Here is a 63,664-nt window from a genome sequence, read left to right as displayed (position 1 = left end):
TTTAACCTTTTCTGTTTTACAGTCATTTTCAGATATTATTATGTTGCTCGAGTAAGTTCACGCGCGTTAGTGATATCGGGTCCGGTCTGAGCGTTTCTTAGCCGACACAACCAGCATTGCATTGGTGAACCACTTTCAATTTGCCATTCGGTTTTAGTCTGAAATATATTCATTAAAAGGTTAAACGTTATCACACTGTAATAAGATGGAAAAGGGGCTTCTCAAAGGTATGTTTCATAGAGGAACATGTTCGTCAAAAGACGCGAGGCTTACTATGATTATGTGATTGCCCCGTCAGGGGCGCAATTTTTTCATGTTTGACAATGGAAATGACAATTTTTCGGCAGAAAAGTGCCTTCATCGTTTACCTTTGTCCTTGAATAATTTATCATTTTTTCTTTAGGGGGGCACATGGGGATAAGGGCAAAATCTCGTTTTGCCCCCCAAAATTTTATTTGGGGGGACAAGTGCCCCCCTGCCCCCCCCCCGCTTCCCGGCGCCCTTGAACCACCTATACGCAGCTGGTACAAAAAAAGGTTAAAACGGCTGTTTTGGACTCGCCGTACGGCCGCCGTAGAACAAATGTGACCAAGGTACACTAGCGTACCTGACAAGTCACAACTCATTCAAGGGACGTATCCCTGCCACCCCCCCCCCCTGACGAGTCACAACTGATCCCTGACGAGCCACAAGTGGTCCCTCCTTTGAACTTGAATACTTTCAGTGTTTTTCTGGTGCGATTTGTCCTTTACTTGCGGTTGAAGACCTTTTTTTTGCTTGTCAATTTTTTGGCGGACGAATTTGCCCCCCCCCCCTTGGAAAATCCTAGGTACGCCATTGCCAAGGTATCAGAAGCCGGAAATATAAAAGGGAACCTAAACCAGTATGACAAAGATGTATGGGCACATGCACAAGTATAATAGAGTCACTATTGTCCCTAGACAATTGGGCCCCTGAAATGCTTTGTAGGATCTGATGCTGGATAAGCACCTGCATTCCCACTACAACCATGACAACTACATGAATACTGAAATCCATAAAGGTCGAATCACTGTTCAAGAATGATAACTGTTCTACAGAAAGTATGCAACTTATCATGCTGAAGTCTCAATCCCTACAGGGGCGGATCCAGCTCCCGCCAGAGCAGAGCAATAATATAGGCGCTGCTTTTCCGACGGCGGCGTCGTCAACATTGAAATCTTAACCAAGGTTAAGTTTTTGAAATGTCATCATAACTTAGAAACTATATGAACCTAGTTCATGAAACTAAGGAATAAGGATGATCAAGTATTACACTGCCTGAGTTTCAAGTCACGTGACTATGGTTAAAGGTCATTTAGGGTCAATGAACTAGACCATGTTGGGGGATCAATATCGAAATCTTAACCAAGAATACGGTTTTGAAATGCCTTCATAACTTGAAAAGTATATGGACCTAGTTCATGAAACTCGGGAAATAGTAACAGTGTATCACTTAAGATCCTGCCCGAGTTTCAGGTCACATGATCAAGGTTAAAGGTCAATTAGGGTCAATAAACTTTGACCATTTGGGGGTATTTCTGGAATTGTCATCATAACTTTGAAATTTTATGAATCTATAATTCATGAAACTAAGACATAAAAGTAACCATGTATCCCTGAATATATGTGCGTTTTTAGGTCACATTGACCAAGATAAAAGGTCAGTTAAGGTCAATGAACTTTGGCCATTTTGGAGGTATTTGTTGAATTGGCATCATAAATTTGAAAGTTTGTTGTACACATTTAGCTCATGAACATATAGACATAAGGGTTATCAAGTATGTTTTACACACGTCTAATGTCACACGATATGGTCAAAGGTCATGTTGGGTCAATGGACATAGTGTTTTATTAACATTATGAGTGTTAGCTTTTTTCAAAGTCAGCACTTGCTATATTGAATCCCGTAATGCAGGCGAGACAGCCAGAGGCGGTCCACTTGTTATTACCAAACCCCAATTTTGTGATAGATTTTGACACAGTATTTAAAAAAAATATTGTCATATTTTACCCTTCTCTATTTTCTGTTCTTTCCTTTTTCTTTTTGTGTCCGAGCTTTATAGCCCAGCATACGGGAAAGGCATAAAATTTGTATAAATCCAAGATGGCTGCCAAAATTCATTTTTTTTGTGTGTGTGTGTTAGCCTTATCCGAGATCTTAGATGAATTTTGTTTTGATGATATCAAGTTCTGAAGTTCAATGCTCTATTTGGAATAATTTTATCAATGATGTCATAAAAATAATTATGAAGATTATATTTAACAAATAACTTTCAAATTTTGTTTTTTATCTGACTTATGCACAGGAAAGGCTACATTATGTGGATTACACGTCTTTACCTATCCAGGTGACCAGACGTCCCGTATTTCCCGGGATCGTCCCGTATTTGCTCCTTTGTCCCGGCGTCCCGAAAAACCCTTCCCGGGACGCCTATTTGTCCCGTATTTCAGAAAATTGACCAAAATGTAGTTAATACCTTTAAAAGTGACGAATTTTCTTTAAATAACCAACAGACGACGAAGCAGAGACAACAATAAAATCGATAACTAAACCTTTGCAAGTTCTTCGGTGATTTAATATATTGCTAAATTGTACCCAATACATTGCAAACTGGCCTCCTGCCTCTGGCAGGTACTGGCAAGGCAATTAGGATCGGAGCAGATTCTCAATGATGCAAACATTGATATGATAAACAGTTTTTCCACCAAAATAATCACAAAATCGGCGGGAAATTTGTATAATTATATTATGGATTCTCAGGTTACTGATTGGAGATGTAATCGGAGAAACAAGTTGAGTTTTCATAACTAGATCTAGTTGTTTCAGCTTTCGTTGTGTATCATGCCGCGATGTCATCAAATGGTTAAGTTGACAATGCCTCACTTCGAAATTTTATTCCTTTCTGAAACATTTATTTTTTTTTAATATACTAAAAAACAGCAAATATCATGATTTTTTATTAGATGATTGGATTGTTTTTTGTTCGATCTTTTCTTTCTTTGCTATCCTTCTATCTTCATTCTTCTATCCTTCCTGCTTGCCCTTTTTGTTCCATCTATCTTTATTTCCTGATCCTTTTTTCTCTCTCTCTGTTCATTTTTCTTTCTATCCTTTTTTTTTACCTGCCTTCTTTATTAAATTTCATTTTTTAAAATTTCCTTGATTTTTTTCCTTAATTTTTTTCTTTCCTTCCTTCTCCCTCTCTCTCTCCTTTTCTTTTCATTCTTTCTCTCCTTCCATTATTTTTTCTTTTTTTTCATTCTCTCCTCCCTCTCTTTCCTCCCATTCTTTATTTTATTTTTCGCTTATTCTTTTCCCTTATTTTTCTTATTCTTTCTTTCCCTTTCTTCCTGTTTTACTTCTTTCTTTGTTTTTCGTACCAAAGAATGAAAAAAACATGACTTTCCTTTATTTTTCTTCCTCCCTTTTTCTTATACTGTTTTTCTCTCCTTCATTTTGTCTTTGAATTTACACATTTATTTAACTTCTCTTCCTTTCTTTCTATATTCAACTCAAAGAATGATGAAAACCTTTTTTCTCTTTTATCCTTTCTTTCATCCTTCTTTCATTCTAACTTTCTTTTCTTTTTTCCCTTCATTTCCCCTTCATTTTTTTCTTTCTTCTCAATTCATCTCTTTTTTCCTCTCCTTCTGTTGTTCACCCTCCCTTCCAATTCTTTATATTTTTTTCACAAGTCTAACACTGTAGCCTTCTTTGTTGATCTTATTTTGTCGATTGTCCCGTATTTCATTTTGTGAAATCTGGTCATCCTGTACCTATCTGTTGTGGAACTAGTAAATATTTAGCCATAAGGTATATTGTATATTCGCTATCAACGAGAGGTCGTTATAAAAGGCTTGTACTAATCAATCGGGACGCGTGCGCGTACGAAATCACTCGGGTTTTTGGATTTTTTTGGACTTCAATGCTTCTTCTTCTTCGATTTTTTTTCTAACGCTGTCTTCAACGGGACAAACATGAAATTCAAATTCGAGTTTCGTTTAAAGTCGGCATGGGCCTTAAATAAAATGTACTGGACTACGTATTTTTTAACATAACAAACAAGCAAATCAGCAATGTGGCTCAACTAACTTGAATAGATTCGGAGTTCTACTGTGTATTATACGAGGACTCTGAGTCAGAACTTGCATATCTGCCACATCGATATTACATCGTATCATTCCCATATGCGGACATGCCTCTATGCCTGGCCCCACATGGCGGGACCCGGCCGCTGTCGGACACGACTTGCATTGGTAGCATGGAGCAAGCTAATGTTAGTCGAGCCGAGGTAGATCCCGGAGGGGGGGGGGGCACTCGACCCCAAAAGTGGTACATATCAATTTGTTGTGTACAAAAACAGCTCCTTTTATAAGGCATAGAAATGGGACGTTTAACGCACAGTCACTAATACGCGCCGCTGTCTTCGCATCGTGCAGGCAGTCTACGTGTATAGTGGCGGGCTGCTACATTGCGGTGCAGGGGTGTTCAACTTACATATCGTGAGCGCACTCAGCTGCGTGTTTTCACTTCTTCTCCTTTCTCTCCTTTTCTTGTCATTTTTCCTCGCATTACTTGTTTTCATAAATTTCCCTCTCACTTTCCTTGTTTTCTCACTCCCTTCAGTTTTGTAACTCTTCTTGATCACTTGCATTCATTGGCACACCCCCGGTCAAAAATGGTACGGTTCTATCCAACATACACTCAAGTCGTCGCTGTACGAATAGTGAAATTCTTCACGCGCTGCGTTGCCTAGCTATGCGTGTGTACTGTGTACTATACTGTGTACACACAATGCCATCGGCTGAACCCGCCAAACTATAGTGACCAAAATTGCAAAAGCTTTTGCAAATGTGAAAAGTGACAGAGGTTTTTTTATCCAATCAAAATCATTCTTAGGTATTCGCAATCTACAGCATTTTCTGCAAAATGTCTTTTTTTGATAGGGTCTATTGTGACGTATATATTTTTTTACAACAATGTGAAGTCGCACCAAACGTTTCGTTTCCCGCACTTGCCCATTGGCTCATGTACAAATGGATTTCCAAAATCATCAAGAAAGGTTCCAAAAACCTCAAAAGTGACAGAACTTAATTTGACTAAAATTGAATGAAAATCATATCATGTTCAAGGTGAGAATCTGCTCTATTCTATTCTGTTTTGATAGATCACCTTGTTGACGCGTTTGGGAGATATCTTAGCAAATCCCTCAAAAAACTGCGTATTTTCTATTATTCTCCATAGGGAAATAATTTAACACGCTACGCACTGCAAAAAAGGAGCGCAAACAAATTGATATGGGGTGTGCCGCGGGCGAGACAGAAAATGGTGGCCTTAATTGGAGCGGGCTTATTGTAAAAAGGAGGGTCTTCGGAACGGGCTTCGGGACTACAAATCTTTGTGAAAACGGGGGTCCTTGGAACGGATCGCCGAGTGAGTATGCATCCCCATGGAACGGGCATGCGTGCATGATGCAGCTAGCGCGGCCTCCGCCGGGTGCGCTCGCGCAGAGGTGATGGTCGGATAGCGCTCTGCGGCCGCTTTTTACCAAAAATGCAGCTCATTGCAGAAGATCAATGCGACCGGAACGGCCTAACGAAAAATATGCAAAGCTTTGGAGCAGATTTCTTTCTTCTTTTTTTCTCGATAAGAAGAAAATGCTATGCCTTGGAGCGGCTTTCTTTTGTTTTGTTCTTTTTCTCAATAAGACAAAAATGCTTTGCCTTGGAACGGAAATTTGAGTGTAAAAATGGGGGTCCCCTCCGCGGCACATACCCACTATGCATTATATACTGACAGCCCCCCCCCCCCGCGGGTAGATCCAATTTTACAGTGCCAGTCAGTCCGCAGCCCGTCCGAAAGTGCTCTTTTTTATTCAGCAGTATGCATAGCCATCCGCGCCGAGCTGTGAAGACGATCTTTCCGATCGACGTTTTATAATTTTGTCAATGTCTCATAAATTTGGTCTTATTTTATAAATGAAAGTTTGAAATTTCAGTCAGGGAAAAATCAGGTTTTTACCTCAAATCCGGGGAAATACCACAAATGAGGGCAAAATCAGGGAATTTTGATCGGCCCAAAAGTCGAAAGCACGGCAGTCAGATTTTGTTTTATTTTGGTGTATATTACTAGTAAAACAACATTCATTGCATGTTATGGTGTTTTTTTTTAGTGTAGCCCCTTTTACTTCAGTACAAGTATAGGCCTACTGGTACATAATTATAATTGAAAATAATAAATATGCCTATATTATACATGTACAAAAAAAACTAATAATACAGCAATATTGACTGGCCTCGGGGCGATACGACATATATCGCCCAAACTAGATTTTATCGCCCGAGTCGTAGACGAGGGTGATATCAATTTAGTGAGGGCGATATATGTCCTTTCGCCCCCAGGCCAGTCAATATTGCTATTATTAACCAAATCAGACATCTAGAGCCAAATCGTTAAAATTTAGATATTTTAAATGTTTAGAATGAGAATCTAGTTTCTCATGTAGAGCAGACTGGGCTTCTGAACTTTACCATTGTGACGTAATTGAAATGACGCGTCCCTGGCCTAGGGACGCAGTATGCAGCGTTGTCTCAACTTCGTTACCATTATGACATATAGCACTGCGCGGTTCGTGTTTTTTTTTTTTACACCACTGCTCCGCCAAAATCCCCAGAAATACGAAAGAAACGACTCGCGGGCAAGTCTAATGTGTGCGCTCTATGAAAGCAAAGCTCTCGGAATTCCCGCGTGAGATGCCGGGGTGAGATGTGTATAAATTATCCAAAACCACCTGAAATCATCCCGTTACCACATTAAGGTTATGTTGATATTACGGAAAAAAGGTTCTAAAAACCATTTTAGTTTGTAACTGAACGATTTTGTATTGAAAATGAAGATGATGAAAAAGATATTGTCTATTTAAAGTTGTGGCGAATTGAATTTGCTGAAAGAAAGTGTGAGGGCACTTTATAGTATTTTTCCTACTAGTATATAGGCCTCACTAGCGTCCCTACGGGGGGGGGGGGGTCAGGGGCAGTCTGCCCCCCCCCCTGACGCCGCCCATGCAAGGGACGTATCCCTGCCACCCCCCTCCCCTGACGAGCTCAGTGAAGCCCAGTTTTTTTGCTTGTCAATTTTTTTCTGGTGATACGAGATCCTATATTTGTGGTTGAAGACCTTTTTATTTTTTTTTATTTATGCTTGTCAAATTTTGTGGCGGACGAATTTGCACCCGGCCCCCAACCCCCAACCTTAAATACTATTCAGAATCACGTACAGAGTATACATTTGCAGCAATTTGTACGTAGTGCAGCTGTTGGACAAAGTTCAATCATGGAGCTAACTCTATGGTTCAATAGTAGCTGTGATCTGAGAAAGATGAAAAGAGCCCGAAAAGAGAGAATAGGGGTGGGGAGTGCGAAGGAATAGAAATAAAGGGTGAGAGCTAAGAGATACAAGGAGATTGATTTGGAAAAAAAAATGATATTGTCAAAAAAAAATGGGCCTTAAGCAAGAGGGGTGGGGGAAAAAAAGAAGTCTACCCAAGCAGACTCATATCAGATGAACAAAACTAAAACGTTCATTGGACAACTAAATAATTTATGAAATTTTAATCACATGAAAATATGGGGAAATCACATGACAAATTGCCGATTTCATGAAGTAATGGATTCACCACGTTTTGTTTACAAATGTATTTATACTGCAAAAAATCATTATTTCACCAATCGCATTATTTTTTCAGAACTCGAATCATGTCTTACATAAATTGTTATGCAGGCCTTCTTAAAATATAATGAACTCAAAATATATTTTTATACCTTTAATCACTCAATTATTATAAATATTGAATCATAAATTCATATACAAGGTTGTTAAATAGAACTATAAAGTCTGTAATAATGGAAACATGAAAAGCATATCTATCATATAGATATCCTGGAAAAAGTTTTGAGGAAATCAAAATTTCGGATTGTAGTAATGATTAATGAACTATGGTTAGTCGTGCACCTATGATGTCAGCAAGTTGGTAATCGCCTAGTGATATTCATTTCATTAAAATTCATAACATTCTTATTAGTTGTCAGATTCCAAACTTTTTGTCTTTTCTGTCAACCTGATTTTGCTTGTCACCGTTGAAAAAAAAAATTATTTTGGCGTAGACTTTCCTTTAAAAAAATTGAGAAAGAAAGAATTAACAGAGAGGTAGAGAGAAGATCTTATCTGCCAAATAAAAATAATAATGATAATGATTATAATAAGTAATGATCAAAATATGACTAATAGAGCGCATATCACTGCAGAAGCAGTCCCTATGTGCTTTGTAATTAACTAGAGAAAAGTATCAAGGTGTACTTATCAATAAATGCAGACCAAATTCATCGACAAAGTGATTGTGCCTAATTTAATGACAACAAAATAAAATGGGCAAAAAGCAAGAGGGCAATGCAGAGACCACTGTCGTCCAAATACAGAACGGAGAATGCTGGAGAGAGAGAGGTTGAGTGCTGAAGATCAGAGAGGTGAAAATTTTAGTCGACGAAGAAAAGAAATCTAGTCTATCTGCAGCTAAGAACCCTAGTTCTTTGTTTCATGCATCTGAATGTCTGGAGGTGCCATAACTGCGATAAGGTCCCTAAAAACTAAACGCTTTTAAAAAGCTTGAAATCATAAGGTTTGTTTTGTATGACTATTGAACGAAATCAAGGTGTGCACGACGAAACGTGTGTGGTCAACGTGTTAGACTCTCGCGCGAGCCGTTTCTGTGGGGTTTTTCAATATTTTGGCGGAGCAGTGGTGTAAAAAAAAAATACGCGCGCGGTTCAAGGACGCGTACACAACGCGTAGAATACCCGATGTTAGAGCTGCCTTTTATTGCCCGCCACATTTCCACGCATTTTCTCATTGACTTTCTTGAGCGGGCAATAAATTGGGCCCGTGGATAAACAATTGGAATTTTATTGACCGCCATTCGATCCCAGTGTTAAGCAGGCAACAATGTTTCAAAGTTGCCCTGCTCAGATGTCTGATACGGTTAATAATACATGTTATTCACTGCAAGAGCCTAGAAAACTTGAGAAACTGGGAATGTGTTTTAATGATTCTCAGTGAATTTTTAAACTTCATTAGAGAAAAATCAGATATTTTTCCTTTCTTGAAAAGCTGGAAACACTGATTGGGTTAAGCCAGCCGTTAACTATCAACAGTAGATCGTATACATAGACTGAGGTGGATAAATAAAAAATAATATTTTTACTAGCGTTATTTTACAGAAAAATAGCAATTTTGATTGTTTTTCACCAAAACCTTCAAAAATCCACTGAAACAGACACAAAATCCCCAAAGTTTGTTTAATCCGCAAATATTTTTTTTTATCCCCTAAGGGTTTTGAACTCCCCTTACTTTCAAAATTTCGGGGTGGAAATATACGTCACTCTAACTGTACTCCAATAAGCCGAAATGGAAATTAGACCAAATGCACAGTAGACCAATTGCACATTAGACCAACTGAATGATTGACCAAGTGAGGATTAGATCAACTCTAATGTTGACCAAATGAATAATGGGACAAGTGAGGACTAGACCAACTAGTATTAGACCAACCGACTATTAGACGAACTGGTATTAGACCAGATGCTATCAAACCAAGTGACAATAAAATACATTAGACGAAATGGCAATTGGACTAAATGAAAATTAGACCAAGTGATGATTAACCCAACTAGACATTCGACCAAGTGGCTATCAGACCAAGTGGTCATTAGACTAATCGGTTATTAGACCAAGTGGTCATTAGACCAATTGGCCATTAGACCAAGTGGATCATTAGACTAATTGGCTATTAGACCATGTGGTCATTAGATCAAAAGAGATTTGGACTAAGTGGGTTTAGCTCGAATGTTGTTGGCTCATCTGATGATTAGACCTAGTGCTGTTAGTCCAGCCGTCACTAAACCGCCTGGACTCGAGCGATATCACGTCTTGTAGAGCCAATCTCAGCGTGGCCAGTGAAAAAATCCAATTATACCAGAGGAGCGGAATTATGAATCGCGAAAAATTATGCCAAACCGTTTTTTACCCTAGGATTTTCCACAGGAGGGGGAGCAACAAAACCGTCCGCCAAAAAAATTAGACAAGCCAAAAAAAAAAAGGTCTTCAATCTTCAAATACATCAAAATTATGGTCAATATGCTATTATTATGCAAGATTCTTTGCTTAAAAAGGTCTCATTATGCCCCAAACTATGCTGAAAGGGTCGAAATTATGCCAGAAAACAAATTCTAATTATGCCAGAATTATGCCGGCATAATGAATTATGCTGAAAGGCTCAAAATTATGCCAGAAAGCATAATTATGCCAGTTCTGGCAACGTTGGCCAATCTGCTCTTGCATGCTTTGATTGCATTACATACTTCTTCATTCCCTTTTCTGCATGATTTGCTTTTGATCTGAATTAGGATATTATGTGGGGGTAGGGTGCTCGTGTGTGTGTGTGTGTGTGTGTAGATGGAATGATGGCCAGCTTAGTTTACTTTTCACCATGCATTTGGTATTTACCTTGTAATGTAAATTACTTTTTATTTGTACAAATTATGCTGGACCCCAAATCACAATCGGAGCTTCTCACGGGTTCAAACGTTTCATTTATTTCTCTTGCACAAGTATAAACAATTTGCTTGTATTTGGCTGATGTTTATCATTGGTTGAATAAACTTAATTTTGCGGCTGGGCTTTTCAAGGGTTCTTGTACATTCCAGACCAATCCCGGAAGCGATTTTTTCCCCCGTCAGTACTTATGGCCCAACACGAGAGGGTTTTTTTAAGGCTTTGAAGCAGACTTCAAATCTTGGACTTGTATTTTCTTTAGAGTCTTTATTGTATCAATGTTTAATTTCATAAAATTGTTTGAATAATCGTTCTGGGCGAGATTCGAACCTGCGTCAGTGAACCTGACCGCAAGATAGGCTTACTGAATACTAATCGAGTTGATCATTATCGTTTCGATTACTCACTAGGCGTTGTCTAACTAAGTAAACCTTGATGTGGAAGAGGTTCGTCGTGGTGAAGGATTGAGTAGAAGAAATAACCAGTTGTCTCACGATGTAGCAAACGTAGTACGTTTGCTACATCGTGAGACAACTGGTTATTTCTATCTAAGTAAACCTTATTCGCGTAGACTTTTTCATGAAAATTTACAGCTAGTGTCGGGTTCACAAGTACTGGCGGAGAAAATCGTAACACGGAACAAGGCTTAATGTATTCACTTTCTTAGGCCACTCTCAGCCCCCCTCCTCATCTCAGTTAGGCCTCCATGGAAGATATAAAATGTAATTACAATGGATGGTTAGATTTTTTCAGTTAAAACGAGGACAAACGACCCGAAGACCGACATATTATATCGTAAAAACATTTCATAAATAAAAACTAATTTACTTTTTGTAGTATTTATGTTTTTCATATACTGAAGTTTTATATCTTAACGCCGAACCTTCACGTCGACGAGTGAATTTGTCACTTGATATCCTCATATCCGGGCTCGCTAATGTCGACCGAAGCTAAAAAATATAATATTGAGCTTTTATATAGCGCTTAATACAGGGCAGTTTCGCTTTACAACTTAAATTGAAGGTAAACAAGTAAAACATAGCAAATGTAGATAGAAACAAAGTATGAATTATTATATGTGTATAACATTAAGAGGTAATTATATAACAACAAATCACTAAATGAAAAAGCAAGATAATAACATAACTGGTCATGGCAACAGCTTACTTGTTTTGTTGTTTGAAAAGATAGGTTTTGAGTAGATTTTTTTATTACACTTCTAACATACATGATGAAATATATCTCGTTCTGTCTGTTACCATAGTAACCCTACAATAATTTTAACTTCACTATATAAAATATGGATACAATCTTACAAAAGCAGGAATTGATGAGGAGGATGTGACGAGGACGATTGTAGCATTTACAAGACGCCATTATAATTATGTAGTATTTTAGTTAAAAAAGAGCCTTCTTTCTTTCTTTCTTTTGGCTCTCTTTTACAATATAAAATTACATGATGTTCAAAGGCCAAGTTCATTCTTGATGTGAAGCGCCATTTGATTTGTATCTGATGTTATAGCGCCATCTGCGTCAGTTATGCGGCAACACGCTTGTCCGACTCTTCTCTTGATTACGGTTAATCAAAATATTGATCCTAACTACAAAGTTGCTTCCGAGTCTTCATTTATTGTCGAAGAAAAAGTAAGTACCAGTCGGACATGTTTCAGTCGTGCATAAAGTCGTGTGTAACACGACCCAGGCGTAGTTACAAAGTTGCGAATGGCGGGCAGAAAGATGCCGCTAATGATACCATGTCTGTGTTCCGCAGTCACAGGATTTCTAATTTTCTCCCCATCTTTGGCCTTTTAAACATTCATTTGACATTTTTGCAAGACTAAAAGTATCGTAACAAAATTACTGATGAGGTGTTCTAGTTTTTAGGTGGCTTTTCAATGATCAAGGTTTCCCATACTCTTTTTAGTTTGAGTCGATCGCTATCTCCGCTATCCGTTCCCTCGACCGTGGCCATGTGCTCCTTGGACTTCATCCTTAAAAATTGTAGAACTCTCTTGACCAGGTCACTATCAGCAGTCTGGCGAAAGTTAGAAACATGAGTGAAAAAATCAAGCAGAAGGCTTCCCTCCCTCGAATTCTCATCGAAGACGTCAGTAATGTCAAAGAAAATTGGGTTCACAAGACGAGTGAATGGTATGTTCATGTCGTGAAGGGCGGCAGTCACATCGGAATAGGTGACCCAATTTTTGGAGGTGAACATTTGTTGCAATTCTGGGAAATCTGCAAACATCCTCTGTCCACTGGATTTGTCTGTGGAATGTCATAGAGTATCGAATGACTACAGGTGGGGTTTGAGCACTTAAAAACTATAAGAAAGTATACGGGCGGCAAAACAAGGGACAGTGTTGACCGTCCCCCGTAAATTTTAAACTTTAGAAAACATAAGAACGAAAGAAGAAGTTTGGGGTGTCAGACTCTGAGACAACATAATTATGACGTCACTTATGGCGCCGCTCTCGATTTTTATTGAAGTCATGACATATATGCATTATTTGCGTTACATCATAAGAAGCATATCAAATTATTTTGAAAATTGAAAGACAAAAAGAACCGCCATGCAGTATTAAATTGAAGAAGTAGAAGGAAAAGGAAAAGAAAAAGGAGGAGTGTGAAAAAAACTCTTCGGACATCCAAGATTGTTAGTTTACATACATGCATGTGAATTTGACCTACATTAATCGGTTCAGTTCACCGAATTGATATATCATTGATAAAAAAATAAATGTAATAAGAAAGCTGTTGATAGAATCTTACCATCACTCATTTCGATCATCATCATACCTCCAGGGACAAGACAATCGTAGAGTAATTTCACTGTCTCTCTTGCGTTGTCAGCGTAATACAAACTGTGTATGGCGCTGATGAAATCGAATCTACCATCGGCACTGTCATTTGTAAGGGGTTATAACAGAACAGGGGTATTAAAATCATTCATTCTTGGAATTCGTTATACGTGGCATGTTGAAAAAGGATTGAAATTAAATGCAACTCTTAAAATCAATAAAACCTTATTTGTACAATCATTACAAGCATTATGGACTTGCATATAATTTTTCCTCATAATTTCGTTAAAATGAAACCATCGTGCTAAATATCTCTAAAAATCTGGTGTATTATTGATTGTCGCTGCATGCACACACAGAGGCGTCGATCCTGGGGGGGCAGGGGGGGCGATCGCCCCACCAATGAAAATATTGGGGGGGCAAACATATCGTTTTGCCCCCCCAATAATTCCACTGATGTGAAAAAATAAAATAAGATTGTAATGTTACACAGAAATCAGCAAGCGAGATTGAGATACCAACTCGTTCTTTATTCAAAATTATGCTCAAAATGTCCGCTTTTTAGATTGGAATATCAAAATTTTCAGCTCGCGCTTCGCGCTCGCATCATTTATGTAGCAAAAACCCATACTTTCCATGATTAAATAGGTGAATAGAATGTCCCGTTTTCAGTTCTAAACCTCAACAGAACTCCCGCTTCGATTTGCAATAATTTTTTGTTGGATATATATCTTGTTCTTTATCAAAAACGTCCATTAAACTGTCTTTTTCAGATCGAAATATCAAAATTTTCAGCTCGTGCTTAACGCTCGCATCTATTGTTCTTTTAGATACCCGTCTTAATCATTGGTACCAAAAATGCTTCGAATATCAAGCTTTCAGGCCAGAATATAAAGAAATTTCAGCTCGCTCTCGGCACTCGCATTATCTGTGTAGTGAGATATACATGTATCTATCCTCCTCATGAGTTACTACAAACAGTCCTAAACAAGTACCTTTTCCTGTTTTCATGTCAGTATACTAAAAAATTTCAGCTCGCGCTTCGCGCTCGCATTAATTTGTTGGTGAGATATGTGTCTCTATCTCATGAGTCACACACACATATATATATATATATGTGTGTGTGTGTGAGTGGGTGTGTGTGCGTGGGTGTGTGTGTGGGTGTGTGTGAGTTTGTTTGTTTTGCCTTTGGAAAGTTCATTCAGGATTTTGCCCCCCCAATCTGAAAAATGGATCGACGCCCCTGTGCACACACCCCGGGAGGGGGGCACTCAGTATAAAATGCATAGTGGGTATATGCAGTGGAGTGGACCCCCATTTTTACACTCAAATTTCCGTTCCGAGGCATAGCATTTTTGTCTTATTGAGAAAAAGAACAAAGAAAGCTGCTCCAGAGCATAGCATTTTCTTCTTCTCGAGAAAATCCGTTCCAGGGCTTCGCATATTATTTTTCCGTTACGCCGTTCCAGTCGCAATTTTGGTGAAAAGCGGCCGCAGCTCCCTGTCCGACCATCGCCTCTGCGCCCGTCAGTCGTGCCGCCGGGCTAGCTAGCTGCATGTACGTTCCATAGGGATGCATACACACTCGTACGCAGGCGACCCGTTCCAAGGACCCCCGTTTTCACAAACATTTGTAGTTCCGAAGCCCTTCCGAGGACCCTCCTTTTTACAATGAGCCCGCTCCAAGGCCCCCGTTTTTTGTCTCGCCCGCGGCACACCCTTACCACTTTTTTTGGTCGAGTGCCTCCCCCCATCCCCCCGGGACACACACAATGTTCATTTGTAAAGCATGTTCTTTAGCCCTTGAGTGTCAAATTAGTCACGTAAGGAGGAGCAGTGTTATGGGGAAGCTTTTGTTTTATTGAAAAAAAACTATGGCAAACATGCTTGTAAGCTATATATTTGGTCCATTAATACCTCCTATTAATATACTTTCAAAATCTACCATTGGTTGATTCAAAACTTTCAGGGTGTGTGCTTATAATCCCTCTTCAAATACATTTTCTACCATGATTCGTATGTACATAGAATTAGTCATTCATTCTCCCCCAAATCTGGAACTTCACATCTATTGAGACCATATCCAGGCGCGGATCCAGGGGGGGGGGGGGGCAGAAGGGGCACGTCCCCCCCCCATTTGAGAAGCGAAATTAAAATTTGTATTGTAAAAATTTTATTAAAACCGAGGTATGCCCCCTCTTTTGTAATTGAAGACCTTTTTTTTGCTTGTCAATTTTTTCAGGTGCGAAATATTCTTAATTTGTGGTTGAAAACTTTTTTTTTTTTTGGGGGGGGGCTTGTCAAAATTTTCCTCCGAAAAATTTGCCACCCCCTCCCCATTTGGTTAATCCTGGATCCGCCCATGACCATATTACTATCAAAGTTGCTCGGACGGGCATGTTTTACCCTATTATAACCGCGAAGTTATCATAATAATTTTCAAAACTTCAGCTCAAGCTATTCAAAGGATACTTCTGGTGTATCCGTTCATCTGACCTGGGTTGAGTGCGGTACAAATCAACTAATTTTATAGGATTTTAAAGTATATTATTACCTATCGAGAGTCTTTTCTTTGTATCCCTGAAAGGTCCCCTCATACCATTCAAACTCAATAGAACCAGTGAAAGAAACCTTTGCTGTTTCGGTCTTGTATTCCTGGATGAAATCATGAGATGGCTCGATGACTACATGCTTGATTCGAGGAAACCTGGATGAAAGCTGCTTCAGAAGGTGTAGTTCATACTCCCCTGCATGAATTTATCAGATTATATCGCTATTAGAGAGAATAATAGAAAGCTTTATATTTCACAATAAACCATGATGCGGAATCTGCCCCCTCCCCCCCAAAAAAAAATAAAAAAATAAAAAAAATAACGCTCTGTTCTTAAATTCCACATCAATCTGTTAACTATACAATCTTGCGTATAGTAACAGTAAGTTTAGGGTCTAAAAGCGCCATCATTTGGTTGATATTGAGTAAAGTGCGACCATACATTCTAAAAAGACAGGGATTTAAGATAAATCCATTAAGGCTGTGAATAGTGGCCAGTCGATATTATGATTTAAAATAAATCCTTAAAGATTTAAATGTAAATCTTAAAGATTGATTTTCAAATCCCAATTTATTAACACATAAATCTTAACAGATCAATCTTTAATCCGAATATCGACTGGTCACGTCACTATTCATAGCCGTAATGGATTTATTTTATATCATTGTAATTTAAAATGTATACATATATGAAACGTGTGGAATAATACAACTTGACAAATGCTTTATGACGTCAGGATTTTAAAATAAAAATTTTATTTGAAATGTTTAGGCATACAGCGAACCATGATAGAGCTTTACATCGTACTTGCGTTGTAAAATTGACCCCCTGCCCTCCAATCAAAAGGCTTAACTTAATGGAGTAGAATCAAACAATAGTGGAAATTCAGAATCTTCATGAAAACAGGTCTGACACAATTGAAACCAAATAAACCTTGTACATCCTAGTCAATATACTGTAAAAATATTTTTTAAAATCTTAAGCATGTTGTTTAAGCCTATCACTCTAACAACCTCTGGAAAAACCAAAGCCCTCCACGTTTTGCTAGTAGGTCCATTTTTGAACCAACACCATGAAAATCATCAAGTTCGAGTGCAATAGTGTTCAGTCAAGCAGGACGCATTATGCAGAGACCAGAGTTCCCGGATTTCACTAGGGTTTTCACATTCACGACGCACGTCCCGCTCTCTACAACGCACATATTCCTTTAGTTTAAAATGCAAATAAAAAAGACATGAAGCTTTTGTTGAAAGTACGGAGGGCCGGGAAAGCAGCGTCGTCTTGTGACTCTGGACATCGACATATTTGCAATCGTTCATCCGGTGCATATCTACTCAGACAGCGATGCCACATGACCAACGTTTGCGATTATTAAAATGGCACACGTTAAAATCTCGGAGGATTTTCTTATTGGTGTCCTTTTTTTTTGCTAACTTGTTGTTTGGCTTGATAGTTTGCGAAGTCGCAAGAGATAATATTGTAATACGTGTAAGGCATTCTGACGTACATGTTAGATTTGTACACCTATAAAAGGCAAGAACAGAGGGACTCCATCAGACTGCAATTCACAGATATCCCATAGTATGGGAAACCCTGCCCTATGAATGCAGAGTTGAAATGGTCTTAGGAAACATTAATCATGTTCTGGGTGTCCTCAAGAGGGATATCCTAAAGCTCCAGCTAGATTAAAATATAAATAAAAATATGTGTAAATGATCCACAACACATTTTCAAGCTTCATTTTTTTTCTAAACGGTTTCCAATATTCTGATTTTGTTACATCTTTTATCTCATGCGTTACAAAGTTATTTATTTCAACTGTTTTCTAATTCTGGCACAATTATTTTAATCAAATATTTGCTCCTCATGGTTTTCTATGGTTATGTCAAACGTAAGTTGATTCCTTTTTTGTGCAACCTACCTGTTTTATATTTTGTAACCCTATTATATGTAATGATCTTTTTTCACTCAATCGGGTGTGGGAGGGAAGGCCTGTGGGCCATGGCCATTAAGTTGACCTATTCCCTACCCAGGCTACCTGGTTGGGGGAGAAAGGGTCTAAAAACTATTTGTATTTTTGCAATATTTCTCAATCTTGCATTGTACATGTTTTCTTTTCGATTAAGTGCCGAATAGAATAATAATAATAATAATAATAATAATAATAATAATGATGATCTGCTGGACTGATCCACCAACTTTCGACAAAAGCCTCTCAGCTAGCTCTCCATTGTGATTTGACTTGCATATTCAAAGAAACTGGTGCCTTGTAGAGAGCGACCGCGTTTGATTGCGAAAATTCTAAAATTTTTCCCCCGTCCGGTATACGACCCTGTCCACCGGGATTCCATTTTGTCCAGTATTTCAAGATTTTGAACACAGTCATGTAATAATATTCAAACATTCCACGTTTTCTCATATACAATAGTGCACTACGACAGCTAGGGGACTGCTCGCGAAGTCGCGATGAAAAAATTCTCTAAAGCTTAACGCGTTGTTTAGTCTTTCGTGGGACCTAATATGTATGGATATGATTCTTTATCAGCAGCACAGGGGAAAGAAAAGGGTGAATGAAGAGAACAAAAAGAAATTAATAAACGAAAATAAACATTTATCATGGATTTTGGAAGTTATGGAATACTGAATAGACAAAAATTAGACAACAGTCAGGCTCGGATCCATGGGGGCCGAGGGGGCCTTGCCCCCCCCCCCCCCGCGCTCCCAAAAAGGGGGAGGAAGAGGGGAAAAGGAAGTAAAGTAAAAAAAAAAAAAAAGAGAGAAAGGAAAGGGGGAAAGAAGAGAAGAAAAAGAAATAAGAGAAAGAAAGGGAAAGGAAGAGAAGAAAAAAAGACAGGAAAAGGGGGAAAAGAAAAGAAGAAAAAAAGAGGGAGAGGGGGAAAGGAAGAGAAGAAAAAAGGGGAAGGAAAAAAGAAAAAAAGAGAAGAAAAAGGGGGACAGTAAAAAAGAGAGAGGGTAAGGTGGAAAGGAAGAGGGGAAATGAGAGAAGTAAAAAGAGAGAGGAAGAGGGGAAAAGAAGAGAAAAAAAGAGAGGAAGAGGGGGGAGGGAAGAGAAGGGAAGAGGGGGAAAGAAATAGACGAAAAAAAGAGGGAAGGGAAGGACGGAAGGGGAAAAAAGACACAACAGCGCCCTCCATTGCCGCCGTTCACTGAAAACCCTGACTGACATGGATATGAATGTTTGTAATAGCTCCATTGTGAATGTCTGTAATAGCTCCATTGTGCAACCATAGAGCTAATAGCTCTATGGTTGCACAATGGAGCTATTACAGATAGCTCCATGGTTGCACTTACTTTGATAGAGCACTGCACAGGGGTCGTTTCATGAAGTATATTTTCGACGATTTCCATTGACAAATCTGCTCAGGGCCAATCATATGCAATGATAATAATAGTCACTGAAAATCCCTGGTTATTTGTTTCATGAAATACTGATGGCAGATCACATGCGAAATGAGAATTGCCACGACGTACAACAAGGATTGATGTATAAAAATCTGCGAATTTCCTGATTACTTACCGTTCCCTGTGCCTACACCGAGTGAACGAAAAGCGCCTTCGTCATCCCCTTGGTCAAACTTCGATGCTACCTTCTGTACTACGGCACCTGGAAACACATTGTTGGCCCATTCCTGAGACCATCTTCTTCGTTCCATCCTCTCTAACATTGTCTTATAGGCTTCATTGTGCCGATCCTCGTCTAGCAACAAGAACTTCATTTTGCGGCAATATCTGTGGAAAATGAGAGAATGAAAAGTGGCACATCAGTCAGCGCCCATGAAAAGTGCCAAGAATGCCCCCTGACGCCGCAGTTAGCATAAATGGGATATGACCCCCCCCCCCTTTAAAACACCGTCTTTTCTTTGTCAGCCATTTTGGCCCTTTCTGCGCCCCCTAATGTAGATCCATCCCAGGGCACATGTCCCTCTTCCCCTCCAAATAAAATGCCATTGTTGAAAAGTGATATGTAGATCAATCAATGTACTTTTACACAATTTTGTCAAGCTCCAGTGGATTTGTTTATCTGTTATGCCAGTTGGACTTTAGAATAGGCGGGAAGTCTTATCGGAACAGTGTTGTTTTTGTACAGTATGCAGTCACATTTTCTATCAGCGGGTGAGGGAGAGGGGTCCTAGGAATGTGGAAGTTTGAGAAGAACGAAAAAAATAATTGTTCTCACAAGAACACAACCATCCGCCATAGGCGCCCTATCTTATTTGCGAAATAAATAAGAAATGCATGAAAATACTTGTTCGTTTGTATGACCCATCAAAACGCATCCAAAATCCAATATCCATAATTTATTGTTCGAAATAGACATGAAATTAAATACTCCGAAAATTTGCTTTGCCCAATTGATCGTGGGCCCGGTAGCCGCTGTCCAGCGCCAGATAGACGAGGCTCTATCCCTTTAATCGTTGAACGCCAAACAGGGTAGAAGCAACTCCCATCTTTTAACGTCTTTTGGTCTGACGCGGCCGGGGTTTGAATCCCCGACCTCCCGGTTGTGAGACGGACGCTCTTCCAACTGAGCCAACACACCGGTTGAAGGGTTTTAGAAAAAAAATACACGTATTTCCTGCGTTGTGATTAGGTTATATGTTATCGTTGTATCTATTGCACATTTGTACTTTCGACCAGCATAAATGAGACGAATCAATGCAAGATTATATGATATGGCGAATACGATTGTCATCGCTGTTTATTTTTGCGTATAGTTATATTTTCATTTTTGTACATAATTCCCATTTTCATGATTCGCTCCACGATTAAAACGGTGGTTTTAAAGGGATGGTCCAGGCTGGATATATTTCTATCTCAATAAATGGAATAAAATTCAACGATTCACAAAATGCTGAAAATTTGATCAAAATCGGATTACAAATAACGAAGTTATTGAATTTTAAAGATTTCCATTGAAACAGTTCTAGGCATGACTTTATGAACATTCATTAGGTGGGCTGATGATGTCATATCCCCACTTGTTCTTTTGTATTTTATTAAATGAAATTAAGGTTAATTCAAAATTTATCTACCAAGAACTAAAACAATTAAATCTACAACTGATTAAGTGCATTAGTCATTTATTGTCGCAACTTATTTCTTCATAACGGAAACACATCATTTACATAATGTATGAAAAAATGAAATATTCATGATTTCATTTAATAACTGAAGAAAAAAAAAGTGGGATGTGATATCATCAGCCCATCTACTGAATATTCATGACGATGTGCATATAACTGTTATCTTAAAATTTCTATAAACGTTCAAATTCAATAACTTCGTTATCCGAGTTTGATGAATTTTTCGGCATTTTACTTTGTGAAGTTTACTCTTTCAGTCCGGACCACCCCGTTTAATCGTGTAATAATGTTAGTGATGGTATCAGATCGTATCAGATCAATCGTGGCAATCGTACTAATCGCAGAAAAAAATTGAATGATTCACAAATTCTGGCGATCAATCACGGAAGGCCATTGGTGGCGTTCGCACGGCAGTGGGAACGAGGCCGTATAAATTAATGTTATCTTGAAGGACAAGTCCAACACAACAAATAGTTGATATGAATAAAAAAAAATACAACAGACATAACAATGAAAATTTCATCAAAATCGGATGTAAAACAAGAAAATTATGACATTTGTAGTTTTCGTTTAATTTCACAAAATAGTTAAATGCACATCCTGGTCGGTATGCAAATGAAAGAACTGATGACATCACTCACTCACTATTTCTTTTGTATTTTATTATATGAAATAATTGTCCTGTGAAATAAAGTTTTATTTCTCCCTGAACACGTGGAATTACCACTGTTTAATGGTTCAGTCGAGTTGATCCTTATTGTCAAATCTGTAAAAATTGAAATATTGTAAAATTCAAACAATAAAAAACGAAAGAAATAGTGAGAGACCTCGTCAATTCTCTCATTTGCATGTGACTAACTCGTGCATGTAACTATTTTGTAAAAAATAAGCAAAACCTAAAAATGTCATAATTTTCTTATTTTAAATCCGATTTTGATGAAATATTCAGTGTTATGCTTGTTGTATTTTTCTCTTTTTATTCATTTTGTTGTGGTGGACTTGTCCTTTAAGATAAGAATTATACGGCCTCGTTTCCACTGTCATGCGAACGCCACCAATGGCCTTCCGTAACTGATCGCGAGGATTCGTGAATCATAAAAAAAAACATAATTCTTATTTTACATTCGAATTTGATGAAATATTCAGCTTTCACTTTTTTCTCTCCGCCCCCTTTCTCCAACTTCTTCGCATCTTCACCACTTTCACCCCCCCCCCCTCTCTCCACCCTCTTCCTACCTTCATCTTCGAGCAATCTTCTTCTGTCTCTATCGACACTCTTCCTATGTCTTCATCCCCCTCTCCACCAATCCTTTCCACACATATTACACTTTATTTCAACATGTTTTTGATTAAGGATTTCATTCATAAAATGTTTTACAGAAACTCAAGATATACACATACCCAGAAAAGGACAAATCTTAATTTCATATCAACAAGAATATGCATAAATATTTACCAAAAAATCTGAAGCAAATAAGGATAAAATGATATATATAAAAAAAACTTGTATACCTAACAAAAACTAAAGTAAACTGAGCCTCCAACTCTTCATGTATTTAAAAGATAATATTGATTTGCAGGAAAACAAAAACCAAGCTACTTATTATCAATGAATCCCTGTTTCCATTTTTCATCAAGCTTCAGCATACATTTACATAATTATACACACACCCACCTGCACGAACATAAACAAACATAATATTCTGCATATACCCACCTTCGCACACACCCACACACACTCTCTCTATTAAAAATGTTAAAGATCCATCACTATCAACCCTTATCTCCTTAAAAGTTTTTGACAAATTGAAATCCCACAAGAAATGAAACTCAAAAGATAATGCAAAAGTTTATTTATGATGCTCATGTTATGAATGACAAATGTAGGTGTATTTATTTCACCTATGAAGCAAAGCAAGTGAATGAAAGTCAGTCTTAAATCATATAGAGGTATGCACCCGTCGGCGCAGTCATCAATCATGTCAATCAATGGGGTTGATGATAAGGTTATCGGAAAAAGAAAAAGGAAAGTCTCGTTCTTCACTTAACGGCTTGACACACCCCTTTTCCCTCCCCGACCCCACCCCGCTTTGATCCCGAACTTTACCTTTGATATTAAATAGTATACTAATCATGAATATTGTTATTCTTTTTTTTCTTTTTATTTAACCAAAATAATTTCAAATTATGATCAATTGCATTATATTTCTGCACGTTGCTCTTTAAAATTAATACATAAATAGAGAAACACGCAAAAAATGTGAAATTTAACTCCGTCTTAAAAATTCTTTTAAATCAAACAGCTGCATACTTTGAATATATTTCAAAAGCTTTACAATGTACTTTTCCATCATCAAAACTACATAGTGTCATTTTACATGTATGATAAATACTTCTACATTTTCTAATCACTTTCACTACATGTTGATATCGTAAACATATTAATTCATTGACAAATATTAACTGACTTTTTTTGCAACAAAAACTTCACCTTGAGCAATATCTATGAACAACTACTCTCTAAGAACACAAAAGGTGAAATGGATAGAAACAGGTGTCGTATCAAATATATGAAAATTGAAAAAAAGCCCCTGCAATCATAATCATAAAAATGAAAGCTAAAGATTAATTGCAAGCAATGCAGAACTATACCCATCACGATCAAATATGTTACAAAGGTAATAAAGTTGCCCTCTCCTTTCCCTGCCATGTTTTGCATTTTGTGAATAGCTTTTTTATTAATGTCTTTTGCAAAATTGATAGTAATTCATTGAATTATATCAATATTGATAATAATAATAATAATTATGAACACTAACAACAACAACATCAATGATAATACTAATAGTAACAATAAGAAGAAGAAGAAGGAGAAGAAGAACAAGAAGGAGAGGAATAAGAAGAAGAAGAGGGAGGAGAGAAGTAGAATAGCAATAATTACAATGATAATAAAATCAATTATCATAACAATAATAATCATCAGACTATAAGGCTGACTTTTAAATTAATGAAGTTTACTTTTACATCATTTGAGTATACATCACACTTTATAAATGGCTACGAGGCAATGGAAAATGAATAGGTGAATACATGTAGATGGAATAACACCATATTTTCTAAGTCTGTATATACAACAAGGGTTCAAAGGTGAAGTGGTGCACGTTGTTCAATTGGAAATTGAATAAACAACTAAAAGTGCCATGTATGACAGAGTCTGCCCAACACACCGCCTTCTTTTTATGGGTACAACATAATATATTATATAGAGACATGATTGATTTTATAGGTCTATCTGCATACGCAATATATAGTCACTAATTTTAAGTTTGCCAAACTCTCTAAATATTTTATTTACAGCGCTACGTTATAAAGTTTTGAACATCTCGCTAAATTATTTGAAGATTTGTCTAGAACGTATTGTAGAACATTTCAAACTCGAATGAAGAACTTTTCAGTATGATAGAAAACATGCACAAAAAAGGATGAATTTGTCAACTTCAATTTCTTAAAACATAAGGGTAAAAAAATGGTTGACCTTCATTAACTCTACAGTACAATTTTGTATTCAACATAATCTTAAATCCTTCGAATTCTAATGGACTTTATGAGACATATTACACGTAGATGGAAAAATGTATATTTCTTTTTTCAATACTTGGCTGAATAATACAATAAAGCCATTTTTATACAAAGGGAAGGTGGCGTTACAGAATGAAAACAGAAAATATAAAATGTAATGTCCAAGACAGCTGAAAAAAATGGTTTTTAAGACCGGAACCCATTAATAACTTAATCACAGAATATATTCTACCACATTCATACAGCAGTCTCCACTTTACTTAAACAAACTTAAAGCATTTAATTAAATACCGCTATAAAAAATAGCTAGTACTCAATCTTTATCTACCAAAATACTGTCTTGTTTATGGAAAGCATATAGTCACCTTTTCAGTAATACCTCGAAAATCAAACTTGAAAATTCAAAGCCATCTCACTTAACAGAATATGATCTGAGGAGAGTATTTTTTGTTTAAATGCAAAGGTATCATATAGGAGAGGATTATCCGCAGGATTATTTTACCAGTAATGCTTGACATTATTAAAATGTTTATAGCAATCAATGAATCAAACAACAGAACAAATTGCCTTGAACTTCATGAAATGAGTGATAGTTCAATATATCTTACTCCAGTTCATAGAGAAGAATTACTTGAGATTGTATTTAATTTGGAAGCAGAAAAGACACCCGGTTATGATGGCATTATAAATAGAGTTGTGAAAAACATTATACATTCTCTTGCTGATCCTCTTCGTCATATTTAATTTATAATTGCAGCATGGCCAGGTCCCAAAGAAGATGAAAATAGCTAAAGTTATACCCATTTTCAAAAAGGGAGACCAATTAATTACTAGTAATTATCGCCCAATATCCTTGTTAACTTCGTTCTCAAAAATTATTGAAAAGATAATTTATAAAAGGACAGTTGCTTTCCTTAAGAAATATAGTGATAACCAATTCGGTTTTAGAGAAAAAACATAATACAACTCATGCTATATTGACATTAATAAATAAAATATCTACTTCTTTTGACAATTCTGATCATACCGTAGGATTATTCCTCGACTTCTCAAAAGCGTTTGACACAATAGATCATGAAATACTGTTATATAAGCTATCAAATTACGGTATCAGAGGGACAGCTTTACAATGGTTTAGGAGTTATCTTACTGATACAGTAAATGGATCAGAATCTCCAACAAGGCCAGTTTCCTGTGGAAATCCACAAGGTAGTAATCTTGGCCCTTTTTTATTTATATTTCATGTTAATGATATGAAAAATTCATCTCATGTTCTCTCATTTATTCTCTTTGCTGATGATTCCAATATTTTCTATACACATCATGATCCACATGTACTTGTAAGAACTATGAATACAGAATTTAAAAAAGTATCAAACTGGATTAAAGCCAACAAACTGTCATTGAATTTTCCAAAAAAACTAATTATATGCTTTTTAGTCATTCATTGAAACATCTACCGCATCAAATACTTTTAATACTGAAATCAAAGAAGTGCAAACAACAAAATTCTTAGGTCTTACCATTAATAACAAGCTTACGTGGAATGCTCATATCAACAATATTTGCAAAACTGTTTCAAGAAATATTGGAGTCATCAATAAGCTTAAAAACGTTCTTCCAGTACAGGCGCCATATCCATGTTGCATTGTGCATTAATTCAACCATATCTTAATTGTGGAATTCTGGCATGGGGTAATGCCTCTCAAACGAGACTAAATAAATTCTTGCTACTTCAGAAAAAAATAATGAGAATAATATGCAATATGTCCTTTAGAGCTCACACGGATGAATTGTTTCGTCAGAAACGTATCCTTAAAGTCAATGACCTGTACCGCTTGCAACTATTCCAATTCATGTACATGTATCAGCTAGATAGAAATAGTGTACCTAATGTCCTACAAAAGAAATTTATGAGAAACAATACTTTACATTCATATAATACGAGACAATGAAATGACTATCACTTACCTAAAAGTAGAACAGTATTTTCTAGCAAAACTGTATTTTTCACGGGACCAAAACTCTGGAATTCTCTGGACAGAGAAATGAAAGAGGCAGCTAATCTTAACCGATTTAAATTTCTCATCAAAAAAAATTCTGAATTATTATTGATTCAATCAAATATTGGTGAACTTCATACTTATCCACGGTAGTATTGATTATTTGAAAGTCAATATTTAATTTTGTATATAGTGTATATACATTTGTGTTACAGTGTTTATATCTATATAATTGTATAGAATTTTGCTGATTATTTTACTCTATTTGTATCACATTACCCTTGTATAAAACTTTTGATAGGGGGGTCTACATTTTACAAGCACTGCTTTTTAGTAGGCCCCTCCACTTTTATTCATTTCTTTGCTACGTTGCAGTGGCGTAGCTACGGGGGGGCCTGGGGGGCACGTGCCCCCCCCCCCCCAGGTGGCCCCCCAGAAAAATTGGCAGAGCAAAAAAAAGAAAAAAAAGGAGAAAGAAGAAAAAGGAAAAGAAGAAGAAAGACAGAAGAAAAAAAGAAGAGGAAAATAAGAGGAGGAAGACGAGTGAATGACATAATAAGAGGACTTGCAATTTAAAAAAAATCTTTTCATGTTACTATACAAAATTTTTGCTGGCGCTTCGCGCCATAATTTCCTGTTCGATGGTATTCATATCTTGCTCAATAGGCTGATGTGGAGCAAGTTTTGAAGTCAATATGCAAAACATATTTTAGCTCGGACATCGAGCTTTCATTATTTTTTTTTCATTTACAAATTTAAGTGCTCTGTAAAATGTTCGTTTTATGGTCTACATATCAGCATTTTAAGTTCACGCTGCGTGGTCACATTGTTTGATTTGCCAAGTTCATATTGTCTACGTGTATTCCATAATGTTCAATTAAACAAATGTATTCAGAATGCCCAGATTCTAAATCTAAAACATGCGCGATAGCCTGCATGTTCTTTATTCAAAATGTACTTAATCCAGTTTTACATCAGAATATCACGCTTCACGATCGCATTATTAATGATACCCAATTGACTATATCCTATTTATGACTTACAAAATATGAATAGAGTGTCCCACTTTTAGGTCTAAAATCTCAATTGTCTTCCTCTCGCACTTCGCGCTCGCATCAATTGTTTAGTTACATACCTATCCCATTAATTAGTACAAAAAGTGCTTAGAATGACAATTTTTTAAGGTCGGAATTTCAAAAAATTTGCTCGCGCTTCGCGCTCGCATTATTGAAATATATACCGTCTTCGTGGGTAACTGTAAGCAGTCCTTAACAGGTCCCTTTTCGATAATGCTAGAACAGTTGATAAAAATTTCTGTTCGCGCTTGGGGGTACATACGAATCTTGTTCAGGATCACACATAACATTGCCCAGAAAATTAAATTTTCAGGAAAAAATACATTAAAGTTAAAAAAAAAATCGCTCGCGCTTCGCGCTCGCAATTTTTATAAGGCTTATGAGATTATTTTATGTTTATGTTGTTTTATAAGAATAAAACTAAGAAGTGACTGATATAGGTGAAGATAATTTCGGGCCCCGTCCCCTATTGGCGAAAGTCGGATCCGCCCTTGTGGACACATAAACACACACCGGAAAAATGGCCGGTGCCCCCCCCCCCCTGACAAAGCAAGGACCCCCAGTGCCCCCGCCCCCCGGGAAAAAAATCCTAGCTACGCCACTGCGTTTCAGTCCTGCATGTGTTATGCATTTTTTCATTGTAAACATGATTTATTACGAAATGTACTTTGATGATTGTGGAATATGAATATATCAATAAAATAAAAATGAATAAAATAAATAAAAAATGAAAACTTATTTCTTACAAGATTAAAGGTACCTTCAATGTAGACCTTTACAAAAAGATTGTGAGTTCCGTTTGATCAAAGTAATTTGACAAAATATAACTTATAGTAGCAAGAAAAAGCGAGTAAGTCTTTTGAGACTGATACTAAATAACAATAGTAACTGCCCAATGTCATCTTAAGAGCATTAAACTCATATCCCTCTATTAAATTGAGACCATTAAGATCATAGAGCCTGATCACGACATTTTTGCTCCTAAAATTAACACTTGCTACATACACCCTGTCCTGCTTATCCACGGCAGCATACAGGTAGACACCATTTGGAGCTTGTAGTGACTTGCCAGCATTACCATCCCTGTCATAAACCGTCACCACGCTTGGATTCTGAAGGTCACATGAACTGGTGATAATCTTACCAGACCTGGTGGCAGAGGCCTGACGGATCTTGTGTCCTGTTGGAACAGTGTGTTTCAGAGTGGATCCCGTTGAATCATAGATATATATTTCATTTCCACCATTGGAAATGATGATTTCATCTGCTGATGGACTGGTGGTTATCTTCAGGCGATGTCCTCTGTCCCTCACTTGTATGACTGATTTCTGGGAACCAGTGAGAGAATATATTTGTGCCTTTGAATTACTCAAAGACCAACAGAGTGATCCGTCTTGCAAAAATGCAAGATCGTGGAAAACCGTGTTACTCGGGATATTTGCATGCTTCTTAATATTGCCAGCTGAATCAGTGATATCAATATCATGATATTTTTCAAATCCAATGGCAACACTGTCATCAGTGTATCGCGTCATTCCTGCAATACTCCCCCGTACATCTACGCATTTAACAATCTGCACATCGGTAAATCTTAATATACGCCCAAGGTCAAGACGATCATCATCCGCGGGCTTGAACTTCGTTTCCTTTGCATCCTTGGTAATGGCTGCCACAGACATGTAATCAGTAGCTTCTTTGAGCATAGCATCCAGCTCCTCACAGAGTAAGACATGAACAGACAGACTGTCTGTCTCGAGATGACCAAGTCTGTCATTGTCTACCAGTGTGATCGAACTACAGATACTCTTGATCCTCTGTCGATCTTTTGATTTCAACACATCAAGGTCATCATCGAAGCTCTGTTTTAAAGCGATTAATTGCTCTTCGAGTTTGCTAAGATTTTCTTCCAGCTCTTTGACTTTGATGGTGTAGGCCTGCTTGACATCATCCAATAGTTTCTGCACGGCAGTATGTACCTCGTGGCGTTGTACTTCTACATTCTGTATGTTCTTTTCCAGTTCTGTTTTCTTCTCGGCACAGCGCTGAGCAAGGTCGTTTACCTGTAGAAACAAGAGAAAATGCATGACTAAAAACGATTTATTTTTCATTGTTGTTGGGAGTGGGGAGCAAAGGTACAAATAAGCAATAAAAAAACCCATCATTCACATTTCACGTATCCAACGTGAAGATATTTACCCAAATTTATTTGAACCACAAAGAGTTGGTATACCATTCATTATTTTTCAATAATTATAGGTCAGACAAAAAAACTTATTAGGTTGGAAAATCTTTAATCAAGAAAATCTTTGACGAGGTAAATCTATCATAAAAAAAACTAACAAGAATGTCACACCCATAACTTATGTCACTTTCTTCTTTTGCAGATTATAATAAGAATGAATAGAATAATTCATTTTTTTGTTTAATTCAACAATAAGGAATCTCTTGAATCAGAATGGTTGCACCAATGGCAATGTCCGGGGATTACCCATCCCTTCCTGTTGCGACGTGAGCTAACAAACCTAATTTCCATGGAATACCCAACCACTTACCTTGGACTGCAGCTCCTGCTCAAAGTCGTTGCGATTCTTGACGTCATGATTTTTATGGGCAACGACAACGCACTTGAGACAGGCGTGGACCTTGCATTCGTCACAAAACAAATCTCTGTCTTCTTGTTTGTGGGTGGCGCATTTCTCGGATAGATAACCAATCTTTACATTTCCCTTGATGATATCTTCTATGGAGACAATTTCATGACCTTCAAAGAGTCCTGTGAGATGTTGATGGCAATGCAAACACATATCACACAAGTAGTTATTACATGTTCTGCAGTAAGAGACAGCATCTTGCTGAGTCTTGCAACCGGTGCATTTTGGATTCATCTGAAGGACAGTATTCATCCCTCCACGCTTGGCGTGGTAATCATCCACGCATCCGTTGATGGACACATTGAGGCGGAGATCATCGACCCGGTTAGCAGACAACTTGGTGATTTCTCTACAGAGAGGACAGATCATGTGGTCGAGCTCTTGATGAACTTGATCATAGTTCCTGAGGCATTTGCGGCAAAAGGTATGGCCGCATGCCGTGAGGATGGTAGCCTCATCGAATACATCAAGGCATAGCGGGCATGTCAAGTTCTGTGGATAGTTTGATGCTTCTTCTTTAGCCTTCTCAGCCATTTTCGTTGATAAAATTGCTCAGTAAAAGTGAGCTCAATGGAAAAGACAGATAAACAAAATATTAATAAAAAAACAATCCGCGCACAAATCTATTAAGTTCGACAAGTCGAAGTGGTCGGAGTTTTATTTAAGTGTCGGTGTTTAGAATCAACAGCATTGGCGAAAGCTATACATGCTATATGGACGAAGATATGTGCGACCTACTTCCGGGAATATTTCGATAACAAAATGACTCCTTCTTTATTCAACTTTGTGGGTAATACAACGAATGGCAAAATGGCGATCGAATTGAAATTTCATCAAACACACACACTAGTCACTATAAACTTGGTACTGGGATGAAAATGGAAGTGGGTTTTCCCACCATGCCACTGAGCATTATTTTAAACTGTAGAGGGCGACTTTAATTTTGGGGGTCAGTGGTCTCCATAGCCATACATTTTAGGGCACATGAGAGTAATTCATCTGCGCGCAAAGCATGTCGGACAGGTGTTAGTAAAGATCACGACTTTATCGATCCAAATATGAAAATACTTACCTGATTTTCTTATTTACGAGATAACTCATACATCTACTTGATTTGCTAGTTCAGCCCTCTGGACTGCCATACCCGAATAGAACTCCCAAGGATTTAAAAAGCGCGAGCGCGCCCTCTCCCGTTCAGGCTTACTACCCATGATCACCGCGCAACTAGCGTCCATCTTCCTCACCTTTCGCAAGCCCATACGTTGAAACATGTTGCTACGCAAGGCGGAGGGTCGGTGGGAGGGTATCAAGTAGATGTATGAGTTATCTCGTAAATAAGAAAATCAGGTAAGTATTTTCATAATTTACTTCAATAACTCCATACATCTACTTGATTTGCTAGACCAGCACGGACTCAAACCGTAGGGAGGCATGTTTTCAATTGTAAGCCTAAGAAAATTTAAAAGAAAAAACAAAACAACGAAATTTAGGGAGAGGGGGAAAAAGCCGCAGCTGCTTTAAGCGCCGAAGCAGCAAATCTCGCCTCGCTGGACGGAATGTCCTTCAAGTAGAAAGAAGTGAAGGAGTTAGTTGAGCGCCAAAAGGCGGCCCTCAAAAATGTCCTCGAGAGGAATGCCCTGTATACTCAGGAATACTAAGTATCATGGGCCCTCGGCCTAGTGTCAGGAGAACAACATCACCTGCTGACTAGAGCGTAAGAATCGAAATTTGTTGAAAATTTCAACAAGAATCGTGATCGGAAAACTGAAGCTTTTAAGGCTCAGTAAGTGATCAATCGACCAACCTGAGAAGGCGAGATATCTCAGAACCCCTACCGAAATTTAAGCGTGCCGCTTGCTAGTAACTAGCATGCGACTAGCAGGGCACTCGCTTAATAAGCGAGTGCATGCTAGCGAACAGTCCCTGCTCGCTAAAAGATCGCTTAACTATTACTCTGCACGCATATCACACGCTTATTAAGCTAACCGCATGCTAGTTACTAGCATGCCGCAAGCTTGCGCAAGCTAGTCGCACGCTTCCCGCAAGCTTGGAAATTTCTGTAGGGGAAGCCTCCGCGTGGGAGAAAACGCCCAGAATTCGATATCTGTCTCAAATGCGTGAGGGCAGAAATCTGCAGAATTCTGATAGAGAGCTGTGGTAAAAAGTTACTAGCGGTCCGAAGGGGACCAGGAACGACGGAGAGTAGGGATTTAGGAAGAAAACCACTCGTAAGGCAGACAAGGGTCGAGAAAGCGACTGAGTGCCATCCTGTTAATAAGGAATGCCGCGGACATGTTGCCTATGTAGAATAGAGCAGTCTGGTCAAAACAGCTCAACCGGGCGTGTCAGGGATACAGCGCGGTACACATCACGACAAAAGTGTGTTAGACCGAGTGATCGAGAGAGAACTCAGGATCCCCTTTCTCCCATACTGATTGAAGCACCCATCTGAGGGTGCAGTGCCCGCGGTGGAAGAGGTGGCTTGGCTCAAGCCACCATCGCCGAGAGAGCCCGTGAGGCTAGGCTGCGATGGCTGTCCGCTGGGCGGGGGAATCCCTAGCAGCAGCAAGTGTACGCCAGAGGGAGCTGGCGAAAAAAAATCTGTCACGATATTACGTGTAAACGACCATCAAGAGATGCTCTAAACGAACAGACATCGCCAGATATGATACCTCAACCGTTACATTCCCAACGGAATCGAATGAGGTAGCAACGGCCCTGTCCTATCAAGTTAGGGACGGAAACTGGCTAAGAGTGTCGAAGTCCTCGCTTGAAGAAACAAGCGAAGGAGACTTGAGGAAGTAATCACAAAATTTCCATCAGTCTGCGGTGAGAACCAGTTGTTTATGAAAACAGTCACAAGGCCTGTTTCTCAGGTGATCGTAAGAGCGAGCACCGCCGGCGCCGGTTGCGGCAGCGTGGAACAGTCCGATATCGGTAAGATAAGGAGCTCCAAAAAGCTGCGGGGGGGGGGGCGGCAAAAATGACGCCCTAAGCAGCGGGGGATGAGAATCTAAATTTCTAAAAGAAGAACTCCAGTGAAGTAAATCACTTACATGGAGAGGCTCATCCACAGTCGGCCCGAGAGAAGGCGGGTCGTAGTGATCGTGGTTAGGAAGGCATAAGCATACATCCATCCACTGTTACATCATCCTCGGTCGTGCGGTGACCCTGGCCACATGCCTTGCATGGAAGGAGGATGAAAGCAGCATGCGGGGCGACTCGAGTGTGCCGTGAAAAAATTTCTAAGAAAGAAGCCGATTCGACTAACGGGCACGGTAAAGACATCCACCGTAGACCACTCCGCACAAGGAGGGAGCGGCGGAGACGCCCGCAAGATTGACCCACATAGAGGGCAGTCTATAAGATAGACAGTTAGAGCTCGACCGATGGTCTGGCGGTGTACAGTTTGGTGTGAACTCGCCGACCCGGTACGGTGGGTGTGCCCAGAAAGTAGGCATAGAATGCCGACAGAGAATCCTGGGGCTTTAAACAAGTTTGAACGCACGTACATAGCCAACAATCTCATGAGATGTACGGCGGTTACTTTCCTCCGAGATGATGTTTACCCAACCGGGAAAGACTCGGGGAACAGCTGTGAATGTCAACAGGAGGGATATCTAGCATATGAAAAGCTGATTCCTTCCACGTATTCGGTGCGGGTGCTGCCGGCGGTGTCCGGGGGACGACCGGTGATGGCAGCTCGGGCAGGGTTCGTACGAGCCGCCCGAATACGAGACAAATAGGTTAACATAACCATAATGCATCGGGTGGTGAAGGCATAGCGATTATTAAGCACAGGAGAACTTTTAATCGCCGTGACATTCAGATCCGATATACATACTCATAAGCTCGGAGAGCTATGAGATAGTGAGACATACCGCTGAGCGGTGATGGTGCTCATATCAGAGTCGCCCTCTCTTCAGCGGCGATCGCTGGAGAACGGGTGTCTGTACTATAGCCCTGACTCTGGCGTTGCAAGGGTAGGAGCTAAGTAAGACAGGGCACCCTTACTTTCGAATAGAAAGTGAGGTTCAGGCCAGAAAAGCGACGGTCCCGTCGCCTGGGCGGACGGTCCGCGGACGTGATAGGTTGTCCTCTCAAAGCAGCCAAACATTCTCACGAGAGAAGTGCGGCATGCGGTATGTAAGAGATTCATACCTCCAATCTACGGGCCCGCTTAGGGGAAGAATGGAGAGGGTTACCGCTGAAGGAGTCGTCGCCGTATGTGAGCTTGACGTAGAGGGCGAATTCGGGAGTACCTGCATAATAATCGCCCCCCCCTGCCTCTGCCTTCTCGCTAGCCTCGAGAGGCTTGAAAATTTCGAGACGGCGGCGCCGGAGCCTGGCGCTTCCGGGCAGCAGCAGAGCGGGGGTGGGTTTACACCCACGGAGCTGGCGGCTTCCTCGTCGTAGGAGCCGCCTCGTCTAGAGCGACCCCGTCACTCTCCGAGACCCCCAATTCGGCCGATTGAGCTCGGAGCGCCTGAAGAGGCGGGGCGAGAAAATATGGACTCCCTTGCTTCATCAATACCCCCGCTCGGAGGGTAGATGTGAGGTAGATACTTGTCAAGCAGCGCCTGAGCGCTTACTGAAAAGTCGCCCGCGGGATAGGGGTTGTCCTCGTAAAGGGAGTCTCGCTCTATGGACTGAACCGGGAGGTTGTCCAGTAAGCGCCGGGGTGGCCCCGCGTGTCGGCTGGGACACGTGCTCTGAGATCGACGAAAATGCTGGAAAGCACACGCGATCTTGGGGCACCCGGTTAGTCGATGCACTGGCTGGCGATTTAACAGAATCGCTCGAGGATTTCCCGGGTGTCTGGTGGTTATTGCCCACTTGTCTCGCTTGATGCTCAGGGGCATCAGCGGGGTGAGTAGACGTCGAGGGTGGGGTGAACCCGCACTACTCGAAAGCAGAATGTAGCAGCATGAATAGCTGTGACATCTGACCACCGACACAAGGGTCTGAAGGAGGGACGCCCATGGCAACAGGGCTGGCCGACCTCACCTTCGACCTCTTCTTCTTCGCGGCCTCCGCCGGTGTGGCCGGGGCAGAAGAAGGCACAAGAGGCACGGGTGATTTCTTACGATTTGCCGCCCCTGGCAGGGCGGCCGTCAACAACGAAACTTCACCCGAATCTGACGGGGTCAGATTGTGGTCACAGTCTGATGTGTGACGCCTCTCGCGGTAGCAGAATGTAGCAGCATGAATAGCTGTAACATCTGACCACCGACACAAGGGTCTGAAGGAGGAACGCCCATGGCAGCAGGGCTGGCCAACCTCTCCTTCGACCTCTTCTTCTTCTTCTCTTTCTGCGGGCTCCGCCGGCGTGGCCGGGGCAGAAGAAGGCATGAGAGGCACGGGTGATTTCTTACGATTTGCCGCCCCTGGCAGGGCGGCCACCGACAATGAAACTTCACCCGAATCTGACGGGGTCAGATTGTGGTCACAGCCCGATGTGTGACGCCTCTCGCGGTAGCAGAATATAGCAGCATAACATGTATGACTGTAACATCTGGCCACCGATAAGAGGGTCTGAAGGAGGAATGCCCATGGCAACAGGGCTGGCCGACCTCTCCTTCGACCTCTTCTTCTTCTTCTTATTTTGCGGGCTCCGCCGGCGTGGCCGGAGCAGAAGAAGGCACAAGAGGCACGGGTGATCTCTTACGATTTGCCGCCCCTGGCAGGGCGGCCGCCAACAACGAAACTTCACCCGAATCTGACGGGGTCAGATTGTGGTCACGATCAGATTGTGGTTACAGTCTGTGTGACGCCTCTCGCGGTCAGGGGCTGGGCGATCTCTCCCGATGCTGTCAACGGAGGACGACTTATACGGCAGAGATCCTGACCTGTGCCGGGGGGAGAGAACCGCACTCTCCCTCCGGACTTCTGGTGACCCGGTAGCCGGTGGGTCGCATAGCCCTATGGGTGCTGCGGCGGCAGGACCTAGTTTAGGCTTGGAAGCCTTGGCTACCACTTTTTCCTTTGTCCGAGACCGTGGCACCACAGTCTCGGCCTTCCTTCTCTTAGCATCCGACCGCAAATTCGGAATGCTGATCGACGCACCCTCATACTCACCGCCGCTGGGCGCTCACCGCGGCGTCCCTCCTGCTCGCCTGGAGGCGGCCGACTTCTGTAACTTGCAATCGGGACGGTCCCCGTGGAGGGCACCAGGTCCTCTGGGGCTGTGTTAGTCCCATTCAAAGATACCTCTCTCTACCCTGAAAAAGGAAAAACAAGATTTTTCTTTTTCTTTTTTTTTTTTTTTTTTTTTTTTTTTTTTTTTTTACAAAGATCTCGCTTAGATTAAAAGTGGAGACCGGAGTGGTCTTTCCCTCCTCCTAAAAGGAGTTTGTTTGAGCAAACAGAACAAAACAAGAGGGGAGGGGTAGGGAGGAAGAAGAACCTAAGAATAGTTTAGGTATCTGCCTGTAAGAAAATAAAAAGGAGGTCGGAGACTTTGAAAAAAGAACTCCTACAAGGTTCCCCTACTATATTCTCTTTTTTTTTTTTTTGTGCCCGAAGGAAAAATTCGAAACAAAAATTCAAAAATGAATGCAAGTTCAGAAGAGAAAGAAGTTTCCACCTGCGAAGAAACACAAAAACAAGCATTTCAGAGCAGGAAGAAAAGGGATTGAGAGACAAATAATTCCTAGATAAGAGAAATTTTACGATAATTTCCAAGAGGAAAAAAAAAAGTAACCTCCTGTGGAAAGGTAAAGAAATTCAGAACAGGAGGAAGGAGGAACGTCTCTAGTAACGATTCCAAGAGGAAGAACGACACAGTAAATCCTCAAAGGGAATCGTAGAGCCCGCCTGTCGAAATAAAAAAAATATATAAGACTAGGAGGGAAGAGGGAATTGAACGAAGAAAACAATTCCGGGACAGGTCAAAAAAATTTCTAACAGGAAGGAGACCCCACCTGTAAAGAACAAAATTTTTTTTTTTTTTTTTTTTTTTTTTTAGGGGGGATTGAATAACCAAACAATCATCAGGTATAATTGCGTAAGCCGAATTAAACAATCCCCGAAGCGTCTGTGAATAAAATATTAATCAAGAATTTTATTCAGAACAGAAAGGAAAAGGAATTGAGCTTTAGGATCCGCCTGTGAATAAAATATCAATCAAGAAATTTATTCAGAACAGAAGGAAAAGGAATTGAGCTTTAAGATCCGCCTGTGAATAAAATATCAATCAAGAAATTTATTCAGAACAGAAGAAAAAAGGAATTGAGCTTTAAGATCCGCCTGTGAATAAAATATCAATTAAGAAATTTATTCAGAACAGAAAGGAAAGAGAATTGAAGAATTAATCAATCAATAATCAATCGAAAATCTTAATAAATCAATTCCAGAAAGCAAGGAAGGAACAGAGTTGAAGATCCCAACCTGCAAAAAGAAATAACAATAACACCCTCGACAACAAAGTGTAGAGGCTGTCTAGAATTTAGTTCAAAAACGGCACCAAAAGCCACCACGCTTTGAACGTGAAGAACAATAACCATGACAGGTGGTGAAGGCTTGCTGCCACGTAGGCAGGCCAAGCCCGGTGCCTCGCGAACGCGCTAGCGATGCGGCGCGACGAGAACTCAAACGTTAGAAAACAATTTAAGTGTCACCAAAAACACGTCTAAAAAGTCACGCCAAGTGTAAATTCTGAACACAATCTTACACACAAATGGAAAGATTGAATTTAAAAGGGAGAATGCACCACAGATAAGCGAAAATAATATACCAAAGCTCAAAAAGATTTGAGCTCTTAGGAGACTTATCTGAGCACGTCTTGACAGGTGGCTTGCCGAAAGCAAAAGAGGAAGATGGACGCTAGTTGCGCGGTGATCATGGGTAGTAAGCCTGAACGGGAGAGGGCGCGCTCGCGCTTTTTAAATCCTTGGGAGTTCTATTCGGGTATGGCAGTCCAGAGGGCTGAACTAGCAAATCAAGTAGATGTATGGAGTTATTGAAGTAAATTAATTCATTAAAAATAAACAAAATGTTCTGCATACGGGCGCGCACCTCCATCTTAGAAAAAAATCATATCCTAGTTATCAAGGATATCATCCCAAATTTTTCATATTCCAGTCTTTCAATTAACAACTTTTGTTGTAATAAACCTTTGATACAAATAGGAACTAATGGTTGAATCCGTTCTATTCTTTCTCCTCATTTTGTACATATTTTATCTCTTTTCATGTGTATATATAATTTTCGTTTCCTTTTAGGTAACATCAGTACAGTATCGTATCTTATTATTTTTCTTATTTTTCAGTTAATTATGATTATTTCATTTTTTTCGATATTAGTATTTATGCTCTATTCTTTGTTTATATTTGAATATCTCAAGATGTTTTATATTTGTGTTTGTTTACGAAGGGCCCCAACGTAAACCAGCTTGTTGCTGCTTGGGCCACCCTTCTTTTACATATTTGAAATGAAATAAAATAAAACAAAACTTTCATTATGACGTTCCATTGATATTGTGACAGTCTCACTCTTGTGTGAAACCCACTGAAGACTAGCCGTAGAAGCCCCCCCCCCACCAATTGGTACTTGATTTCTAACCCCCATCCTCCTTTCACGGGCTTTAATACAGGTTTCTCGTACTTCACAGACCACCCCCCCCCCCCCCCTCCCCCCGAAAAAAAGAGAAGATATATAAACTTCCGGAACAGGGCTCAATGCACTCCCATTCTTAAGAAACTTTCAACACCCCCCCCCAAAAAAAAAAAAAATCTCAAGTAGGTCTACATGGAAACTTCCATTACAATGGATGTTTAGATATTCTTTTCCGTTAAAACGAGGACAAACGGTCCATAAACCGACAATCTTAAAAACATTTCATATTATTAACTTATTAACATTTTGATCTGTATTCCAAACCAGTTTCGCACTTTTATACCAGGTTTTTATAACTCTGGTCCAACCCTCACGCCGAAGATCCTTACGTCTGGGCTAATTAAAGTCGACCAAAAAACATACAAATTACTGAATATGTTACTGTCTCATATAGAACTATTCGATAGTGGATCTAGGATTTGCCTAAAGAGTTCGGATAAAAGTAACTGACGAGCAAAAAAAAAAAACCTACCAAAACAAACAAAAAAATAAAAAATAAAAGGGAGGCACTTCCTGCCCCTATGACCTAATATTAAAACGGAGTTCCCCCATGAATAAAAAATGGTTGTAAAATTAGCAGAAAAAAATAGTGGTGAAAGTTTGAGGAAAATCCATTAAAGATTGAGAAAAAATATAATTTTAATTTTTGGATTTGTGGCGTAAAAAACGAGCAGTATAATAAAATACATAAATTTCATTTTTTTTAATGTAATGCAATACATATTTTTTTTTTAATGGTTCTTGATGACTTGTTTTTGTTTTAGGAACGGGTGTGAAAGGATTTGTCTATTGATATAATAGTAGGTCCATTATATAATGAAGGTCCAGTAATTTTTTTTTCATTTCCTCAGAAGATCACATTTCATTTATTTCTACCAAAAATTTAGTAAAGCTGCTCACTTATGACGTAATAAATAAATAAAATTCTAATAACTTTTTTTCAATTCTCTAAAGGACTTTTTTCGGCAATATACTTATATTTTTATGCTGTTGTCACAGTAAACCTTTTTTCTCAGGGTAAAATTACCTTTAAATGGGCACATCAATAAATCCACTCCCTCCCTCCCCCCCCAAAAAAAAATGTCCCAACTCCTTGCATGGACTTTTCACTGGACCCTAAACAAGTAATCGTGATTTTTGGGTACCCTCATGAATGCCTCAAATATTTCACTTTAAAGGACAAGTCCACCCCAACAAAAACTTGATTTGAATGAAAAGAGAAAAATACAACAAGCACAACACTGAAAATTTCATCAAAATCGGATGTAAAATAAGAAAGTAATGGCATTTTAAAGTTTCGCTTATTTTCAACAAAATAGTTATATGAACGAGCCAGTTACATCCAAATGAGAGAGTTGATGACATCATTCACTCACTATTTCTTTTGTATTTTATTATATGAAATATTATGATTTTCTCGTCATTGTCATGTGAAATGAAGTTTCATTCCTCCCTGAACACGTAAAATCCCATTATTCTAACATTTTGTGCTTCAGGCAAGGAGGTCCTAATCATCAAATTCGTAAAAATTGAAATATTGTATAATTCAAACAATAAAAAACAAAAGAAATAGTGAGTGAGTGACATCGTCGACTCTCTCATTTGGGTGTAACTGGCTCGTTCATATAACTTTTTTTGTTGAAAATAAGTGAAACTTTAAAATGTCATAACTTTATTTTACATCCGATTTTGAAGAAATTTTCAGCATTGTGCTTGTCTGATTTTTCTCTATTGATTCAAATCAACATTTTTCTGAGGTGGACTTGACCTTTGCTAATAGGCTTGAAAAGAATACAATTTCCCCCATATATTTTCATTAAAAAAATATTGTAACAGGTCAGAAAATATAGTGTACAAGAGAGAGAGAGGGGGGGGGGAGGAGTGGCGATGAGAAAGATGGAAATGAAAAGAAAACTACGTGTTTATGGTCAAATTTGCAAGGATTTAACAAAAACAATAATGTTTTATAAAGGATTCACTTTTTGCTCCAACAATCACCACTATGTTTAGAGTATGATTTGCGCGAGGTGTGGGAAGTGGAGCCGTACTAAACCCGATGATGTGGTAAACGTAAAACCGACAACTGACGTCCGTGACATAACAATTAAAATATCGCTGTACTTGTCTAGGGGATCAATAATTCAGGGAATACTTACCAAGAGTATCTTTTTGTTTCCAATAATTGTTAGGGATAGGGTTTCACACGCCAATAATTGTTAAGGAGTGCACTTTCAGAATATGGAAAACACTTGCTTAGGGTACTTTTCGAGACCCCATGGTCTCGAATGGCTTAATTGATTGACAATGGTAATTTGACAAATATAACAATGACAATGACATGCTGTTGGTGAAATAAAAGTGGCTCAGGTCTGATTTGCTTTTGTCAAAAATGTGCATTTCTTTTTATCATAATGGGCCAATAAGAATTGTTGTTTAAAAAAGAGCCTGCGTATTCCAACCAATGGAGTATGACATGTAAAAAATACAGTTGGAAAATTAATTGGGTGTTACTCATTTATTAGTCATTCAGGTTTAATCTAATTGATAAACGAGAGCAAAAAAGGTTAACAGCGGAGCCATCGTCAAGACACAAACTGTATGATAAGATATATACATAACAAAAAAATGCATCATTTCAAAACTAAAGATAACATATTATATTGGGATTGCACATTAACAAAGCAAAAATGCAAATAGAGTTCATATCGAGTCATCGACCCACTGCTGAGTAAGGTTGTAAATAGTATTCATTGTATACATTGATAAACCGTCTTTCACGATGCAGCTCTTCGGAAGTTCTGAAGCTGCTTTAATAATCAATTTTTTTTATCCTGAGAAATGAAGACATCAGGCAAGGGGGCAGGCGACCACTATCTTTGATCATACAAGTAGTGAAAGAGATTGATATGGAAAAAGAAGAGCAATGAAAAGACATTTGTTTGTTGTATAGCTCTATAATAACCGCAACATTAGATTTAGAAATTAATAATGTCACATTAAATTTGGGAACTTATTGCCTTCCTAGCGATTTAATCTGGCGAATATTAATTTTGTGTTAAATTTTGTAATTCGATCGCTTCTTTTTTTTACCGGCGTTTCTCTTTAGTGTTACCTTTCTTTCCAATACAGCAAGCAACGAAGCACCGTGTAATGTGGTAAAATACAAACAATATGGTCACAACTACACCCGCAAGAAATGCATAAACATCAATCATATTGTACTGAATGAATGATAAATCATCAGCAGGAGTTCGTAGGTAGTCGCCGCCATGTTTGATCACGTGTTGGATCCAGAAAGCAGCTCGATCAGCAGGAGTCATTGGCCGATCTCTAAAGATGGCGGAAAGCCGTTTAGCTGCTACACTGTATCTATTGTCTCCTAAAACTTCTATCACGTTATTATAAATGTAGTCGACGCTCAGTATCATCTTGTCAAGTTTAAGTCCCATACCGTGATAAGTGATTCTGGAGGCAGTGTCCAGTTGATCCCCAAAGAACGGCAGAACGATAGTAGGTACGCCATGATAAACAGCTTCGTAGAACCCGTTGTTGCCTCCGTGGTATATGAAGAGTCGAGTCTTGGGATGACCAAGGAGGTCATTCTGAGGTAGCCATGGTAAAGCTTTAATATTTGATGGAAGGTCGTACTGGGGCATGACCTTGAGTTGCACGATGACCTTCTGAGGTACCTTGGCCAAGGCATCGATGAACATCTTCAACAGGTGAGGTCTGGAAGTAGCAAAACTTGCAAAGTAGGTACCGAGGGTGAACACTATTACACCGTCATCTCCAGAACTTTGGATGAAATCTTCTAGGTCTTGCGGAAGGTCGTTCGGAGGTTCAGCTGTAAGGCCTCCCACAGGTATCAAACTTGGAGATATCGGAAATGGAAACTCGATTGCGAAGTCGAAACTCCCTAGACTCAGATCAGCAATGGCCGCTTGGGAATATTCCAAGGCGGGGATTTGATCTCGCAACCCATATTTATCGGCGAGAGGAAAAAACGCATTTCCCGCCAACATGATGAACAGTCTCATACTATATCCAGACAGTGCGTTGATAGTTCTTTCAATGAAGGTCATATTGGAAGTAAAGCCAGACATAATAGCTGGCTGATAGGCTGCGTTAAAATGAGAACCTGAGGCATCTAACATGGCTATATTCGGAGTGGTAGGTGTGTCCAAAACAAGACGAACACCGGTGTTATTATAAAATTTCTTCAGGTATAACTTGATCAGACCAGAACATGGCCAACCAATATCAGATACAATCGCGTCTAACGTCGCAAAACGATCCATCATTTCTTTATCTTCCAAGACAAACTCGCATGTTTTTATTAGAATCTTTTTAAATGAGGACAATGATTTGAAAAAAGAAACCATGTCTCCTTTTTCACTGTAGCCCAACTCCTCCACTAGTTGAAAATATTCCCTAGTAGAATATTGCGGATCTGTGTTTTTGTAGATCTCGAAATTGAAGAATTTTCTGAGTTCGGGGTCGTTGGCCCTGTCCTTGTATTCGTCACTGATGAGCATTGAAACATTATGACCTTGACGTACAAGGCTTTTCCCGATCGGGACTAGGCAAAGAAAATGGCTTCCTTTCCCGACAAATCCCGACATTAGGATATGGGCCGAATGAACTTCTACACACACCCAAATCAGAAGATATATCTGAAGGAAAGTTGGAAAGCTTCGATGATCCATTGTCTTTCGCAAATGGTAACATTGATGGCGGATTGCGATCATTGATTCTGCATGTAAATGGAGACAGAAATATATTATCCAAATGGTATTAATCTACTGATTCAAATCCCTTTGTGGTGAAAGATGTAATGTTTATTCCTCTACAGAGTGAGTCAGAAAAAATGTTACACTTTCTTACATGCCCATATTAAAAATAAAATAGAATAAAATAATCATAATTCTTGTACCAGTGTCGGATAGAGTAACTTCCAGAATATCGATACCACATGTGTGGGGGGAAGCAGTAATGAATTTATTGGATAGGAACAAAATGATGGGTCTGGGTGAAAACCCATTTGCGCCAACATCAAAAATGCCTTGCCTGATTTGGATTCCACTGCACAATAAGCAGGAAGTCCTTTAGTAATGATAATTGAGTTATTTCAAATCAGGCGAGGCACCGTTGAAGCTAATGCTACACAACTCATTTGTGAGTTTTAAGCTCCCACACATCATGGCACAACCACTGTTTTTCCGCAGGAAAGGGCCTTTCTGGTCACTGAATGTGCCAGGACACAGAATGTGACAATGGTTTTGCGAGAGTTATTCCCGAAACCGCTTTCCTAATACGCGATGTCCATCACGTCAAACAGTCTGTCGCAACATGGCGAAATACCAGGCAACAGGAGCCAGCAACAATCTGAACAAGGGACGATCAGGTGGAAGATGAACTTCAAAAATAAGAGAATTTTGAAGCTGTTTGAGAAAGGCTACAGGAACAGGGGCAAGAGAGGACAACATCACGTCGGAATGGACTTGGCTTATCACAGAGTACTTTTAATCGCATTAATAAACATACGCATAAACTTAACGCTCATTGTTTGTGTGGATGCTTTTGTCTCTGTTTCAGCAATTAATCACTTAACTTGGCGCAAATGGGCTTTAACACTTTTCAAACAATGGCTGCTGTGCACTAAACCATAACAACACTGAAACAAATTTTACCAAGTGAGGAAGGAATATTTACTCTATCCATACACTCTATCCATACATACATTTAAAAAAAAAATGCTTAATTAAAAAAGTGTAACATTTTTTTCTGACTCGCACTGTAGATAAAAGCTTAAGAATGTTACATGTTAATAATTCACTTTCATTAGACGTGTGGGGGACAGAGGCGTCGATCCTGGCCCCACCAAAAATATTGAGGTGCGAACATATCGTTTAGCCCCCCCCCCCCCAATAATTCTGCATGTGAAAAAATAAAGTAAGAGTGTACAATGTTTAACAGAAATCGGCAAGCGAGATTGAGATACACTATTAACTCGTTCTTAATTTTAAGGTAAAGTCCACCTCAGAAAAATGTTGATTTGAATCAATAGAACTCACGTTTCGGTTTAATCTTTTGTTGGATATGTATCTTGTTCTTTATTGAAAACGTCCATTAAACTGTCAAATTCTTCAGATCGAAATATCAAAATTTTCAGTTCGCGCGATTCGCGCTCGTTTGCAGTACATTAATATATTAGATTTTTGCAGGAATGATATACATTACAATTCATGCGAGCGTGATCCGATACTCTTCACTGTTCTGGAAAAAGACATGTTTTAATTAACCGTTTGCAGTGACTTATAAATAAAATACATATCTCACTAATCAAACAGATCGAGCGCAAATGAAAGCGCGAGCTGATTTTTTTTGTGCGATTGAGACCATTTATCGGTACATTCTATTCACTGTCGGTAGATGAGACAGTTGGAACATTCTTGCGTGACCCACCGTCAGTTTATCATTTATCCGACAGGCGTCGGTCAAACAGCCCCTCCATTTCTTTTTCTCTTTCCCTTTTTCTCCTTTTCTCTTTCCTCCTTTCTCTTTCCTTTTCTTCTCTCCTTCTTGTTTTCTTTTTTTTCCGCAGATGATTTACCGACGATATCCAGAGAGGGGGGGGGGAGAGGTTGTCAGTGTCACACCCCTAGCCTAGCGACGGCCCTGCCGCCGTCCCAAAACAAAAGGATTTCCGCAAACTACATATTGTTTGCTTTTCAACTTTATTAGCATCCGATATACCCGTAATTGCCGATTAATAGATTCTCACAGTGCCATCGTTTTATAAATTAGCCAAAGAAAATATACATCAGATTTTCCACTTTTGGTAACGAATAATATCTCAATATGACTTTTTAAAGAATCTAATATAATGACCACCCAAGTGTCTGTTTGTATGAATAGAAAATATGTGCCAAAGGATTCTGGAAAAAATTGTGTAATTGCTGAGAAATAGGCAAAATAAAGGTCTTTATTCCAGCAATAATAATACACTGTCCCACGTGTGCCTATCTGTGTTGGTGATCTTCAGTGTGAACGTTTTTCAGCGTAGATTTCTAGATTTTCACAAAGTTCAGTTTATGTAACTGTACCAGATCTAGATCCTCGATGATATTCTGACAATTAAGCCTGGTTTTATATACTTTCTCATGAAATCAGTGTTTACTGCAACTGCTGGCATTTCTCTTTAAAAACGACTGGTAATAATGACAGCCGTGCACTCTTCGCTCTACACGTAGTGTGTACTCGAATGCACACAACGTTAGCGTCGTATGTAAAAGACGAATCTCAAGAATTGTTTTTTATGGGTAAAAAGGGGGAGGGTGATATCAACGTAAGCGTAATTTTGACATGTACAATTTAACCAGTTCGAATTCGAAATGATGACTCCTTGATGCGAATTCACTGACACAGCGGAAGGAAAGATCAGAATTTCCTCATTTGCACGACATAAATTTATAAATCTTACATGTCTAATATAAATAATATCACACGAATCGTAATAATATCACTTACTTTTCCTTTGTCCTTTGCCTTTGGCGAGTCACGTAGTCAGTAAGCACACATGGCGAATAATACATGTACAAACAATGGTCACGGTCACCGTGGTCAGAGCATTTGTGTTAGGGTCATAGAGTTATATAAACCTATAAACTCTATGGTTAGGGTCCATGTAGTCCTTTGTCAGGACTGTTGTGTGTGTTTTTTTTTACTCTGGCCCCTATACTACACAATCGACCTCTACGCCCTAAATATAAACAACCCCTCGAATTATCCTTCCCCCACAACAAAATAGGGAATATCGCGATCAATGGGGTTTGGTACATGGTGGAGAATGAAGAGAGGGGGAGAGAAATGAACTACCAACGGATAGAATCTCGACTAGGGTCCATGCCCTAGTCCATGGTCAGAGAATGAATTCCCTCATTCCTCTCAATTCTCTCTCATCCATGGAGATAGGGGTTCATCTTCCTGATATTTCAGTGGTGCAGGGAGATGGGATTTGGTGTGTGCCCGCGAGTGCAAGGAGAGGTAGTTTCAAGTTTGTGAGAAGATTCGCCATGGGTCGGCTCTTCGGTCAAGATCAAGAGCGCGGATGTTGCAGGGCCCTGGCCCTGAGAACGAAAGTCAGAGGCGGTTTATATCCAGCCGATATCTAGCTTTCGCCAAGGGGGGGGGGGGATTTTCATCCATGTTCCCCGATTGGCCACTCAAAGTTGATTTTTGTTTGTTTCTTTGAAGGGGTATTCGTAACACTCACTTCTTAGCTATATTCTTATAAAACAGCATACAAGCCCTAGTAGTGCGAGTGCGAAGCGCGAGCTATTTGTTTTTGGAAATTGCATGTATTTTGTCCTGAAAATTTTGTGCAATGTTTGTGATCCTGAGCATAAGTAAATAAATGAGCCATGAAGACAATACATATTTCAACAATCAAATAAATTGAGCACGAGCTGAAAAAAAAGATATTCTGACATAAAAAAAGGAAATTCTAAGCCTTTTTGTAATCATGAACAGGTACTGGTAGGTGTTTCAGAAAGCTGTTCGTAAGATACGAATGACTTTACGCACGACTGGTGATCCTTTCTTGTGCCGCTATCTGATATCCCTATATAATTGAGTTATGACCCCAAAACAGGTTCCAGTCGTGCGTAAATTTAGTCGTTCGTAACTTTACGAACAGTTTTATGCCACCTACCGGGATAGGTAATATAACAAGGCGAGCTCGAAGTGCGAGTAGAAAAAAAAAGTGATTTAGACCTAAAAACTGGTCACTGTATTCATGTTTTGTAAATCATGAAAAGGAAGGGTAATTAGGTATCCAACATCAATTATGAGCACGGAAGCGCGAGCAGGAATTTTTTTATATTCTAATCTAAGAGTGGATAATTTAAGCATTCTTTAACAAGCTGGGTGTCTCAATAAACATGCATGCGTGTGTTAAAGATTTATACCAAGTATCTGGGCATTCTATATATTTTTATCATGAAAAATCAATAATGCGAGGGCGAAGCGCGAGGTGAAAATATTATGGTATTCCGATCTAAAAAAAAGGGTCAATTTAAGCAACAATTGAAGCACTGTGTATCAAAATTGTGAAGTGGATAACTATGGATCGCACTTAATAAATGATGCGAGCGCGAACTGATATTCTTATTATCATTATTTTGACCTAGGACCGGGAAATTTTAAGGACATTTTGTCAACATATGAAAATCCTGACTATCTTCCTATTTCTCTTCCTGAGCGCGAGATATTTCACTCTGAAGAAAGGGGACAATTTAATTAGGAATTTATGAAAATGTTATTATATTTAATCTAATAGACCCAATGGCAGCTTGAAATTTGTTGATAGTAAGGCCTGAAAACTAGGCATTTTAAGCAATTTTGTAATTATGAATAGGATGCATTGGTTAATATATTTAAAACAATTCGAGCGAAAATCGCGATGCCATGAAAAAGGGGATTTCAAGTAGTTTGTTAAAAACTTACTTATCATTATAGAGGTAATTATTGAGCTATACATTACTCACCAATCAAAATGCGAGAGCGCAGCGATGGCGAATAGGTTTTGACAATCGAAGCTGAAAGGGATATTTTGAGAAGTTTATGGAAGTCACGATGAGATTAGACAATTAAATAATGTGAGCGCGCAGCGTAAGCTGAAAAAATGTCAGTTGATACTGGCACAATAAAATTGGCATTTTACAAAGCACTTTTTGAAAATCAAACAAATAATGAAAGCTCGATAATTGAGAAAAAATCTTCTGTATCTCATCATCAAACATGCAATGCGAGCGCGAAGCGTGAGCCGAAAATTTTATATACATGTAGTGACATGAAATATTTGTAAATTTTATTTTCCAAGTCTTCCCTTCACCCGTATTTTATTCACTTAAATGTCTTCCTCTTCTTTTTTCTCCTCTCTTTCCCCTTCTTTTTCTCCCCCCCCCCCCCCCCCTTCCTTCCCCCTTTATCCTCCACCAATAGGGGGCCCGGGCTATCGACACCCCGAATCTGCTGATGTAAATTTGACAAGCAAAAAAAAAGGGTTTCTCTACAAAATGAAGGTCGTTTTGGCACCAAGATGTTGATCATTTTCCACACATTTCTCCCTTGTGATATACCTACCAGAAATCCAGGGGATGCTGTCGATGAATAATAATACACGCAGCACCCCCCTCTTCCAAGGGCCATGGGATGTTGTATGCAGCATCTTACGGTGCAAGCAGCTTCTGTGTCAAATACACGGGAAACGACTAATAACAGGCTACAAAAATCACTCGACCATTCCGCTGAAATTAGAACTCCGTCTGTGTGCGAAGATTACATGTACGTAACCTAAAGGTCAAGCCCACCCCCCAAAAATGTTGATTTTAATAAATAGAGAAAAATTAAAATAACATAACACTGAAAATTTGTGGGGGTGACTTGTCCATTAAAGGACAGGTCCATCCCAAAAAAGAGTTGATTTAAATAAAAGGAAAAAAATCCAACCACCGTAACACTGAAAATTTCGGTAAAATCTGATGTAAAATAAGAATGTTATTCGACATTTTTTTTTCTTTCGCGTAATTTCACAAAACAGTATAATATGCACATCCCGGTCAGTATGCGAATGAGGAACTAATGACGCCACTCACTATTTCACTTGTATTTGATTATATGAAATATTCTAATTTTCTCCCCATTGTCTTGTGAAACAAAGTTATTTCTCCTGAACATGGGAATTCCAATTGTTTAGCATTTTATGTGTCAGTCAAGTTTGTCCTTATTTTTGTAAAATCTGTGAAAATTGAAATATTATGTAATTCATACAATAAAGAACAAAAGAAATAGTGAGGGTCATCATCGATTCTCTCATTTTGCAAATGACTATATTGTTCATATATCTATTTTGTGAAAATAAGCGAAACTTTAAAATGTCATAACCATCTTATTTTCCATCCGATTGTAATGAAATTTGCAGCATTATGCTTGTCTGATTTGTCTCTATTGATTGAAATTACAATTTTTCAAAGGTGGACTTGACTTATAATAATGATTATGTTCCATTTGTACAGCGCAGCTATTATAATTGCATATACTCTACTGCGCTTGATACTTCCCCAGCTGTAGCTCAGACGCTGTATACATGGTATAGGCACTAAAGCATTCAAGGAATAAATCTATAGCGGGTACCCATTCACCTCACCTAGGTCTAGTGCAGCGCAATGTGGGTAAATTTATTGCTGAAGGAAAACACGCCATGGCTGGGATTCGAACCCACGTCCTTCTGAGTGAAAGACGAGATTCATAACCACTAGACCACGACGCGTCGAGGACGCCCCTACATTTCACCGGAAGTAACCGGTAACGCTACACCGTCATGACCATGCATGGACGATTCCGTGTGATTTTAAAGCACTGAATAATATTCGGTAATCAAAATACCCGTCAAAATAACGCCACATGTTTGCCTAGCAAAGTATGAATTTCAGCGACATACAGGAGCTATTTAAACCAAGTAAAGATTGGATACAAGGAAATTTATACTGCGGTGTGCATTCTTAACCACGCTACACGACGATAACAACATTGGAAAAGAAAACGTCATAAAATAGGAAAATAATTTTTTTTATTACATAAAACTTTATTTGAATATTCGCGCCACTTACACTATATATGATACTTTAATTATGACAAAAAATATTTGTCCTTGTCGTTGTTCCTCTATCGCTCTTCTTCTTTTTCTTCGTCTTATTCTATTTCTTCTTTTCCTTCCCGTTCATCTTTTCCTAATCATTCATTCTTCCTCATGTTCCTTCATTCACCTTTATCTTCTTATTTCATTCAACCTCATCTATTATTATACACGTATATATGTATATATAGATATATACATATTATATAGGCCTAAGATCAATCACCAAAAAACAGGCAATATCATTGCAAGGCATACTAATAAACATAATAAACAAACATATCGTCAATATGAAAGAATGCATTATATAAAATGACATTTATATATTCTGCTTTCGGGATGTTATATAATTCATGAAGAAAGCAACAACAACAAATAGACAGAGAGAGAGGGGGAAGAGAAAGGGAAAAGTGATGATGAAAACGAGGACGGAGAAGGGAGAGAAAGAAATGATAGAAGATGGAGAGAGAAAAAGACGGTAAAACAGTTCAATATTTTGGTATTACTTTTAATAGCATTCACGTTGCTAGACAACAATGACCTAACGCTGGACACGGAATGTCTTAAGTTAAAGTGCCCAGAGATCACGATTTTTTGTCCAAAATAAAAAAAAGGTATATTTCCTTGCTTTGAAATCATATCAAATCTTGGGATCTTAATTTGTGATGGATCGATATGATTCTGACGCCTGCGACCATTTGCAAAATTATCTGTAAAAAAATCCCTAAAATGTAGTGAGAACGAAAAAAATGATTTTAACAATGGATTAAGTTACATTAAAACAATGCAACAGTACAACTTCTTAATTAAATGAACAATAAATAATGAATAACATTCAAAATAAAATAATAGAACGTACGAGGAAATTGTGTTTAATGAACCCGATTTCCCTTTGGGATTTCCACTAACCAAAATCTGACAAATGCAAGCTTTTTATAATGCCAAGTGTTATAGGCAGATCTAAAGCTCACGGACAAAAAATGCCATAACCTAATTACATGTACTTTGCATACTTCATTCTATGATGTGCATCCAACATTGTGTTTCCTGTATAGTAACGTGAATCAATTATATATCAGTAAGCAATTATTATAAAATTAAATATTACTTTTTATTCAATTAATATTTCAGAATAATGTTTCACAGTAGTACATGCTGTATTATCTGTTATGTCCATTTGGTACAAAATCTAAGATTCTAAATATCATTACTATTTATTTTTTTTACGAAGTTCTTAATTTCTCTTCTTTTTCTTCATAAAGGAGACGAGTTTCCTGTCATTTTACCATGTGTTGTCTCTATGATTTGTTATGTGTTAGGTGCTGGAGCCTGGCGAGTACACATGTCGTTAAAAGGAATGTGGAGGCATGTTTTTGCTGCTGTCTCGGGCATTCCTCCTAGTTTCATTGTTGCTTTTCAGGCTCTAGTACCTTACACAAATTTAAGTTCTTTTCATAATGTTATGTTAAGCATTCAGTCCGTCATGGGTATTTAATTTCTTCCCAGTGCTCCTCTTTCTTTCTTTGATCTTGCCTGACGTTACATACTTGTTAACAATGTTTTTTTAATGTGTTTTATTTGAATTTTAATAACATGTAATTGTATATACCGGAATGTGCAATACTCTCAATGTTTTTTTTTATGAGGGCTTGCATGCCTCTAAGCAATAGTACTGAATTTTACTTTTGCGAGCTCTGGCCCATGGATAAACAATTTTTTTGGGGGGTGATGAAATAATAATGATAATAATAATAATAATATGGCAATTGCTAAAATCAGGCGGCGGATAGAATCTAAAAGTAGGGGGCACAGTCAAAAAGTGCACCATTTCTTTCGAAATGGGCACTATCTTAAACATTGCCGGACGCAGATTTTTTTTTCGCTGGGGGGGGCATGCGTAAACTTTTTCGAAAAAAAAAACTCACATGACTCATGAAACCTTAGGCACGTAGGATTATTTTTACAAGTTTAATTTTTTTTATTTTTCACTTGCAGAAGGAAGCAGAACGGCGCTAAATAAAGAAACCCGGTGCCCGTCGGCATGAAAAGAGTGGTTTCAGGACAACTTATCTGATATAAAGAACTTGTAAGAAGGCAAAGGGGCACTTGTTAATGGCATAAACAGAATCCTTCTAAGGAAAAAGGGGCACAGAATACGTTCGTGGGGGCACTTTTCTTAGGTAAAAAGGGGCACTGAACTGAGAAAGGGCACCTAAAAGGAGGCAAAGGGGCACTTGCTAATGGCATATCGGGTGAAAGGGGCACAGGACATAATCGTGAGGGGCACTTTTCTTGGGTAAAAAGCGGCGCTGATTCGAGAAAGAGACTTACAAGAATTATGCAAAGGAGCACTTGCTCAGACATAAAACGGGTCTTTCTCAAGTAAAAGGGGCACAGAACACGTTTGTGAGGGGGAATTTCGGGGGAAAATTTGGCACTGATGCGAGATACATTTTGCTCACACATAAAACGGGTACTTCTTAGATGAAAGGGCACAGAACACGTCTTGGGGGCAATTTTGTTGAAAAAAGGGCACTTACGAGAAAGGGCACTTGGGAACACCTAAAATGGGTCCTTTTCTAAAGGAGGCGCAGCACAAGTTAGTGGGGTGGCATTTTTATTGCGTAATAAAGGGCGCCTTTTCATTGCTTCAAAAATTCGGTGGGGGGACACTGTGCCCCCGGCCTCCAGGATCGCTGCCCCTGGGTAAAATCTCATTTGGCACATGTTTCAAGCTCTTCCTCCTCAGGACACACTGCAGCTTTGTGTTGTGGCAGTATTATAACTACAAGCAAACCAAAATCTATCGCTCATGTGCAAAGACTTTGTACGTCTTTGGCACAAGAGTACCATAGCAGTGTCCGAAGCCGAAGTCGCCACAATCGCCTTCCGGAAGATGAAAGCGAAATCGCTGCATGAGAGTTGTTGCAAAGAGGAAAAGCTCCATCCGGGCGAGTTGCTCACCAAGACACACACGTCGACCTATAACGACATAAAATTATCTCTTGAGAGACAAAAACAAATTTTCATATTTTTAATGTCAGTATTGTACACTTACAGTCCCCTGGCCAGTTGTGAAACGTCATTAACTCTGTTACACAACCTGCCATGATAGCCGATAGTTAAACAAAATGCTTTAACTTCTCGGTTGATATATTATACTTTGGGATGTAGATTATTTGACGATGATTAGCAACCCCGGGGTCGCGACACAATAACACTGTGTGAAATACTTTAATGAGATTAGTATTACCCTTAATATAGGCAGGACAACAAGAATTTCAAAATGTGTTTGTTGTCCCCAAGAATGATATCAAAAAATTTCTTAATATCTAATTTGTCATGTGAAACCACTTAAAACTTACGTAAAATTCATTTAAACTGCAAAAAAGAGCAGTTTCATAGCACCAACATGGGTCGAAAAAGTCATAGACATCGCGGGTCCCTGTTAATACACTGTCCTTACTATCGATAGTTTAAACGATCACGATGTGCTCGCTAAATGCGCGCGCCCGTCGGCGTCTGCTAGCCGTCCTCTGCTGTGACTCTCAAATAGCCCCGCATGTGCGATTTTTAGTCAGATCGTCCCATATGCTGTTTTTCATGTTAGTACATAGATGCGTGCGCGTTTTTTGCGGACGCAGATCATGTACCCATCTCCGTCGTCTGCTACGGCTCTCTATATCAGTCCCAACTTGTGAAATGTGTTTTCTGGTGTATTTTCATTTGGTCTACATGCAGTTTGCCCACTTGTTATTTGGTCTAATGCCAAATGGGCTAAACCCATTTGGTCAACTAAATTGCCATTTGGTCTACACTTGGTCTAATTCTCATTTAGTGAAATGTCCAGTTGGTCTAATTTCAGCATAACCTACATAAATTATATATTTGTTTACTTTGTCAAATACTGGTACATAAAATTGGCTTTATATCATGCAGTTCCACATTGTAAATATGTATATTCATTTGGTTCACATGCAATTTGCCCACTTCTCATTTAGTCTAATGCCGAATGGGCTAAACCCATTTGGTCTACACTTGGTCTAATTCTCATTTTGTGAAATGTCCAGTTGGTCTAATTTCAGCACAACCTAGGCTACTTAATTATATTTTTTAACTTATATACATATATTTTAGTCTTTATACATATACCAAATGGGCTTGACCCATTTGGTTTAAAAAAAATTCTAATTGCCATTTGGTCTACACTTTGTCTAATTTACATTTGGTCTACACTACACTTGATCTAATTTTGAGTCCAGTCCAGGGTCTAATTTCAACATGACCTACATCATTATGATTTTATACTTTGTGAAATATATATTTTTTTCTTTATATAATTTCATTTCACCTTATAGTTTTAGCATTGGTTTCCAAATAAATAATATTTGAACAGTGGCATAATCATGATAATGGAGCCAAAAGTTTTGAAAGGTGTATCGGGTAAATTTATAAAGTTGCAAGCAGAAGCAAACAACAAAAAAATGTTGAAGCGGGGGGGGGGCGGTGTTAATTAATTTCCTTTTATTTTCCAATGCCAGATCAATCTTTGTTTTTGCTTGCTAAATTTTTTAAAAATTATATGTTCTGTTCTATCTACAATTTTTACTAATGATCCTTTTTTTACTTATTTTTTTTCAGACACATTCGCACCCGAACCGACTCTACAAGGGAAGAGAAGGAATTATTGAACCCCTTGAGAATATACAGGTCAAGGGCTGTAATAGTATACAGGGGCACTTCCTGGGAGTTTAATTTCATTTTAATTATGTGTTTTCAGGATTTTTTTAGGATATCTAACATTGCAGTGAAAATTATTGCCCCTGCTGATAGTTTTTCAGCTGTGCATGCCCCTCCTTAATTTCAGTGAATAAGGTGTGGCACTGCCCTCTATGATTCATTTTGAATTTTAATGGGCTCCAAAATGCAGTAATTTATAAATGATAGCATAATCTTATTTTGATAAAGCATTTTACTTAACGGGGGGGGGGGTGAATTTGACTACTAAACCAGCCCCCCATGTCAAGGATTAAATTTTTGGAAAAAAAAGCATATATAAAATAGATATAGTTATTGCATATCAGAATATTATTTTTTCTTGATGTTTTCTCAATAACTCTAAGCTGTTATTGATGAATTCTTTCTTGAAACAAAAATAAGCAATTTATCCAAACATGTCAGTTTCATTTTGTAGACATACGCATTGAATTTACCAATTCAGAATATAAGGTATGCAATCTTTCATAAATGTTGATTTTTATCACTGGTGGATCTGGGGGAGGGCACATCTAGCTCAACCCCCCCCCCCCCTTGAGAGCTACAGTCAAGATGTAATGAAAATACGCAATTTTCATCAAAGAATCCCCCCTCCCCGTAAGGCCCTTTTTTGCTTGACAAATTTTCATCCTGAAAATGTGCCCCCCCCCCCCAGGATAAATCCTGGATCCACCACCCCTGGTTTTGATTAAGTTTACATGTATTTTCATTTTGAAAAAAAAAAATTCCTAGAGATTTATAAACAGCATGATTTACACTGAGCATTTCATACACTGTGCAGAAGAAATATTATCTTGAGAAATTTGGTTATTAAATTATGGAAGATATCTTTTGGAAATGAAATTACTTTATTGCAGTTATGTCTTACATTGTATTGTCATTTTACTTGATAGAAATTCATTATTTTTTATAACCATGACAGTGTTATAAATTCATATTTGCTAAATTGTAATAATCATTTTGATGTTCCTTCATCTTCATGAAAGTATGAATTCTAGTCATCTGCTTCAGTCTGCCCAATGAAATGGTTACAAAGGGCCTAAGCATCGATCCCTTGTCATTTTTCAATAATTAGTTAAGTCAGTAGTCAAGTAAGGGGTCAGACAGTTTGGCTGTATTATATTTGTTTAATTGTCTTACTAGTGTCAATTTACTAAACTTTTTCTGCTTGTGATTGAACCACCAAATTGCCAGATAGTACCATTTTGTTGGGCAGACATTAATATTGACTAGAGGAATTACTTTCCAAACCAACCTAAAGATAATATGATACTTCATGTATTACAGGGTATATTGCCTCCATTCCATTGTTGGGATGTATGCTATGGGCTGGGTAATATTATCTAACTTGTCCTCGAATAATCATTCTCTATAACAAGTTCACAGACAAACGGAGATTCCACTTCAGCAACTCTCAGTTGAACATCAACATTCCTGGCATTGGTAGGGGAAGCCAAAAATTTTAGGGGGAACCGCCAAAATCTTTTGACCCCCCCCCCCCGAAAAAAAAAAAGATAGTGACCAAATAATATCTTGGGGGGGGGGACACAGGAAACAAAATTGAAAATTGACAAGCCAAAAAAATTAAAAAATAAGGTTATCAACAAAAAATTGAGGGGGATGGAATCGTCCCCTCCCCACCTCAAATTTAGGGGGATACTCCCCCCCACTTCCGCCGCCTATGATTCCTGGTGCTTGGAGATCTGCGAAAGGCATGCTATAACATCCACTTAAGTTCCATTTCCTTTCATGTTTTTTCCTCTTCTTAGTGAGCATCTCCAAGTGTTCATATTTTTTTCAGTGTCCTTTTTTAGATTTATCAAACTCAGTTTTATTACCTGATAAAATTCTATCCCAAGAATTGAACACTTTGATCAAATTTGGAAGTTCAACTTAATGTAACTGACAATATATAACTGAAAATAGAAAATAAAAGGCAAAATAATAATTATGAGAAAAATAATAAAGAAACAGTTACTCAAATCAAATTCACTCAAAACCATACACTAATGTACTCTCCTCAAAATCAGTTCTCACTTTTAGGTATTGATCATTCATTCAGTCAATAAAATAATAAAAACAGAGACAGGAGGTCCTCCTCAAAATAAACACAAACAGAGTCTCACATACACACTACACATTAAGAGTAAAATCAGTTTGTATCTTTCGTGGGATTTGTTTTTATGTAAATCTGGATTCTTCTTGTTAGTAGGGCCTTAGGTCACTCTGACTTGAACTTAAAACTTCCAATCTCAAGAAGGCAAGATATCTCAGTAGATAGTCATTGTCAAGATGTTTAGGAGTTCAATCTGGAGGTGAGGTTATCCATGATGGCATCTGATATTCTGGCAGAAAGAATGAGAAATAAAAAAGTGCATAAATACAATTATTTATTTTTTCAATGCAAATTAAATAAACGAGTCATTCAAGATAGTGTGTATTTTTTAGAGGGGGGGGGGGTGATGGCATATTTTAGTCCAAATTATTTTTATCTTAATTTTTTTTCCACTTTGTATTACCATTTATTCAAAAATTGCAATAAACATATTAATATATAAATGAGTTTTAATCTAGTTGGCAAAAGAAAAACCAGTGGCGGCGGCAGTGCAAAGAAAATGCCAGTAAAAGGCAGTAAAGCACTGTGTCTGAGTGACTGACACCACGGCACTGACAGTGAGGTGAATGTTCATTTTCCAGTGCATGCACATTATTGCCCCATCATATTCACTCGTTTTCAGAAAATATTTAGTTATTCCTCATATGACCATGATTATCTCCTTCATGTCATTACTCTGGTGTTTATTCATGATTTTAAATTCAGGAAATCATTTAGCAAACAAAGAAAACAAAGCATTTCTTGACTGTGATTCCGTGTGATTCAAGTTCTATTTCATTTCTGTGTATCACACGTACGCACGTACGTGACGTAATCTTGATCTCTAATCTGCTAATTGTTATGTTAATTAATCATCCCGTGCGCGCGATTAAAATGGCTCGAAATTCGACCAAATTCAAGGGCAGCTCAGCTTGTAAACCTCACTGAGAAGGGCTTCCACAGCCTTTGCGATTCCCCGCGCTGCAATTTAACTGCAAGACACAGAAAGGAAATCAATTCAAGTTTCACAATCAACGGAAAATCCAGAACACTTCGAGACCCATTTTGCAAGAAATACAACTAAATAAGGTAAGAATTGAGAGCAACTCACGACACTTTTGACTTACCGACACTTTCATGGTTATTTTTGGAAGATTTCATAGAATTTGGGGCACGAAAATGACTTCGGTAGCTCGCGAAAGTCCTATGCATTACGATGACATATTTTTCATCGCACGGGAGGACAATCACAAAGAGAAAATATCATATTCATCCGCGCTGACAGGGGCTTAATTTTGACGATATCGCATCGCTATGCGATTTCACTCATTGACAAGCGGACGAAACTTACGTACAAATTTTGAGCACTTCCGCGACAGCGCCATCTAGTGACTACGGCCGTGCCTACTTAATACCGAATGCATTTCCTTCAATTAGAAAAAGATTTGTTTTCTTTCAACAAAGTAATACCGCTTTCAGTAACTCGCTAGTCCGGCTAATTAAGTCGATCGCCCCACCAATGAAAATATTGGGGGGCAAACATATCGTTTTGCTCCCCCCAATAAATTCCGGATGTGTAAAAATAAAATAAGATTGTAATGTTACACAGAAATCGGCAAGCGAAATTGAGATGCACAACTCGTTCTTTATTCAAAATCGTGCTCAAAATGTCCGTTTTTCAGAGTGGAATATAAAAAATTCGAGCTTGCGCTTCGCGCTCGCATCACTTCTTTAGCAATAAACCAATACTTTTCATGATGAAATAGGTGAATAAAATGTCCCGTTTTCAGGTAAACCTCAAAAAACTCCCGATTCGATTTGCAATAATATTTGGTTGGATATATACTTGTTCGTTATTAAAAACGTCCATTAAACTGTCAATTTTTTCATATCAAAATATCAAAATTTTCAGCTCGCGCGCTTCGCGCTTGCGTCTATTGTTCTTTTAATTACCCATCTTATTCTTTGTTACCAAAAATGCTTGGAATATCAAACTTTCAGGTCAGAATATAAAGAAATTTCAGCTCGCTCTCGGCACTCGCATTATCTGCGTATAGTGAGATATATCCTCCTCATGAGTTATAAACAGTCTTAAACAGGTATACCTTTTTCATGTTTTCAGGTCAGTATACGAAAAATTCAAGCTCGCACTTCGCGCTCGCATTATAATTTGTTGGTGAGATATGTGTCTCTTTCTCATAAGTCATATATATATATATTTTTGTGTGTGTGATCGAGCGCCTTTGGAACGTTAATTCATGATTTTGCCCCCCCCCCCCCCCATATGAAAAATGGATCGACGCCCCTGATTTTGATGCTTCTACTTATAGTATCACCAGACAAGCGCCTTCATTATTATGTACCCGAGCTTTTGGATGGGTGATTGTAAAAGTAGCGCCGCTCTGCTTAGTTACTGCATGGACCTAGGTTATGGTTACTGAACGCTTGTGGTGCGGACTATCTTAGTGCGTGTTTTGTGCCGACCAAAAATCATGAGTTACTGAAAACGGTATCAACCGATCATTTTAATCCTTACCTGCACCAAATACAGTGAACGCATCATGCTTGATAACAGTCTTTCCGTCTTCACTCAGGAAGCGATCAGGGTTGAACTCTTCCGGGTTTTCCCATAGATTCGGATCAAGGTGAAGAGCCACGATATTAATCAGAATCATTGTACGCTTAGGAATGGTGTAACCTCTGATCTCGACGTCTTCGGCTGTGGCATGCGGGACTCCAATTGGCGCAACAGGTCGGAACCGAAGGACCTCTGTTATAGTTGCATCAGTATACGGCATATCCTTGCGATCATCAACGCATGGAGCTCTTTCCCTTCCAACAACCCGATCGATCTCTGTTATGATCTGTGATTTGAATTATAAATGTATAACAAATAATGGAAGCTACACCAGTATCAATGGGGAATATTTGTACGGGAGATCACAAATCTACGGGAAAGTCGTGTTTATTCATCACGCAGACCCGTTATCTATACTGAATCATTGGTAAAAAAAATGCCTCCGCTGGGAATCGAACCCGGGTCCCTGGATCTGAACGCGAATGCCTTAACCATTAGACCACAGAGACGACCGGCGGTTAGGCGAGATCGAGTTCAACTAACCGGCATGCAAAAAGGCAAGGAATCAATAAAAAGGTTGGGAATTTGCCTGCCGGCGGAAACTTTTTTTTCATCGTACATGGATTTTGAGCTGGCGTTCCCCTGAACTCATTCTGCACCAATAAGACAAAGAATCAATAATAAGTTTGGAAATTTGCCTGCCGATTAGTTGAACTCGGAATCCGCAATATGCTGCACTCAACACATAAATGGGGACCTGATAGGGTTCATTCTTTCAAACGCGTCAAAAACGTTGTAAAGGGCCGCTGGCAGTAAAGCCGGGGTAATAATTCGAGACTTTTTGAAGTGCAAAGGAACATTATACCACAATGAGAAATGCGTTACTGTGTACAATGTTTTTTTTTCTCTCTCTCTCTCTCGATATATATAGGCCTAGTAATTTAAAAGCCGTTCTCTTCATTTTCTTGGTCAGAAAAGTTAATTTTTGATCACTTATCGAATAAAGTTTCACCATGACGCAAGGCCTGCGGAAAAATCTTTTACTCGGGAGTTAGTTTTTACACGAGGTTGTTTGACAACACAAGAAGCCGAAAGAGAGGAAGACAGAATCTAATAAGAATATTATGAATTACCTTCTCTTGTACATCTGTAATGCTCGCCATTACGAGAATGAACCAAAGCAACGACGACGACGTAGTTTCACTTCCAGCAATGAATAGATCAAAAACACACATCCAGATATCATCTTTGGTTAAATACGATTTGCTTCTCCATTCGACTTTTTCGTTTTCCAATCGTTCCGCCTCCGCTAGGTACATGTCGATGATGTCCCGGATGTCATTGGCATCATAGCTATCCATGTGTTCTTTCACTTCCTTGTTAATGAAGTCCTGTATGAAAGAAATTAATGGGCATGTATTAGTGTAGATGAACGTGTATAGGAAATTTTAATCACATTTACTACAAAGACTTTTCATCTGAAGATATAATTTGGGTCACCCGAAGCATTATAGTATTTGATCAAAGTCCTTACATTTGCTAGTTTGTATCCTACAAATGGAACTCAGTTCGTATGTTCTCGAGACCTATTCCTGTAGTTAAATGGCCTACAGTAGGCCTATACAAGATTGGTGAGACCTGTCGTCTGAACCGTATAATTCAGTTTATATACCTCATACTAAGATCGCTATCTCTCATTGGTCCAAACTGCATCATGTGACGCGGTGCTATTCCGTCTATCTTTGTCTAGGGGTTTGACTTAGTGGCCCGTATTCTGAAGTCAGGTTTAACTTAGACCACGGTCTAAATCTGTGCTAAAATTATGGGAAGCCAAAAGCGTCAAAATTTTCAGTAAGTTGTATGTTTCTGAAGTTTACTGTGCTCTTTTCTGATTCATCGATGGTGAAGACAATCATCTATTTACACTCCCTAGAGAATTATGAATGATTTGAAAGGGAAATGAGCTGAAAATATGATATCTCTACTGTTAGTGATTTATGTAACAACTGGCTCTCCATACTTAAACCACAACTTTAAACGCGAGTTTAAGTTAATCCTGACTTCAGAATACAGGCCACTGCATATTTCTTCTATCAAACCCAAGCCCTCTGATAGTACTCGTAACCCTATCAGGGCGGGGCCACAAGTTGTGTATCCACGCGCGCATCTAGCTGGCTCGAGCATAGAGTTATATATTTAACTCTATGGGCCCGAGCTAAATGGCTGCGCTTTGCTGCGCGGCTGTTGGGTCATGTACGCGCAGCCAACGCAACGGCGCGCTGACCGCAACTGGCCAACATTACTGGAGTTATTGGTTATCCTTGCCAGCATGCAGCAAAGCAACTGGTTTAAATTAAAACTTAAGTGATTTAGCAAATCAAATTGAGATTAGAGTTACATTAGTGGTCCTGAAATTTCATCGATTGCGGGTAGAGTTATGCCTTCTCGATGAGGTATATGACAGTGAAAATTATCACAGTCCTCGGTGCCTTTCATACCCGGCGGATATGAAACGCACCTCGGGAATGATAAATTACAGTCATCGTCAAGCGCAGTCAGTATTTGTATAATGGCATCGTTATCTTACCTTAATGCCCAGAATGTTATCTCTTGGTCCCTTTAGTAACGGAGTCCTTATTATCACCGGGAATCTTCTCATAAGCCCCCGAATGATGGGATTTATCCCGAGTACATTTGTAACGTTCCTCAGCCTCCGAATCATATCAATGAAAATAGGATCATCATACTCTAACCGCCTCCCGAATGTGATAGTGCAGATGATGTTGGAAATAGCTGCATTTGTGAGGTGCGTGGCGTCGAATGCCTCTCCGGACTTTCCAGCAAATGCGTCACAAAGGATGTGTGCTTCTTCTTGTATCCGCGACTCGATTCCCCTCCGACCCATGCCGAAGTTACGAAGAGCAGAGAGACTAAATCGACGGAGTTCCTGCCAGGGTTCCCCTTCACTGAAGGCAATACCCCCTGATTAAAAAAAATAAAACTGCCCTTTAACCACATTGATAAACTTTATTATGGTTCTTTGAATATTTATATTGATAGAACTGAGTGGACATATATATATATAGGATCTCCAAGATTCCAGGTACATTTTAGCGAGACGTTCAATGGCAGGCAATTCAAATTTTTAAAAGACTATGATGATATTTGGATATGTTTGATTATTGTGACAAGAAAATTATGCAATTACCAGTGTAACCCATAGTTTTGGCTAAGAATGGAAGCGTGATTCTGTTGGATGTTACATCAGCTTGTTTTACGATGAGTTCTTTGACAAGACTAGGACTTGAAATCACAGTAAACATTTTTGAGCCGATTCGCAGACAATATATGTCGCCATATCTGAAAAATATAAACAAGTGAAGATTGCGAGGAAATTATTCAGAGCACATAAACATATATGAACTTTTGAACTTGTTACGCCAAGGCAAACAACAATAGCTAAATAAACTTAAAAATGTATTCCTCGAAACATTGATTATCTCATGG

The 63,664-nt window shown here is 38.9% G+C and overlaps 2 protein-coding genes and 1 pseudogene across 4 annotated transcripts; all 3 read right to left on the bottom strand.

Annotated features, from left to right (window-relative positions):
• Positions 1 to 11,431: 11,431 nt before the first annotated feature.
• Positions 11,432 to 47,047, bottom strand: LOC121424305 (UDP-glucuronosyltransferase 2B4-like). 3 transcript variants are annotated; one of them, XM_041619948.1, is made up of 6 exons: positions 46,686 to 46,898; positions 46,541 to 46,646; positions 19,519 to 19,730; positions 15,983 to 16,175; positions 13,400 to 13,530; positions 11,432 to 12,895 (listed from the first exon to the last, which is right to left on the bottom strand). In XM_041619948.1, the coding sequence occupies exons 2-6, from the start codon at positions 46,603 to 46,605 to the stop codon at positions 12,501 to 12,503; spliced, it is 996 nt and encodes a 331-aa protein (XP_041475882.1). In that variant the 5' UTR covers positions 46,606 to 46,646; positions 46,686 to 46,898; the 3' UTR covers positions 11,432 to 12,500. The 3 variants fall into 3 exon arrangements, with proteins under 3 accessions (XP_041475882.1, XP_041475889.1, XP_041475875.1); XM_041619955.1 differs by having other exon boundaries at positions 12,575 to 12,662; positions 46,541 to 47,047; XM_041619941.1 differs by lacking the exons at positions 11,432 to 12,895; positions 13,400 to 13,530; positions 15,983 to 16,175; positions 19,519 to 19,730; positions 46,686 to 46,898 and adding an exon at positions 41,522 to 43,763 and having other exon boundaries at positions 46,541 to 46,630.
• LOC121424297 lies at positions 28,480 to 31,445 on the bottom strand. Its single transcript, XM_041619929.1, has 2 exons — positions 30,296 to 31,445; positions 28,480 to 29,803 (listed from the first exon to the last, which is right to left on the bottom strand). Exons 1-2 carry the CDS (start codon positions 30,926 to 30,928, stop codon positions 28,547 to 28,549), a joined length of 1,890 nt encoding a protein of 629 aa, XP_041475863.1. The 5' UTR covers positions 30,929 to 31,445; the 3' UTR covers positions 28,480 to 28,546.
• A 5,590-nt stretch (positions 47,048 to 52,637) lies between the features above and the next one.
• The window catches only part of LOC121424287, a 12,406-nt pseudogene continuing 1,379 nt past the window's right edge, over positions 52,638 to 63,664 (bottom strand).

The sequence above is a fragment of the Lytechinus variegatus genome, chromosome 1 (genome assembly GCF_018143015.1).
Source record: "Lytechinus variegatus isolate NC3 chromosome 1, Lvar_3.0, whole genome shotgun sequence".
Classification (NCBI taxonomy): Eukaryota; Metazoa; Echinodermata; class Echinoidea; order Temnopleuroida; family Toxopneustidae; genus Lytechinus; species Lytechinus variegatus.
Note: the sequence above shows the minus strand (reverse complement) of the source record. Positions and strands in the feature narration are given on the sequence as shown.

Bases quoted from the DNA above. Each gene is read 5' to 3' on its own strand.
- LOC121424297 (XM_041619929.1), bottom strand. From the start codon at position 30,928: ATGGCTGAGAAGGCTAAAGAAGAAGCATCAAACTATCCACAGAACTTG. The intron at 29,804-30,295 runs GTAAGTGGTTGG...TTGTTTCTACAG, and splicing joins AGCAGGAGCTGCAGTCCAAG to GTAAACGACCTTGCTCAGCG.
- LOC121424305 (XM_041619941.1), bottom strand. From the start codon at position 43,758: ATGATCGCAATCCGCCATCAATGTTACCATTTGCGAAAGACAATGGAT.